The following is a 69402-nucleotide window of genomic DNA, read 5'->3' on the forward strand; positions in this document are numbered from 1 at the left end:
CTCATGCCCCAGAAGCCCCTTTGCCCACATCCAGTCCCTCCTTTCATCCCTTAAAATAAGAAGATGCAAATCTATGCCAGGACACCTGGAGCAAGAAGAACAAAGCTGATATGGATGAAGGCATTCATTAGGACTAACAAAAAGATGAGACATGCTTCTTCTTTCAGGCCTTTTCAGAGAAGAGGTGGGTAGATAAGTGCGCACCCTTTGAGGAAAATGAGATTTGAGGTTATGCCTCCTTCCATTTAAAAAGCATTTTTAATTCCAAAACTTCCTGTTTGCATCAGAGAGAACAGCTGCGCACTGCGTGTCATAATAACATGATAGTGTAGGAAAGAGGGACGCAGCATTTCAATTAAATCCACAGTGATGATAAAAGGTGAATGGCATTGAAGGTATCTTTTAATAAATGCCACCGTAGGGCCTGGCAGTGGAAGCAGCTCCCAACAATCCATTAGCAAATCCCTGGGGACAGCACACACTGGAAACTGCTCCAGAACATGGTGGGTTTTTTTTTGCCTTTTTTTTTTCTTTCCCCTGGGTGGAAAAGCATGCAATTTTCATTCTCAGCATGTCACACCAAGCTGAAAGCGAGAAGCAGCAGAACTAAATCCACTCAGGTAGCAGTGACATTAACAGCTCAGCTACTTGTGAAAATGCTGCATAAAACAAGCTGTCTATAGCAAGCTATTGCTCTAGCAGTAAGAAGGAGCTGCTAACTGCTTGGAAAACATATTTAACCAAAATCTACACGTGCTCCTTTTCCATGAAAAGCCCCCTCCTGCCCCAGCTCCAAACCCCTTCTTGGGCTCCCACTGGTCTCAAGCAAATCCAGAGGTCTGTCTTCTGGGCTCCCTTCTCTATCTTCTGCCCTTGGCCAGCAGCGATGGCACCTCCAAAGGACCAGGGCTTGTTCAGCTGGGAGCAGAGGACGTGGCAAGGAGCAGCTTCCAGGGCAGGTGGCTGCAGGCAGGTGAGTAGGGCCACAGGTCTGCAGCTCAGCGCCAGCCCTGAACAAACACATCCTGGTGGAAAAGGGAGCACCGGTCTGTAGCCAAACACAGAGCTGCCAATGGCCAGAGGCTGAGGAGTCAGGGGAAACGCTGTGACATAGGCTTCACTTCAGTGGTGAACAGCTCATGAGCCTGAAACCAGGGGATCTACAACAGGTAATACAGGCCTCTGCTATACTCTCCCTGCTGCTAGGCTGCAGCTGGTCAAAGGTGCACAGCATCCTGCTGGAAGACTCGTCCTACGTGAGTTCAATGCAATTCATCACTCTTAGTGCCACAAAATCTTCTGCAATACCCTCCTGTCCCAAGGCAACAGTCCTTGCCTTGCTCTGAACACCATCCTATGGATGGAAGCATGGGGCAGACCGAAGCCAGCAGCTGTTCCCACTCCCCTCCTGGCCCCCAGCCACTACCCACAGAGGTGGATTTAAATCCTGGTGCTGGCAGCGAAGTTCTGGCTCCACAAGAGTGGGCAGCACAGACACTGGGGTGACGACATAGATCTGTCCTGCTCTTACAAAGACGCCACAGTTGATACTCATCAGCAAGTGAGTCACTGCCCATCCCACATCTTCCTGCTCAGCAGTGGTGACGGCAAAAAGGGATTCCGCGCCCCCACATCTGCTATGCTACACAGGGACTGCTGCTATCCCCTCCTCCGGAGCCAGCCAGCGACTTCAGAACAAAGGCACTGAGAAGTGCTCATGGACACTGAGCACACAGAGGGGCAAGGCAGAGGTGGGCTCAGCCTGTACTCAGACCTTCCCTGCCCGCCTCACCTGCAAAGGAGCACTTCCCACCAAGGGACATTTGCTGCTGCCTTCTGCAGCCCTTGGGAAACACAGCAGTACTCCAACACCCTAATAACGCTTGCCTCTGCTTGCACTTATCACATGCAGAAACGAGGATTTGTACATCAGTAATAGCCTATCCGGGCCTTCAAGTTTCTTTCTGAAAGAGGAGCAAGACAAATGACCCAAATGACCAATGCCAATCCCATAACAGCAGCTCTCTCTGCTGCTGAAGAAGGTTGCCTGGGTCTGCCCAAGAACCTTGGCAGGTCAGAGGGCTGACCCCCAGCCAGCACCTGCCCCAGGTGAGACACAGAGCAGAAAGCTGAGGCCATGCATCCCTAGGGACCTGGGACCCCCTTTGGTTTCCACCTGAACCAATAAAGCATTCCAACTCTCAGTTTAACAGAGGAGAGCTGGGCTGCTGTGCAATGCGTCACTGTCTCTTCCACTCCCTGTTTTTTAAGCAGCATTTGTGTCTCTCAGTGCTGTCCTAAAGCTGTTCCCCTCCCACGACAATGACTGTGCTGATGGCCAGGGACCTCTGCAGTGTGAGGAGAGAGTGAATCACTGCACTTTCCCAGGTTTCAGAGCCGGGGATTATCTCTACAAATGCACCCAGCACTGCTATATGTAAGCAAGATTTGAATGACATACTTAATTACCTGGGTCCTTTCTTCAAGAGTCTCCAGGATCCTGCTTAGCATCACTCATCTCTAGGTTAATGAACGATGCAAACTTGCATCCACCGCAAATGCAAAGCCTCGGCTAATGGCAGCAGTGAAACAAATGAAAAAACCCGAAAGTGGATGGCCTTGAAAACTGATATCATTCAGTATGACACAGTAATGCAACAAGGATGCCTGTCCTGGTGTTATTTATAATGCCCTGTATGCCTGGATTCCCTCCAGCCAGCACACATTATGCTCAATCCAGGGCATATGCAACAAATCATTATCCAATTATGGAAACTCAGGAGACAAGCTCTCTCTTGATTACTGCCACAGATTTCTTTTCTGTAGACCACCAGTCCTAACAAGGGAAGCAGCAGAAAATACAGGAAAAGAATAAAAACCTCCAGTGAATGCCAGTCATATACTGATGGATATATCCACTCATAGATCTGAAAGCAAACCGTTGACAAGAAGTGTTCCTCAGCTATTTACACCCTCAGGCAGCCCACGGCACACAGCCTGGCCAGGATACCACGGGGTGCTGAGGACACTGCCCCCCACACTGCATTGGAGGGCCAGGGCTGTGCCAGGGCAGGATCTCCCATCCTTGGATGCCACCTAGCCAGGCTGCCACCTGTGCCCTGTACTGCTCCAGGCTCCCTGCATGACCTCTGTTTTCTGGGTCTGGATGGATGTTTCCAGTGCTGCCATCTGAAATCAGACCTGGCAGCCACCTGGTAGGGCACTTCTACTGCTTCTAAGGGATGGTTTGGCTTTGCTGCCAGCAGATCAGTGCCTGAATCATGGCTGCACCACAGCTGCAGGTCAAGATCAGAGCTGCGCTCATGCATTGCCTCTATCTCCTTGGAAGACGGGAAACGATGGAAACAGCAGATAATTAACACGTGGGACTTCAGCCCCTGTTCACACCTTCAGATGAAGAGTGCTGAACATGAAAAGCATTTGGAGAGAGTAACGTGGGACTTGGCATAAATCCAGCCCTGTCACCAGTTACATGAGGCACGGTGAGTCCAGCTCACCCAGCACACCGCTGCTGTACGGGACCCCCACTGGTAGGAGAGTGTTTTTTTCTCCAAGCCAGGGCTTAAGCTTTTCCTGGGTTGCTGATACAAGGAGAATAGCAAAAGGAGCACATATTACAAAGTCATTCATCTGTTCATGTGTCAAATATTACACTGAAGCTTCATCTCACCTTCGCTTGTATTTTCGCCAGAAATCCCAAGGCGGCATATCACAGCTCGCTATCACACAGCCTGGCAAAAAGCTGTTTAATGAATAACTTGAGAAGTACAAACCTCGTTTTGGAGGATCTCCAAGCTTCCTGATAGGAATCCAGTCAAAAGCGACAACGAAGGCATTATCGGCATGCGGCAGCTGATTTCCCTGACGGCTCAGCTCGTCAACCTGGCTGCTTCTGCTGAGAATGTTCGTCACCCATGCCAGGCAGCCGGCGAGGAGCAGCGCTTCCCATCAACTGCTTCTGTTTTGCTGCAGTGCATACAAGCTGCTTTCACAGCTCCTGGTTACTCAGGAACTGCCCCAGATTACTGAGCTGCTTGGCAGAGCTATGGATGGCTCCTGGTAGAAGAGTTTTGGAGAAAGGTCAGGGGCGGCCGTGCTTCCCACTCATCTCAGTGCTGACATTTGCAGCCGCGTAACCCAGAGTAACAAAGGGACGAGCCTCATCCATTTAGCAGCCTTCAAACCTTATAAATCCCTTGGGGGAAGCCTGGGTTGATGCCAAGATGGCAAACACTGTTTCTGTGCAATGAACACAGAGATGCAGAGAGCATCTTTATGTGCAATCTGTAGCTACAGCACAGTGATACCCCTGCCTGGGGATGGGCTGTGGGACACAGACATTTCACACCTTGGGAAACTGCTGAGAGGGTGCTGCTAACCTCTGGCTGCTGATGGAGAACACTGCTGTCCAAACACCTCTCATTTCACAGCAGAGGCTTACTCCTGGGTCCCATTCCTCCCTCCAAAGAAAATACCAGAGCAGTTCCAGCTGCCACCAGGGCCACTCCATCAGTTACAGGACACCACGAGGTTTCCTGTCCCAAGCATCCCCCAGATAGGGTGACAAGGAGCGTCCTTCTAGTGAAAGGTCTTATTCAGAGTGTAGGAAGTTCCAAATTTCATGTCACAATACATCTAGAAATGACTTTTCCAGTTTAGCACTTCCAGCCCTGCACTCCCTCTAGCTGTTCTAACAGTATGGAAGAAGTGAGCAGGACAAAGGTTTCTAAGCTCCACTTAATGGAAATGAGGTTTTTAGAGTGCATATCTAAGGCACTGCAGCATACACATAGATCTAAACCACATTCCTCTTACTGAGTGACAGCATTACCTCGAGTCCAGCTTTGCAATCATGTAATAAACTACAGGGAAAGGATGTCCATTTTCTGAAGTCAATGAAGACAGAGAGACAAGAGATTTTACTTAAACTATATATTTTTACGTAAAACAACTTTATGTTACAATAAAATCAGATAAAAATCACAAAGTTGTATAAGTTCATAAAGCAAAAAATCAAGTTTTTCTTATATATATATATAAAACCCAGCATTTACTGCTACTAGGAGTCTAAATGTTAACATTGACTGTCTATGGCCGATTTGAAAAAAAATATATTTTTTCACAGCAGACAAAAATGACGAGGTAAGTGATGTTATTACAATGATCCAACTGTAGTAAACACTCCAGTTTTCATTAACCCATATACTAAATATAACAAAACCAAATAAAAATATACATTTAGAACACTGCAGTGTTTTCCCACAGTTGTGTATCAACAAACTGTCATTCACTAAACTTTACTCGAAACAGTTAAAACAGGGCGCATGGTTATCTTCAGTACTAAAGTCTCATAGTAATCTAAATATTTTGGTATCGCAGATCACACTAAGACACTCTCAGAACTCTCAACAACAAAGGGATATATTTCTGTTAAAAACAATGTGCTTTGTTCATCATTCATGATGAGTTTTACAGAATATTATGCTCGTGATCACTATCAGGCAAGGAAAGGAAAACAACGAAATGCTGCAAAACACTCCTACCGAGCACAGCTCCCTTTCACACGCCCAGGTTAAGCAGCGCACCGCAAACGGAGAAGCTTAGTTCACAAATCTTGCATTATCGGTCTTTTTTTTTTTAGCTAGTATATGGCTAAAATAATTATTGCTGACCAGTGTTAAAAACAAACACACACACACAAAACCCCCCAAATACCTAACAAAAATACACAAGCGGATCAATTTTTCTCACATGCCTTTCTTGTCTGTGCTGTTATTAGGTAACTGAATTACCAGAAAGGAAAGAGCAATCTATTTCAAAATACACATAATAATAAAAAAAAAATTGGAGGTATAGGCACCTTCATTTGAAGACTGTGTATTTGGACTGTCTTGTAAAATAAAAAAGAGAAGCGCTAACACAGAGCACAGCAGAAAGTCAGACTGTGAGAGACGCCAGGCCCCCCCAAAGGTAGGCCCCGCTCTGCCCGCTGCCTGTGGAACCCCGCGGGAAGTGCGGCCATCACTCTGTTGGTAATCTCCTGAACGTGGGTTTCACTTCAGGTTTTGTGTTGTTTAGCACAGAGACCAATACTTAAGACATGCAAACTTCACGTAATGGTCAATTTATCTCCTAGATGTCAGCCAGAACACTGCCACACTCTCAGGCCTGTGCGTGCCCCAGCCACCTTTGTGGGACTGCTGCTTAGAGCTGCTTCTGGGTTAAGCGCCTTGTGTCTACGTATTGCTGGGCTTAACACAAAGGTGAGTGAATTCACAGAGAAAGGAGCGACCCTAGAGCAGCTCTGTGCCTTGCAGCCACCCAACCAGTATCCCATCTCTCCCCCAGGTTCTGACACAAGCTGTTCAGGCTGCTAAGCTCTCGTGCCGCTCAGCTGTGCATGGATATTCACCTCTCACCCCTTCCCCCATCTTTGATATGCTGAAGACTTTTGGGTACCAGCAGGCTTCAGGAGCCAAAAACTGCCTGTGCTAAGGTGGAGGGGCCAGCAGTGGCCATCTCAGACCTTCAGTGCTCCATCAGTGTGTGGCTGAGCACAGAGCACATCCTGCACTGAAACTTCCACCACAACCATCACCAAAATCACACATGGCTCCCCAAATCCTGTTTAAACTTCTTCCCTTTGGATTCACCTTCTAGAATACGCTGAGACCTGCAGCCCTTCACCCTGACAGCGGTGTTATTTTCTTAATCCACAGGCTCAGGAAGACAATGCTATACTTGTGAGAAGCCACCGAGGCTCTAAAGGGTTTCGTTTGGAAGAGCCTAACAACACGCACTGGGCTGTGGCAGTGAGGAGACTGTCCTCTGGGGGCTGGGAAGCAGCAAAAGGTGACCAGAAATGAACAAGGCAGCCATGGAGAGAAAGTGAACGTCAGGAAAAAATGAAACGGGGCAACAGAAGAGTGCCATAGCACAGGGACACTTTGTGCCTGGCTGGGAAGGGGACACAGTGCTCTGAAAGTGATGACAGGATGTCATGGGTGGCAGAAGCCCTCCCACTCTCTTCAGTTCATTGATCTGCTTTAAAAACGGTTCACCCTACATTGCTCACATAAAGGTAAAATCAGATGTTTGACTGTAAAAAAAAAAAAAGGCATTGCCTGAGTAGCACGGCCCAGGCACACTGAGTGTAAAACCATTTATAAAGAAGAGAGTATTTTGAACATTGGGTATAAAAAGTGCGAGGTGGAACTGAATTCCTTGCAAAAAAAAAGTTTCTCTTGCACTTATTTCACTTTGTAAATGGAATGTCAATTAGCCATGGACAGGGAAACACTGGCAAATGCTAATTCTGCTGAAAACGCACTTTTTGGGCAAATACCACCGCTTAAGAATTTGAGTCAGAAATCAGCAAATCAGTTCAGCCAAATAGGAAAAAAAGCAAAAGGTTAAACTGTTTTATTTTGGTTTGTGAAACAAAGTTTTAAGTTTCTCATTTTGAACTAATTCATTCTAATGATTAGGATAAGGTCATCATCCAATATGCTAACTAACATGCCAGGTGAAACATTTCATTACCCTTGACAACAATTACCTCAAGGCATTTTTCTGTCACTGACCATTTCTACTGGACCTGTTCAGCTTACTTTGGCCACTCCACCAAGAGGAAAACCAACACTACCAAGCAGCTCTAACACCGCATCAGAGGAGTATCTCTCTGGAGAACACGGAAGACAGACAGACACTCTTGCTAAAGAGTGCCCACACAGATTTCTGTTCCCAGAGCCCCAGCCTGCAGCAGGTGCCACCGGGGTAGGGCATAGCTGAGGGGCAGCGGTGGCACTCGGAGCTGGGCAGAAGGCCTTTGCAAACATGCAACCACACAGCTGAGGTAGGAGACATCCTGCCATGAACCACTCTGAGGGAGAAACCTGTGTGTTGAGAGTGAGATCACGGGTGCTCAAGGTGAGATACAGCCTCACGTACAATGGATATAGATCTGACATTCCTCATCATCAGCCAAGTGGGATTGCATGGCCCTGAGCTGTAATAACGAACAAAATCAAGCTCTGGATCTGCGGCATATCTGACTAAAGCTGGAAAAAGTCTGGATTAATCTCAATAGAATCATTTCTTTGCAGAGTCTTTTGCACTCCTTTGACCATATTTTATATTAAAACCAGAACAAGAAGCCCTAAGATCACCCAACAGACAAAAGGAAGCAAGGGATGGAGCAGGGTCCTTAGTGCAGACATGATGAGCGCTGCAACCAGGAGCCCCAACTGCCCGTATTGCTCCTCCACACAAGGGAGCTCTGCAGCAGCATGGGGGGAGAGGAGAAGCAGGACGAGCTGCCTGTTCCATGATCGCGGACTTGCTATCAAATTAAAAGACTAAAAATGGAGACTGCTTGCTCACCACCACACACAGTTTCTGACGTCACTCTCAATTTTGAGAAGTCTGTTCTAACCCCACATTATGCAACTGTTGAATATTCCAGGCTGGCAAAGTCTAATTTTCACACGCCTACATGCTATGTACCTGATTTTTATTTTTATTTTTAAATTTCAACAGCCTACAGCATTTTTTTTAAAGACTTAAATGGTCATAGTGGTTATAAAAGGTCCCAGCTTCAAATGTGTCATTTAAAAGGATTAAAAGCAAGAGTACAAAAAGTTCAGTTTAAACAATAAGCAATGATGGTAATGCAATGGATGAAATGAAAATTCATGGGACAATGGCAGAAAAAAAACATCTCCAGTATGTGGATTATAGAGCCATGTGCAAAAATAATTCAACGCGTTTCATCTATAACCCACATCTTTTAAAGGTCACTTTTATAATAGAAATGTGCCAAGAAAGAAAAAGTCCCTAGGAAATAACATGTAAACATCACGGCGTGGCCATTGAATCAGTCACTTCTGGAATGCACTCACCTTGGTGCTTCACCAAGCTTTCACCTGATAGAAACAAATACAATATCGTATAAACACAAGTTCTTTCCTGAATGAATTCGGATGCAGTGTAAACAGAATCTCAAACCAGGGAACAGAGAAAGAAACGAAAGAAGCTAATGGCATTCCTAGGGATAAAAGCAAAACTTGGGCTCCGGTCCTTCTCACATCAGTGGGCGATGCAGCGATGTCCTTGCTGCAGTCCGGTGTATGAGTCTGCATTTCTCAAAACGTATTTAGAGCTGCTGAATAAACAAAGACTACACTTTCTGCCTTTGAGGTTGGGGCTTTGTTTTTTTTTTTGGTCAATCTAACTTGGTGACTAACTCCCACCCGCCGGTCCCTTGAGGAGGGAACACAGAAATCATAGGAAAGAAAGGGGTTTTGGTTTCACGTAGTCGTTACCTGCAAGTCTCCTGGGCAGGAAGCTGCTTCCTATGACCTCCTGATGCTTTTCTGATCACATCTCCTGAGCCCATGCTGTGGCAGCTGAGCAGCAGTGATTGAGGTGCACAGAGTGGCATGTGCCCTGCGTACAAAGCAGCATTATGTCTCCTCCTAAAATAAATATCTGGTCCCGAGACTCAGGTGTGCATTTTTTAGAGGCACACACAGTGACTGAACAAAAAGGGTTCAAAACTGAGACGATGGATCAAAGAGAGATGGTCTCGCTAAGCAAGAGGAGCTGTCCTCACCTATGGGTAATGTGACTTAAAGTGTAAGAGCTGGAATTCATTTCTACTTGGTGCTGCATGGACGCAAGCAAGCACATGCAGCCTGAATTGGAGGTTATACGAAATCCTCTGGATTTTACTCTCTGAATCAGGTCTGATCGACGTGGTCCCTAAAGATACTGGCATGCGTGTCAAGTGATTCGCTTGACTGCAGCTCATCACAGGCACATTTTACCATGCTGATTTACAGACTGCAGGAGCTCCATCTAATCTCTCTGCTTGGCCAAGGAATAAAAGGATACGTTGCTAGGAGTGCTGATGGTCCGGAAAAGAAAGACTTGTTTTCTGTTTCTATGGTTGCAACAGCCCTTAAAAAAGATATAAATTTCCCTGCAACAACTAACTGCATATTCATTTTAAGGTAGATCTAGTTCCAGATTCCTGAGACAGAACCCTCTACCTGTTCCCAACCCCACAAAGCCAGAGCAGCGGTGTAGAAAGTTTCTAACCTCAACAGAATTCAGTGAGCAGCACGATTGGTTTGGAAAACAAACAAAAAACCCAAAATAACCCACAGCAAATTTTCAGCCTCTATGTACAAAAACAATGCAAACAGGTGGAACATTCTAGTTATATTTTGTAAAACACATGATTGGGATCAACAAAACATCAAACATCCAGACCCTAGATTACAAAAATCTATTGCCATCTAGTTGTCAACCCCAAGTTTAGACAGTCCTTGTCGGAAATCATGTAATTCATCTATCTTCCCATCTAGTACATCTAAAAAATTCTTTAATTCAGTTTTAAGGTTGGTCTGCCTGTGTTTGCTCTCTTCAACTTCTGTCCTTAGCGTTCTGACTTTCTCTTCAAGATCTTTGTTCTTATTCTCAGCATCCTTAAAAACAAAAAGACAGTAAGATGAATCATAGAGAAGAAAGATGGGCAGCATTTAATTGAGTAAAGCAACAAATGGCATCAGATTGGAGAAGTTTGCCGCAATTCCTGCAAACTGATTAATACGTGCACCTCTGAAGCAACTGACACATGCTGGACAGATTAAGAAAAGCCTATGCAGAAAAGGACACAGATTAACTGGAAAAGACACTTTGCATCAGATTTTGTCATTTGCTTGATAGCTTAAAATTCAGCTGGATTTAAATCACACATCACGCATACATTTCTGTCACTGTTACAGTTGCAGAATTAGATACCATGCCAGCAATTACATACAGAATTATCCACAGCAGTTTAATCTTGAAAGACAAGCTTTAGAAAAATACTGCCCAATGAATGTTATTGCTTTATGCAGTACTTTACGATTTATTGGGGTTTTTTTTGGTTTTTTGTTTTTTTTTTTTGTAAGTTTGCCTCTGTGGGACAGCCTGGAACTGGCAGGAGATGGATGCAACATGAAGCAGGGCGTGCCAATTTGTGCAAGGCAACAAACAGTGCTGTTAATGACTCCAGTGCTATGAGGGGCATGGTGCATTCTGCAACTAACGAGTACTTTTTTGGTTTTGTTAACTGGGGTTCTTTGCCTTCAAACCTTGAAGTCCAAAGAAAGAACTGCATGGGTTATGAGAAAGAAAATAAATGAATCGACTGCTTTATAATTAATCTCATTGCTAAACTGTACCTGTAATTGTTGAGATACAGATTCACATTCTGACATTAGCTGTGGTATAATTTCACCCTGCTTTCGGAGCTCTTCCAGTTCCTTTGAAAACACAAAAGAAAAATCAATGCAAGCTTCAATTTAAAACAATGAAAATTTGAGAATATGAAATAATTTTGCATATTTTATTGTATTCTGCACTGTATTTGGATTTAAATACTCAAAATAGCATGTCTGCATTCAAAAACACGCTAGAATACATTTTTCACTGTCTTTTTGACTTTGTACTTCTATAACAGACACTGTAATCCAATAGCATGCCATTAATTGTTAATGAAATCTTAACCTAAGCCACATCTCTATGCAAAAGATGTACTCAATAAGAGATAATCTGAAGTGCTGTAATGCTACGAGTAATTTATAGATGGTAGCAAAGAGCAAAGTAGACATGAATTTCCAATGATAAATGGCAGCAAAAAGGGCCAGTGGAATTATGAGCTGCATGTAGAGAGGCATCATTACAGAGCACAGCTGCAGTGGGCTCTCCCCTACTGCACAGCCCTGGGCAACACCTCCCCAGATTTGTGTTCTGCTGTGCCACTGCTGTCAAAACTGAGAGGAGTAACTGGAAGGAGTTCATGAACAGAACAATGTGAGTCAGTAGGAGACCGCGTCTCTGGTGGAAATAAAGAGTGCTGAATACATTAATACACAAACGAACACCACCAACAGGGTTAGCAGAGAAAGACCCTAAGAAAACCTGTGCATCCTGCAGAACGATTGACAGCGTATCTGAAAAGCACATTTGCAGGTCCAAGAGAAGCTGTGCCTTGAAAAGAGTGCAAGATCCTCCTGCAGAAGCTCTGCCCACACAGATCACAGCCTCAAGAACAAATGTGAGTATATTCTGTTTCTCAGCATTAGTTTACATTCATGTAAGATGCCACATCATTTAATACTGCAGATTTTTCTGAACTGCACTGAATAATTTGTTTAACTGATGTAAGAATAACTATATCCAGGCAATATTCCAGCTACTGAAATGGGGGAAAGGAAGAGTAATTTTCTTTTTGAGATATGAGCTCTCATGCATATGTATATATACACACACACAATGCCTGAGAACTCATAGGTAAAAATATAAATATATTACACTATATATACACTATTATACAGTGTACTTACTGTATATACTACAATACAGTATGATGTGCATAGATATATACTATGTTGCATACAGCATATGACGTACAATACAGTCTATATAAATATTTCAATAGATAGCTCTATCCTGACTCCAAAGCCTTTAAATTTCTCTCTTCTCATTTTCTACACGAAGAGAACATCAGCAGTTCTTCTCAGAGGGCAATGTTCACAAGTGGGCTTCATGCTGGTTACTTACGGGTGGTTTAGACCTAATCAAGGACCTGCTAATGCAAGCATGCAGTTTGAAAACAAATGAATAAGTTGGATGACAGGTGATAGTCACAAGACAATTGAGTTTCTGGTTCATTTGGTACCACAAAAATGTGAAATTTGAGGAAAATGATAGTAAAAAAGGGTTCTTATATGTGCTATTACCACAGGAAGACTGGGAAGAAAGCGCGACATTTTCCTTGGAAATATGGTGCTGAAAACCGTATTATATTTATAACAGTGCATCAAAATCCATCTCCCTAAACTATTTCCTTGTGCCATCTTAAAACCCCTTGATAGCACCAGCTGTTAAAAGCGCCAGCTGAGATGTTGTAATGGCACATGGCAAACTTTACTGCACCTGCTGACAGCTCTTTCTTTCTCAACCAGCACAGAGCATTTGGTCACTGTGATGAAGAAAAAGACAAGGATCCCATTATTTTTCCCACTGTTCAGGGGCTCCAAGCCATCAACATCATTCTCCTTAGAAAAACGACCACCCTGTACATCGAAAATGACAAAATGGGCTACTCCAAATGAATCTGAGTTTCTCACTTTTGGCCTCAGTCTTGAGATCAGAGGGAGGCTGTAAAATGGGTAAACTGAAGCGTATGAGCCATCCGGGGGAAAAAAAAGAAAACAGGACCTGCTATGCAAATGCCCAGTTGCTTTGTAAATGTCTTTTTAATGAAAAGCCCTGCTGGTCCTGATGTCTGAGGAAGGCAGGATGTGGGCACTGACAACAAAAACTGTTTTCAGCAGACATCTCACTGGCTTGGGGCAACTTATTCCACCTCTCCAGTTCTTGTGGGAGTAAAGCATTGCATACACAAACCACCAGAATTAAGTATGCTTTCACAACACATAGTATCATGAAACTGAGATCTGAGAAATTCTATTAAAGTATTGCCAAAGAATTCTGCCCAGAAAATCTAGAAATGGGTAACACCCTGAGACAACAGGCTTTTCCTGGCTGCAGGTAAGCCAGACCATAAATCTATATCCAAAATGAGAAGCAACTCCAGCTCTGAAATGTATGAATGTATGTTCTGTCTATATTTATGGCACTTACCAGCTCTTTGTCTTGAAGCTCTGTTTCCAGCTCCTGGAGACGTCTGCTCAGCTGTGCATTTCTTTCCTTCTCTTTATTTATTTCATTGCACTGCTCCTCCAGTTCTTCAATCTTTAAGAGATGTCAGAAAACAGATATAATAGTTACATTTCAGAAAATCTGGGGCAGACCACAGCCAGTATGAATTGGCATTGCCCCCACAGGGAAGCACAGACAAATTTAACATGTCATGGATCTATTTCTTAGATCATAGCAGCCAACTACTACAAAATCATCGCTTCTTGCGTTAAAAAAGAATCCATGAACAGATCCATGAGGGAGCACCGGGGCTGTGTTTACTCTCTTTCACACAGTACCACACATAATTACTCAAGGATGCACAAAACACTGAGCTGCTACAACAAGCAGGGCTGGGGATACAATCTGCACGCCATTTCTGTGAAACTAATGCAAGGTTGTAACGGATGGGGTGTGTATGTGTGGCAAGGAGAAGAAATCCACCCCACACCCCCAGCATGGCCTCCTCGGGGGCTGCTTACCACTGGGGCTGCAGCAGGAGGGAAGGCCAGCCAGCTCCTCGCCTCAGGAGCCGCACTTCCCACAGGCTGAGGGCCAGCTCATTACAGGGCGTACTTCAATTCTCAGCTGCTTTGGCATTATACCTTCCCTCAGGTAGAAGAAGGTAGAGTCACATGCAAAGAATGCTGATCCAGTTAAGGAAGGGGAAGGAGCTTCCCAGGGCGCTGCGGTGGGGTGGCCTTGTGAGGAGGAACCTAAGTGGGGGAAAGGCTCGAGGAAACCTCACTGTGTGGAAAATGACAGCGCATCGTACTGACTGCACTGCTGCTCTGGCCAGCCTGCAGGGCAGTTACGCCGCAGCTGTAGCAAGAGGTGCTTAGATAATCTCTTCAGATCTAGGCTACAGCTATTGAGAAGTGGTAATGTTAGGACCTGGTTTGGTGCTGCTGCAGCAGCTCTCAGCCCCACTGCCCTCCTCCAGGCCTGGCTTTATTGCTGTGTGGTTCCAGCTGGGCCTTGTGTGGGTAACCATGCTATACCCACTCCTGCTCAGCCACCATCTGGCAGCGTTGAAGTGAGCTTTGAAAGCTGTAATCCTACTTTTATCACTCTTCTGCTTATCATCCTGGACAGCAGCCCCTGCTGACACCATGTTGCCCAAGCCAAGAGGCTGGAGCTCCACACTATGCAGCAGCACACGTCCTCTACTGATCCCAGCTCTGTGAACTTCCCTGCCACTGCCTCAGCCCCCAGACTTCTCTTTCAATGACAACATCAGTCCCCTAGCACACAACCAAAGACAAAGCTGCAGCAACACAAGAAAAGAGCAATGAAAGGCGCAGCTCACCTTCAAAGTGCCCTGGGGACAATTTTCCTAATTTCATTTAGTGCTCTCACTACAGACACCTTCTATCCAGAACACATATTTGTATCTATGTCTTAAAAACTGCAAATTTGAACTTTCTGGCTGCTTCTCTCACTGTCACTGTTTTTAGCCACCCCCATCAAAGCTCACGAGGTGCCCTAGCATCCCCTGGTTGCTGCTGGCACGGGGCTACCTTGCTTCTGAGCTGGTCGTTCTCCTCCTTGCAGGCTGAGAACTGCTTCTTCCAGTGCTCTATGCTGGCAGCCGACTCCTGCAGTGCCGTGGTGAGACGGGCATTGCTCTCCCTCAGCGTCTGCAGCTCCGTCTCCCACTTCTTTACATTGGAGGAACTGGGAAGGACCGGACACTGTTAGATGGGCTGACCATTTAACCCCACATCTTGTTACTCTCTATGTGACGGATGTACCCTGCTCCTCTGTACCTGTGCATCGCTACACTTTGTCAGCATCGCTGGGACCCCTCAGGATAGATGATAACAGAGGAGGGAATGCTACCTACATACGGTTTCTTTTATGCTCAGCCTTCAATATCCCTTATATAGTGCTGAAGAATGAAGCTACCCACTCCCCAAAGCTTCAAACTACAGAACAGAGCAAATGGTGGCTCTGAAATCCCTTCCACAGCAGCTGCTGTGCCTGTGGAGGTGTCTTCAGCAGGAGGAACGAGCAACCGGTATGATTCAAAACAGGTTACGCTACTGAAATGTTGATAAAGATAATGTACTTCAAGTGTAAAATATGCAGCCTTAGAGCTGCTCACTGTGTAACACTGCTCCCATCACTGCTGCCTTTATTTTAAAGAGTTTTTTAAGAGTAGTTTGATTCTGAAGTATTTTCTATCCATTCACAAATATATTCACACACAAGAGACAAACAAAGCAAGCAAGATTCTAGAAAAGAACATTTTAATGCTACAGCTTTACATATTCCAAGTTCAGTGCTTTCACTGCGGCTGCAAATTACTCTTTTCAGCACTTCAAATACTTTATCAAAGCAAGTAGCAAAAAACGTGACTTCATGGGGCACTACCTGCAGCTTTAGAAACATCCCCCAAAGACTTCTGTAGTTTTCACTTCAACTATTTGTAGTGCAGTGCATTCCCTTTAAGAATTTTAAATATCTCCACCTTTTTGCATTGAAGTAAATGCAGCAAAAACAAGGAGGAGGAACAGATTAACTTTATATGTTACCAGCAGCAATTGCTTCTCAGTGACCTAGGTCTTACTACTGTAACTCTAAAACTCTGCAAAGAAAGGTGGTGTGGCATCACCAGATGATCTTATCTCATCGTGAACCAGATCAGGAAGAAGTAAATATCTCCCAATCAGATGCCAGGAGGTGCTTACTAAAATCTGCTCATTCATTCCTTCTGCTGCATCATTTTAAATTAATGCTATTACATCTGAATAATTTCTGCAAATACCATTAGCCATGAGATAATTACAGCTCACCACTTCAATGCAATTAAGGTGTTAAAGTAACCTCACCTTTGGGCTAGAGCAATTTTTAGTTTATCATTCTCAGACTTGAGCTGTGCCTCAGCAGGACCACCATGGGATGCCTTCTCATCATCTGTCCCGTTCACACTAGATGCTCGGGTGGAAGATGGTGTTTCACGCCCAGATTCCTGTGGCACAACACACAGATTAACACAGGGCTTCTTTCTACATCTCACATCTGCAAAGCAGTCTGATTGCCACCACCCAAAGGTAACACAACTTTCATGCAATGGCATACAAGAAGAGCACAGAGGGCTTTCCTTCTTGTCAGCCAAAAAGGGGTCCTGTCCTGCTTGTACCCACATACCAGCGTGTCAGTGCAAGGTGGTACAAATGCACACGGCAGATAACATGTTACCAGCTGAACGCTCACACTTCGTGAGAAGTGCAAAGCTGGTCTCTTTAAAAAAGAACGAAAGAACGATAATGATGCAGAAAATGGAAGTTTAAAATGTTCAAGAATAACTTTTAAGTGTTTTAACAGATGAGGCTTCTGAAGGGCTTTTGGTTGTTAGTGGTTTTTAAGGTAACGAAACAATACAGTGCCCCTGGAAGCACACAAAGACCAACCCAAAAATATACAAAATACTGCTGCTCCAAAGAGATGACTTGCGTACACTGTTGGTGACCACAAATATAGAACAGAGAACCATAAAGGCCATGACCAAAGCCTTCAAAAAACACAGATATACAAAGTCAGCCTCCCTGAGCTGTATTTGGACCCCTCCCAGGGGGGGTCAGCTGCAGGACTAAGCCTTCATCACCTTTTTTCTAGTCATCCAGCTGTATTTCCTGAACAAAATTAATATAACTTTCCTCCAAATATCGGCACAGGCCAAGCACTGCCACCAAACCAGCATTCATTCTTTGCTAATGCACCACAACCCAGCACTCACTGGACACAGAAGTGCTTGGCTGTCTGAAGGTGTGCTGTCTAAAAAAAAAATACATCGTACAAATTGCAACATGAGCTCTTCCATCCAGCCCCTCACTAAAGTGCTGCCTCTGTTTCTGCAACGCAGCTCTCAATGAATCACATCTAGGCAACGAAAGACATGATGGCTGTGAAGAAAGCCTTTGCACTGGCAAACCCAACTCCTACAGAAGTAGATTTGATAAATGACAAAAAGGAGAAGTAGATTTGATAAATGACAAAAAGGATTAATAAATCTTACTTACTGTCTGCTGCAGAACTACGCTGATATACTTGCTAGTGACCCAACCTATGTGTAACGGTACAAATCAAAGGATGTATAGCTTTCCCAGTTATTAAAAATTTGTAACAGCTCAGAACTGCTGAAAAAAGCTTACACGTAAATGAAGGCAAAGAGCATGAATGGATGAAGAATATTCCTTCAACATTAATGCCTAGCAGCTGATAATTACTTTGGGCAATCTTCATTTGATATACTCCCCCTAGTAGTCCATTAGAAAATTTAGCTTTAAATTATTTACCCTGTATGCATACAGGTATTGAAGATAAATTACAAACCTGTGAATGATTGCTTGAGGTCTCAATTTTCTCTTGAGATCTGTCTCTTGCTAGCTTGGCAGCCTCTTTCACTTCTTGGAATTTCTCTGCAAACTGGAAAAAGCATAAAAGATACTTATTAAAATGATTAACTATCTATTAAACTGTTCAGTTTATTATCTTTGTGTGTCTCATAGACCTCCAGAAGTTACTGACTAATTTTGATAATTTATAATTTTTGGCAAGAAAGAACATCTCAATTCTTTGGCAGGGAGGTCGTTCCAAAGGTAAGGCAATGCTGTTTCTAAAAGAGGGATTCTATGCAGCTTACAGTAAAATCCCACCAAGAAAATGAAGATATTGGTGCCCCTTGGTATGAAGTGGTATTGTTTATTTCTTCCCCTCAATGTTCTTCACTCCACATTGATGGTCTATTAAAGTCAAAAGTATGCATGATTCTGTGATCTTATATACTAAGCCTGAAGTATGTAAGATCATGGAGTCATAGAATCATATCTGGATAAAAAAAAAATTATCAGTCCTCTATTCTTCAGAGCAAGTCAATTAAATTAAAGAATGTAAATGAGCTCATGAGACATCTGCAGGATGTGAGCAAGGGATTATCAAGACATAGAAAAGATGAGAAAAAGGTGATCTGGATGTGCTATGGAGACATAAGAAAAGGCAGCTTTCTGGGTCTGATTTTCTTAATACTGGCAAAAATAAAGGTAGAGGACTTCAAGAAAAGGTTTGAGTGGTTTCTATAAATATCGAACTGGGGGAGACAGCAGAATGGAAAGATAAAGATGAAAAGCAACAGCCTCATTCCTACAAGTTGCTGGAGGACATCTGCTCCTAAGCCAGTCTGGCAGCTTTGAAATACAAGTATTATCACTGCCAGTCAGTGGTGCGGGGCTTTGAACACTTTAAACTGTATGTAAAGTTTTAAAAGGATGATTGCAAAGATGGAAGAAAAGGCATTGAAAAAACAGTAATTAAGATGCAGGCAGTATAATAGCAGGTAACATTGTCTCTCTGCTAACGTAACCTGTGTTTTGGAAAACTTGAAACACTAGAAAGGAAAGACAAATTAAAAGTTCATACATAGAGATCTATTTTACTGCACAGTTTGTGACTAAAAATACTGCCATTTTATCCTCGGAACATTCAGAACACTTACGACAAAACTGTAAATAAAAGCCTTACAAAAATCACATTTTATAGTCAAGGAATGGGAAGGATTGTTATCCATGTACTAATCCCACTCTCTAACTTTCAGATTTACAGCTGGTAGTTAGCATGCTTACTCCCAGTACAATACTGAGACTACACAGACTGATAAAACAAATCTTCAACTGGTCTAAGAGAAATCTGGATAGACATGTGGAGGCAACGCACGCAGAATGGAGATTTCCAACAAACACACACACACCACTCTTAAATCCCATGGAGGAACACATCTTCAAAGCCAACTGAAATTTTGCATGTCACTTATGAAGCACCATGGTCTACAGACTGTAATGGTGACGCTTATGAATGAACATGGAGCTCTTGAACCCAGCTGCGTTCTATACAACAGCTGGAATTGCATTGTAAAGTATTCTTCTATTTGATGGCACGTGCAGTCCCCACACACAGAACGACTTGATTACCTTTGCAGCTCTATAAAGATCATTAGCATCACCCACTCTACATTTTGGCCTTACATGATTTGACTCCAACTTTACATAAAATATCTCCATAATATCTCCTGCTGTGACAAAACAGCTGCAGCAAAAGGATTATTTCTAAAATACTGTGTCAACAAAAGTTCTACACTTGGATTTCTTGCAAACAGTAAAGGGCTGTTTTGAGTCTCGCTTTTCCAATAAATCCTTATGGGCAAGTATGAAAAATTTATGAAGGTTCTTCATGGACTTTATGAAATATGAAAACAGAATTAGAAGTGATCTATCAAATTTTATTTTCGCAGCTATCTTCATAAAGCACACAGGAGACTGCTGCGAAAAATAATGTGAGCCAAGAAGAAAAGGATGTTTTTACACAGTTCCATAATGGAAATTGTATGTGACTAAACAAAAGCAACCTTCGATACCAAACTGATGAAGATCTCTTCACACGATGGATTTCAGTCTCCAGTTTACCAACACAGGCATTTAACACATTTGCTTTTAAAAACAAGTACCAGTAGGTGAGATTTTCACCAATCTGAGATAGACATTTAGCTGTAAGAGTGAAAGTATTACCCTTACTTCAAAGCACTGCTACAATGTAGAGGACTGCAACAAAAACCGAGGTGAAAGACTTCTCTGTTATTTGTTTATCCCATGCATTTGGTGCAGTCCATAGAGTTCCCGTGCTGCTCCTTTTTTATTCTTAGCAAATTAACAACTGCTAGATTTTACTCACAGTCTATTTTCAAAAGCTAAAGAGGATCCTTTGGCTCGCTATGAAATTAAAGCCTTTCACTTGATTATTCTGCTGAGCACAGAAACTTAATGGTGATAGGCCCCGACCCATGCAGCATTACAAATGCTGACTGCTGCCTCTCTCCAGAGCTGACCTACTCTGCCTCAAATATAAACAACTGACAAATCACTGAGATACTAAAAAATCGCGTGTCACCACCAAGATCAAAAGTGACTTTGAGCTATCAAACCATTGCAACAATAGAGTGCTTTTCAAAGTGGGAAATCCTTAGTTAAGAAGTGATATAATCTTCTAGTTACTAAGTGAAAACATGGTAAATGTGGTCTTAAGAGGCTATGGCATGTATAGTTCTGCAAAACCAACTTCTTACCATCTTTCCTCCCTTCACCTTCCCATTGTCCTTGGGCAGACAAAGCTCCCCACAATTAGCAAAACAAAGACAGACACCAACTGAAGACCTCTCCAACAGGCTGCCGTGGCTGCTGATGCACCCCACTGCCCTAGAAGGCTGTGGGACCAAGCTGCAGGACAGACTGGCTGCTCCCACCCCTGGGAAGCCCAGCAGCCCAAGGATGGCACAGCCCACTAGCGCTGCATGACTGGGAGTCCTGACCAGTGAGACTGAGTGGGGACTCAAAGATGCTGCTGTGCATTGCATGCATTATTTAGAGGCTGTTCAAATCTGCAGCCAGTCTGTCACCCAGAGAAATATGTAAATACGTAGAAACAGAGCTTCTTAACATTTTACACATTAAGAAGCATTATTTTGTGCACATGAATTTTAAGCTCCTGATCCAGCACTATATTTCACGTCACCTCCTGTGCCAGTGTCAGACACGTGGAGCAGAGCTGCTCCCACCCACAGCAGTCCCACACAGACCTCCTTACCCTCTGGGTTTGCAGAATGGGCTACGCAATGCTCCCACCTGGGACCAGTCGGTGCCCGACCCACGCTGCACGTGTGGCACTGCCACTGTGGCTTTCCCTCAGTGTCAGGCAGATTGTCAGGGACAAGAGCTTTTGCTCCTGAAAGTGGCCAGGGATCATACTGCACATGTAACACCCACGTGCATAAATTGAAAGCAAAGGTCTGGCACTTCCCAGAAGCTGACTGCAGTTGCTTTATAATGTACAAAGTCTGGGCTTACTGGACTTCTCACCTGTATAAATCTCTGTCCCTGTGCCCTTGGCTAGCTACTGCTCCTAAGATTATCATGTCTGTGCCACAGCATCTTGAGTGATAGCAGAAATGCTACTTTATAGCTTGGTGTGCAAAACACATCACTAGTTTTACAGCATCAGCCCTGCCTCTACATCACAATCAGACAGGCCATTAATTCCGGTTTGATTCCTGTTTCAATTTTGTTGTAACAACATCTGAGACATTTTTGAGGCAAGGGGTGAAAGAGGTAAAGGAGGGGCAGTGAGTCCTATCAGGAGGGGAAAGGACCCTGAGCAGGACATTACCGTCCACATTGATCGGGAGAGTCCCAGTGCCTGTGGTTAATTAGGTTACTAGGTCACTGAACGCAGTTTTCATTAATGGCTCATGTTTAATTTGAACTGCTTGTCCCTATAGGTATGGATTAATGCTTAAGCATCTCAAGAGAAGAAAGCCATTAGAAAGAGGCAACATCTTTTATGAGGTCAGCCAATATGCCTAAAAAATGCAGGAGTTGATAGGTGTGCTAACCACTTCTCATTCCTCATTATTATCCATTGTTTTCAGCAGACATTCTTCACTTTCATTTACTTATTTATTTTAAGCCAAGGCTATTGATCTCTGTTTCAGTGGAGTTTTAGCACACCCTCCCAGCTCCTGGCTAAAAGCTTCAGGTATTTTCGGGAAGCCTGGAACACTGTTATTTATACCTTTTATAAGAGTGTAATGACATCAGCATAAAATGAAATGATTTCACTATTCCCAGTACACTTATACTTCTGTAATCTCTTCACCGTCTTTCATCTTTTATACTAATAGCTTAATAATTAAATGGAGGAGCATGATTGTAGGGGATATCTTCGTCCCATTGCTTTGCACAGCAGTAATAAACCAGGTTTTCTAACATTTTCGAGACAGACAACTGTCAGATTTCCTTTTTCAAATAGATCATTTAAAGCAGTTTTCAAAAGTGCCCCTTAAGCCATCTCTTTTCAATATTCTGACCAGAAACAAGCTTTCTGCTGGTTATGGAAGCTTTTCCTGCAAGTAGAAAGCTGCAGCACTGGCAGTGGGCACTTGAGCAGATTCCCCTTCCTTTACATTAACTCTTCTACTACTTATTTAGCTGCTATAAGCACCTCTTTGAGGTGAAATGAGCACTCCTCTACATCTAAACATCACAAAACCTCACTATCACCAACATCACATTTTTAAAAAACAGTTTTGCATGTGATTGAATGGGTGGCCTTAACATCCCAGGACAGCATCCCATTATTGCCATTGCACCTTAACAGACATCCCAAATCCAACAGTAATTTAATATGTAAAGTAAAACATGTTTTGTATTTAAGAAACACTTGCAAAAAAGACACATCTGGAAACTGCAAAAACTCAGTAAGATAGTTTTAGAAAAATAAAACCTTGCAAAAATTCAACTGATGGAAATGTCTCCCTTCAATTAAAATGACTTGCCTTAGCTATTTTAGACACTACAAGAAACTTCCTATTCTCAGGACTGTGTTCAAATAAAGCATGCAAGAGGACAGCAGCACAAGAGGCTGTGTACCATGTCCTAGGACACAGTGTTTAGTTAACTGCTAAGCCCAGTGCCAAGTAGCTATGCTTCAAGTGGCAACTATGTGCTAGATAAGAAGTGTTTTTCTGTTGCAGGAACAAACATCTCAGCCACTTGATGAGCACTTGGCAAGACCACTCATCTAACGATAGAGAATTTATTTTAAACTGCTGGTTACTCATTACCAGAGGCAGTCATGTGCTGCACAAATACCAGGGTCAGGGCAGCTCCAGGAGATGCAGCCCTGGTTCCACTTGGCTTCACAGCTCTGCGAGCATCTGGAATTGCAAATGTTTTCAGCCACACTGGGTAAGAGATCGAGACCTCCACACTAGAACCATCATCAGTGATCCAATTTAGTTTATAGTTTTGGCAACAGAGTTTGCAATGCTGCCTGCTTCTGTATATAGAGATACTAGCAAGTTATAGGAAATGATTGATGCACATGGATGAAAAGGATTTGCAGAAACATGCAGACTGAAAGAGGCCGGGCAGGTGCATGTGCTGCTTCACTCTCAGCAAAGACGACTGCCTGGGAGCCCCATTACCTTGGACAGCTGCTGCTCGGAGGGAAAGCCCAACCCAAACACAGTGTTGGCTCTGCTGTCCGCCCACTGGCCAAACTTCTGCGAGGTTTTAGTGAAGGTCATGTTGGGGGTGATTGTGCTGTTTATGATCACCTGTTTAGAAATAGATCAAAAAAGAATTAAAAAGAAGCCACATCAGAAATTTATATCCTAGCAACAGTATCATTCAAAGCAATTAGCAGTCTGAACAGAGAAGCTGCAGTATTCCAAATAACTTTTCCCAAATCATATATTTCATATCTTGTCTTACTTGATGCAGGAATTATGATGTTTAGTCATCTTCTATTTCCAAAGCACCACCACAGTCCTGCAGTTTAACACCACAGAACTCAAAGCAGGGACAGGACCCCTGGCAGAAACACAGATCAACGCCACTTTTTTCAGCATGGAAGCACACAAATTATAGCTTAACAGTGAGCTTAACCAGGGAGGGTGGTAAATTGCATCATCAACAATGCACATGCAGTTTCAAACATAAGTGTCTTCAGGACAACTATTCTGCCACTTTCACACTGACTAATATCTGATTCAGCAGCCTTGAAAGCAGCAGTGGTTCTTGTGATCAAAGAAACGGCCAACAAGAGGAAGGCCGCCGGGACGTGGTCTCTCAGGAAGTTGGTAGGAAAAGCATAAAGCGTAACCATACAAAAAAGAATGAGATATACATGCCAGTTCATTATCAAAAAGCTCAACTTTATTTTCAAGATACATCATTATATGAGCCTAGAGACTCCTTCCCTTGAAAATGAATTCATGAGCAACATTCTTCCCACTAGCAGAACAGGAGCTTTCTTTAGTAACGCGTACCATCATTTCCAATATGCAAATTATGCAGTAATTAAGCCAAATCTGTGGGACAGCTTAATTAACATGATCAGGAAGTATCCTGGCAACATCATTTGCTAGGTATTCCAAGCAGATTTTTCCTAAGCTATCATTTACATTTAGCAAAAAGTGTGAATTAAATTTACCAGAGAAAGAAAATTCCTTGCCTCTATCCCCTAATTTCTGCCCTCTGTGCGGATGCTTTTATTTTTCTCCTTAGAAACTGTTCATCTTCAGTGGTTCCTCATGCTCTGCACCATCACTTCCCAACAAGCGTACAATTCCCTGCTGTGTGCACAGACTGAGTGTGTGCACAGACTGAGTGTGTGCACAGACTGAGTGTGTGCACAGACTGAGTGTGTGCACAGACTGAGTGTGTGCACANTGTGTGCACAGACTGAGTGTGTGCACAGACTGAGTGTGTGCACAGACTGAGTGTGTGCACAGACTGAGTGTGTGCACAGACTGAGTGTGTGCACAATGAGTTGATCCAGACCAAGCTCAAGAGCAGTACGAAATCACTGTTGCTGGAAGCTCCTCACCAAAAGGATCAAAGCAGGGTAGGGTCGGGTGGCTGACGCTTGTACTGTTTTATTTTTTAAATAGGAAGAATCAGGATGAGAAGAGGGAAGAGGTGATTCTTCTTCAGCCAGTGCCGACTGAGATACACTGTGCAGAAATGAACTTCTGCAGATGAAGCGTGGCTTTGTATGGCTGCCTTAGAGGTGGAGGCATCAGGAAAGCTGTCCAGATGTGTTCTGCTCCAGCTGTGTCACGCAGCAGAAAGATGGCCAATATAAAAACCTAAGCTCAATTCCAGTGATTTAAATTAAAAGAAAACCAAAGACTTCAAAGATTTTATGTACGGTTTTGACAATTCAAAGGGAGGATGACAATAGGAGGATTGGATGACACAATGAGTCACAAGAAAGGGGCGGAAATCTACGGCCAAACAAGAGAAACTGGGATGTTTTCCAAAAACATTAAAGGAAGTACTGAACATCTATTCTGCGTCAGACAGGTGCACTACTTAAACATATTTGGCTTATTGAGTTATTGAATTTATTTTAGAAGCTCTGAAACACCCATACATTTCAAGTGATAAAAAGTATTATTTCAGTCCTACTGTGCCTATCAAATTAGACATCTCTGGGGGAAAACTAATAAAATGAGCCCTCTCGCTGAAAGGCAAGAACCTCCTCCACGGGAAGCTGACAATGAGAGTAATAAAAATTCCTAAAATAAACATTTAGTAAATACAAATATAAAGCACACACCAAAGAGAACTTCCAGACCACAGTCCAACATCAAAGAAGTGATAAGAGGAATAAAGAAGACTGCAAACTATAACACGAAGCAACTTATTGAGCAACGAGATGACGTATATTAGCCCAGCACCTTGAAGGTTAATTTTTTCTATAGCCAGAGCAGAATCCAAGAGAAAGTTGTGGTGATCACACACCTTCAAGAAACTGACAGTTCATCCACTAAATTTATAAAAAGCTGCAATTAGTGAAACTGCTCGGAAGCCAGCTCCAGCTTTTTTTTTTTTTTAAAGCCCTCCTCTGTCAGTCAGATGCCCCAGACACCACAGACAATCGAAAATGTGAGGAAAAGCTGAGACACCAACTCAGAGCTGCATGGAAACAGTCAGGAGAAAGGGAACACAACACAGTGATGGGAGATACCCTTGAACACTGTTTTCATCAAAAATCCAAAACATAGCACCATACAGGCCTCTACAAAGAAAAACAACTCTATCCCAGCCAAAACCATGGTGCTGTGGGAAGGGTTCCCGTAATCCATTACCATATTCCTATAAGAAGAGTCCACTCATCATTCAAATGTGCTCTTATGAAGCAGTTTTGCATTGGCCCTCATTCCTGTAACACACATGATGGAATTCCGACCGCATCAATGCAGGGACTGTCATCCAGGGTAATGGCTTCAAAGACAAACAGCTCTAATGAGCTGCCATCGGTCCCTGAAGCAGTTAACGTGTTCTCCCCGCAGACAAAGGCAAAGAGGAGCATAATGTAATAAGCACCTTACAGAATAATAAACTCATTCATCACACTGGCTGAGTTGTCTACATGCGGTTAAAAAAAAAATCTGCCTTTGCTCTCATCTGGATGCCAGTGCTTTAGATGGCAAATATTCCTGCTACGACCGCACAAACCAAACAAAATCTCAGACTAATTTTACTTCCTTTGGGAGAAGAACAATCCTGACACATCTAAATTTTTATTTAAAGATGACACTGAATAATTTTTACAGTACAAGGTAGCGCTCTGTCAACCAGAAATGACTCGAGACGTTTAGGAACACACACCGGGCACATTCATCAGATAAAAGTCAAGCAAATAAGCTGGTGCAGGGTAGAGCCCTTGCAGGCTGAAACACACCCACCCTACTGCCTTCCCACAGAGAGATGCTGCCAAATGAAACAAGCAGAGAGGTCACAAGATGACCTGGGTAGAAGAAAAAAATTGTATTTGCAGCTTGAATCGCTCCTGATACATGAGTGGTGTACATACACGCAGCCACCTTTTATTGTCAGGGATGCCTGGGAAGGACCCTTTACATACACTAAACTCCCCGTATCACCAAATCACACTGACGTGCCTCCTGAAAGGCATTTTATCAAGTCATGGCTGCACCAAGGTGAGGTGAACACATGCACAGGAGCCCATGTAGAATGGTGCTGGAGCAGCCAGGGGCTACCAGCGGCTTGGGACATCCTCAGCAGCATCGTGCTAGGTTTCCAGAAGAAGCAGCAGAGACAGGAGCAGGCTCAGCCCCAAAAGGAGAGAGCCAATGGCTGTGAGCATCTGACAGAGCCACCAGTACACCCTGAGCAGCACCAGGACATTTCCTCAACTGGGACACTCACCAAGGGGACGGTGAGCCCATAGAGCCAGCTCTGGCAAATACCTCTCTACCTGGGAACAGTCTGTAGGAGCTGTGGACAAGCTAGACTAGACAATATGAAAGTTTTAGAACTGCACGAAATCAAATCAGAAATGGGACAGAAATAATCTCGTCCTTTACTCTGGGACCGAAGTCCCAGTTCACCAGATTAGGAATTATTCTGGAATTTCCCCTTTAAATTCACATTACCTGCTGTTCTGAAGTGACTTCACCCCCAGAAAAGCCCTAAGGCTCAAGGGCATAGTATCTTCTCATTAAGAAGTCACTACATTAAAACCTCCCCATTTCATTTTCACACCTCTCAATATGTGCTTTCCAGTTTGCAGCCCTTGTGAAATTTAATTTCCTCAACCCACCAGGCTGCTAATCTTCAGTAAAGATGTATCTCAGTCTAAAAACAGAATTGATGAGGGCAGGGAGCTGCCAGTCCTCGGGCTGCAGCTATCACAGGCTCAGCGGGTTCTTCTAGCTCATCAAGCCAATGTGAATCAGAAGCACTCGTGACCCCGGACGCGAAGACCAAGGGAGAGGGATGGGTTTGCAGAGAAATTCTCCCTCTATCTCACATGTTCAGCAACTCCCTCGTGGAATTTATACATTTCCGTGATTTGCACTTATCTTCGCTATCTACCACCCTTTGCATCTCTGCCGACGGCTAGACCGAAACGTAATGTCTTTTCACCAATAAATCACTGGTCTAAGAAAGCAGAAACTGCATACTACATGAGTGAAATGACATCGTGAGGAAGCTGCTAACCTCTGTGTGGGGCTTAGGGCTCTTCACCTCCTTCTAAAGAAAACAAAAAAGCTGCTGTAACCTGGAGCCTATACCACCACATACACACTGAATTGCAGAAACAAACCACTCACCTGTGAATCCATAACATCAGATCATCTCCACTCCGGCCTACAAAGCCAGCACACACCCATGCTGTTGGCAATGACAGAGCTAGCAAAAGGATAAAAGGGAGTCCCCTCCTGAGCCCACCTTGCAAATGGGATCAAGAGTAGCACAAAGACACACTCCTAACAAGAAATTGGGATGGAAGAAAGAACAGCCCTTGACCAAAACAGTGAACCTGTAACACAGAAGGATTAATTACAGCTGTCTAACAAATCAGGGCTGGTAGATATGATGAAATCTTTCTCCTCAGTCTTTCTGCTAAGACTTTGTAGAAGGTCTTTCAGAAAGAAAGAAAAAAAAAAAGCCTGGGAAAACTACGAGCAGCATCTACACAAGTTCAAACTTTGCCTTAGCTGCTGTATCTCCCACACAGGTGGTGCTTTACCTGGGTTAGGCTGAGCAGACTGGGAGCATCATAAACACGCCAAGGAAAATATTGAATGTCTCCATTCTGCTCTTCTTCCTTCTCTGCTCCGTCACTTGTGCTTGACGGGGGGTTGCAGCAATGGGCAGGGGACAACTGCCAGGTCAGCCAGGTAACCAGGATGGTGGCTATGCCACCCAGACACAGATTTCAGAAGCATCCATAACACATACCGCTAAGAAAGCAAGCACGGAAGGGGACCCACAGGTCCCTCACATGGTGCTGCTGCTGGCTCTGTGAGAATAAGGGCCCTTTCTGCAGTTGCACTCATCTCTCCTTTCTCTACAGATTCACTCTACAACCCCAGGGCTGTGTATTTTTAACCCTGTAAAGCAACAAATCCAAAACCAGCCACGACAAGAGGTAGCTCTTGACCTCCTATATGAGAAAATATGTAAAAGAATGCCCTCCTCCCTAAATAAAAAGACTAATGACTGTTTTTCCCCTATTAAACTATTTCTGTTGTAAAGTCCTCATTGTGAACCTGTCTAAATGCAATGAAAGTGGGTTCACAGTGATGTGAATTCTATTAAGTAAACCTCCCGCTACACCTACTCCATTGTGCTCTTTTTCTTCCTGAAGTAATTAACATCTCTGCAGAGTTGGTTTCCCACCTCCTCCACCCAGTCTAAATCTCTAAAGTCTCCTATTTTTGCTTTGACATCTGACGAGAATTTCTTTTCCTTTTCGGCACAGCACACACATCCACCCACCACCCGGCTCAGCACCAGCAGCTGCTTCTTGAAGCAAAGCTACAGCACTGCTTTTCAGCCCCTCTGCTCTGGAACAAATTGTCACCCAGGAATTTCATGCAACATTTCATAAAATATACAAACTGATAAGCCTGTGTGTTATTTCCAGGTGAGAAATAACATTTCTAACTTTCCAGAGACGTGAAGCAGAATTCAGCGAAGATGTTATTTCTTCCTGGTGACTACAAATAGGGTGGGGGAGAAGGCTGCATTACTTACAGTTAGATACAGCAAAAAATACATGGTTGTCTCACATTTGTGCTTTGGGGGATTTCATATAAGCATGTGGTATTTGCACAGAGTGTAACTGAATCCCTACACAAAGCATTTAAGCACACCTCTGTCTGCATCCTTGAAGCTGCATCACAGCCTCATTTCATTCTCCTTAGCTGGAACGGCCTGTGCAGAAGTCAGACAGGACTTATCCCAAGATCCCAAGTTGTACCAGCACATACACGTCACAAAACACCTGCAGAAGGTAGGTATAGTTAAAGATGCAGAAACTGAATGAGCCAAACAAAGCAAAGATGACCAACACTGTTTTTAAAGACAAGGCTGAGATGATGCCTGAGAGGCAGAAGCCAGCAGCCTGGAGCAGGGTTGTAGGACGCGAGCAGTATGACATGGGTAGGATGACAGGACCATGGCCATCCTTAAAGACTCCTCTGTTCTGAATGGCAACCTACACACCCCAGTGAGCAGTTAGCAGTGAGATAGCTTGCCACTGCCTCTCTGAAATCTCGAAAAAACTGCCTTTTGGAATGAGGAACAACAAAGGAGGACAGGTATGTTACTCTTGGCAGATGACAGAACCTGCTTGGCATCTTCTGAAGCACCCAGACACAGTCACTGTTAGATGACAGCCTGACAGGTGCAATCAGGTCCTGCAACACTCAGAAGCAATATTCTAACCTAACTGAAGATATGAAGTAGCCATGGGATAATGTAAAATAACAACTGCTGCATCCTCAGAGATGCCTGATGGCTTATTTTGCTGTTAGAAAATAAAGGTAGGTGGAGATTAGAGAATCCAAAGAGAATCAGCTTTGGAAATTATCTAGTATTTAGTAGATGACAGTCTTTTATACTGCTCCTGATTCTCCCTCTAACAACTACAGTGCCACTGAATGCAATTCCACAATCCAGAATCAAGCAAGAAGAAAATGTGTTTGGGTTTTGTTTGTTTTTAAGAAAACCAGGAAAATATTGCATTGAATTATGCTTGATGTTCAAATGTTAAGAGCACACAATGCAGAGCAGTTTATTTATAAGCTCCATCTGGCATTACTTGATTAGAATGTTTGATACATTAACTCTAATGTGGATTTCCAGGTATTAGATACCTCTCACACTACAGCAAGAAGGGGGGAACAAATAATGGATGCCGCTTTTTTTATGGGAAGAGCATTCCTTAGAGCTCCACTAAGCACAGCTTATAGAAATGATTCTTTCTTACTTAAAAAAAGGAATAAAAATACCAAATTAGTCAACCAACTGCTAACCAGAGCTGCATGCATTGCAATTTCTGATAGAAGTGCAGCGATTCTGCAACAAACCAAGCAAAGTCCTTCTGGGATGAAGCTGAGGAAAACTCGAGGGGACAGAACAGGTGTTCAGCTCATTCCTGGCCACAAGGTTCCTCGACCCCCTTTGCTAATTTTTTGGAGGAAAAAGCACATTGCAAAGCCTGCACCCAAACTGAGCAACGCCACCCTCCCTGAGCTTTGGTGAGCAAATGTGAAAGCTTTTGCCATGTAAAAATATGCCTGTTGCAAGAGTTTTGCCTTGCTTAACTAATGAAACCAAAAAGATAAGAGAAAGCATCTGCAAACTCTTCCATGTTATGCCTGTAATGATGATGATAATACTAAAAACCTTGATTTTATCTTATCACCTAATTACAATTACGGATCATTTTCCCCTTAGATATTCTACAAAAGCTCTGTTAAGATCAAGGACCATGACCTGAAACAGAGTTTTACCAACAAACTTTACGGAGAGGTTATAACAAGGGAAAACCTATCCAAGACAGAAGGTTCCATATTTGCTGGTGCAACACGAAATCCTCTAGCATGTATTTTTTTTTTCCTCTATAAACTGCATTTATGAATAGGTTTCTGCAGCACTGCTTCAGTTGTGTGGTCTCTCCATGGAGCTGGTGGCACACACGCACCCTGTACCTGCTAGGCAGGCTCAAACAGCAGCAGGTGTGCTTCCCATTCTTTTGTCAAAGATTCAGTTGCTGGCACTTTGTTTCCTGCTCTCCTGAGCTCACTAACTGGCTTCTGGAAGACTTCCTTCCAGAAATAATCCAGACAACGAGCAAAGGATTTTTCACATTTCAAGTGTAATAACTTGGAAAGAGATTAATACAGAAACACTTCAGTGATGCGAGCTGTACAGCTTTACCCAAATCCCATCCTCAGCAGATGCTCGGGACTTCTGGCTGATGCAGTCTCGGGGGACCCACCACATTTCCTGGTATTTACTTTGCTCCATTTCCCAGCATTTGACAAGCTCTCTTTCACTTGCAGCCCTGGGTCTTGTTTGCACAAACATTTTTAATGTTTCCCTCCATTCCCAGCTCATCTCCACTGCTATCAGCAATGCAGAAATAACTGCTGCAGTTAAGCAGTTTTTTCCTCTGAACACTCAGGGACCTACTTGCACAAGTGCACCCCACGTTACCAGCTCTACCACCTCAACCAGCATCGGCAAAGGCTGGAAACTTCTGCAGACAACTCCAGGCTACATATCATCTTCCCAATTATGAGATCCCACACCTCCCCTCCGCCTGAATTTCTGAATATTTGATATCACCTTGAGCAAATAAAGGATGATGCATGCAGGCAGCCCCACACTTGGCTGACAGCACTGCTTCTCCTTTATGCTGCATTTCCTCACCAAACTTCAAAGAAAATATTCTCAAGTTATTTTAATGTCTAGAGAGAAACAAAACCTCAAGTACACCACAAATGCAGATAACATGAATATTTAAAGATCACTGGGGACTGCCATTTTCCCTGAATTTCATTCACACTTATTTCAAAATTTCTTTGAGAAGAATATGAAGCCTTGGGTTCTGCAGCAGAAGGATCCATTGCACACTTCAGTGCATGGGCTGCACACAACTATTTATCTTTAAAATGTGTATTCTATTTTCCATTTGCATCTGTCCTGCTTCAGCTGCCAGCTTACTGCCCGACAGATCATCACAGGCATTTTCCTGGTATCACCCCAGAAGCCACACTTCTCCATGCTACTCCACAGGCTGAATGAGTTGCATCTCCTGTATGGTAGAAAGATCCTCTTAAATCGAGAGTCCCTCCTGGAGCCCTTCACAGTGACACTACAAGTCTGGAAGCTGTGCTCACCACAACTCTGCTACATCTTTAAGTGGAATTGGGAAACAGAAGTTAAAACCAGCATGGAAAAAGTATTGATTAGTTTCACTGAATGAGAAACTGCAGCTTGGGTTAGCCTGGTGAGCTATGACCCAGGGCAGGACAGATGTTCCCCTGCTCCTAATCTGCTCATCACACATAACCAAGGAGAGCATCACTACAAATGGAGCATCTGCCTCTCAGAGGGCAGCCCCATCCAGCCTCATTACTTACAGAAACAACAAGCCCAAAAGGGGCAGTGAGAAGCAGTCAGAGACTCTTCTAGCACCAATTCCAAAGCACTTTGGGTAGCACAATTAGTGCTAGAACCTGACTGGTAGATGAGCACCCACCTACAACTTCTGCCTACTTCAGCTGACTTACCAAGCAGTAGATAAAACAGCATCAAATCATTCTAAAGGTTCTAATATGGATTTGCAGAAGTTTAGTATATACACACAGGTATTATAGTTGCTCTGTCTCAGTGGCAAAGTACTTTTCTACATTATATTTCCCATATTTAAAGATCATAAAGCCACAGCTAATGTTTTCTCTCATTAGTCATCACACTAGCATAAAAACAGTGAGCTGTTTGTTATACATATAAACAAAATATGCACACTGCAAGACAGGATTGTGCATTAAAATTATATTTTATACTGTGTTTTCATGTTTCAAAAGATGCTCTTTTGATGTGGGGGGTTAATTAGTTCCATTTGTTGGAATTACCCTGTTACAGCTTCAGTATAATCTCCAGTGCCAATAATCGTGTTGAAGTTAGTTCCAACAGTTCATGAAACACTTAACATACCATGATAGGGGTAAAGAGAAGATGAAAGCCATCAAATACGCTAATTTTTCTGTATTATAGCAGAGAGCTAGTTTAGTACTGGAAAGTCATTGGCATAAGAAGGTTTCTGGACCTTGAGAGCTCAAGGCCTGTCCATCTCCCCACTGCCTTTCCTTTGGAGCTGGAACACTTAGAGTACTCATTAAACAGCAGTGAGTGTCACACACTCCATGGGCCTCTTCTAGTTGGCTTTCAGTAACAGAAGCATAAGTAATACTGAGCTTATGCCCCTCCATTTTACAGTGGGCAGTCCTTCTGGGACAACTAGAGAAGAATCCTAGAAGAAATGGGATGAAGGGCGAGAAGAACACAACAGTAAAAGTCCTTGGGAAAAAAAAAAAAGAAATCTCCATCTCAGTTACTCAGCGGTGAAAAAAAGTCTTGTGAAGCTGGAATAAGTATTTTCTGCTAAATTAACCAGATGTTACCAGCAGGGTCTCTCTGGGAATGGTAGTGCTGTTGCCAGCAGACCGACACACAAAGTGAGGAGCATCAGGCACTGGGCAGCCCGCCTGGCCCTGGGCAGCACACGGCACAGCTCAAAGGCAGTCACAGCGCATAAAACTAGGGCAGGCCAAACGGGAAATAAAGGAACCTCTGCCTCTTTGACAAAACACATATTTGCTCACCCACACCTTTGAAAATCACTGCGTTTTATTAAGGATTTCTCTACACTCATTGAAAGAAGAAAAGACAACGCTTCACTTTCTAAGGTCACTTTCATTGTTCTTTTTCCTCCCGTTATCTTTTCTACCCAAGGCAGTAAAACATCCTCCAATCACTTCTCTATGAAATTATGACAACCATTATCTGCTTGCAGCAGAGAAGGGCTGTGGGGCCACACTCACCTTGCTACGGAGGAGCATGTTGTCTCTGAATGTGACAAGAAGAGGTGTCGTGGTTGCTCTCATCCCTCTATCACAAGTCACATCCATGAGGTCTTAGAGGCACAGTTAAAGGCTATCGCAGCAGTGCAGAGCTGTTGCAATGCATGCAGTGCTGGAAGCCTTCGTTTAATTCAGTTCCAAGTTAGTAATATCCAAATTGCTTGGTAGGTGTTTCCTGAGCAAGAGTTTACATCAATGAAAGAAAAAAACAAAAACACTTGCCAAATGAGGGAATTTCATCTGTGCTACCAAACCCCGCAATTTCTTTTCCTGTGAAGGGAAGCTCCTCAAATCTAACAGTCACCTTTTGGCAAAGTACCCTAGAATATTTTTAACAACTATGACTTAAAATAATTTCATTTCCATGGGCAAAGAAAATTATTTGTTTTGAATCTCCGAGTACAGAACTGGTAGAACTCAGAATTGCCTATAAATGTGCAGAAGATGCCCTGCCTCCATTCATGGGAATAGAAAAAGCATCGTCATGAAGAGCTGGGTAGCACTTAGGACTGGTACAGGAACTGAGAAAGTCAGAAATACACCAAATATTAGCAGATTTACACATCATCCATCCCTACTGCCCCAAATATCTGCCACGGCTCTGATTCTGCTCTCCAAATCACACTGTACCTTCTTGGTACAACGCACCCTGACAGACCTTCAAGTAAGGGTATTTTAACAACTAGAACGCAAACAAAACACTTAACAACTAAACACTTCATCATACTGTATTATGAACTGGATTCACTTTGGGGAACAGTATGTGAATATTGATTGGCAAAATTTGGCCCATACTCTTATTCTTAATAATTGCAATTTACTTCAGAAACAGACCTACTTACTTTGCTTTTCTAGCTCAGTAATTTTTCTTGTTTTCTCTTCAATACTTTAGCAAAATTATGCCCAACTTACTATCTTCCATTTTCAAGGCAATTGTTAGGCAGTAAATTCTTTTAAATTATCTAGCAAGTGACAGTGAGTGTCAGTCAACATCTATTTTCTCTGAAACACAAAGCCCTTCTTTCCCTATCATATATTTACCAAAACTACTCTTGCAATCCATTAGTCTTCACCTCCAATTTTATTTTTTTTTCCTGATCATCTGATTAAAGATCCCATAGTTTCAGACTGGCATCTGAGGTGGCTCTCACTGCACCAGTTTACTTGCCTCCAGCAGTCTCAAAATGCCCCCTATAGAGTTTATTGCTGGTTATTAATTTTTAAGACAGCTTTATGTTCTTTGTTAACAACTTATTTCTCTAGAGATAAAAAGGATACTGTCACAATCACAGGTTTTGTAGCCATATAATATCAGAACATTTGAAAACGAGGACAGAAGCTTGCTTCTGAGGTGCAACAAGGATTATATTTCTTCCTCAAATTCTATATGGAAACAAGTTCCATATCCTCTCCCTTGTCTATATTGCCTGGATAATATATACTTCCAATTCAAAACAAGTAAAAACAAACCCACCAATTGGGACACTACCATGCATTATTCCAGCAGATGTCGGAGGACACCGGTCTGAGCAATTTCCATGCTTTCCAACCTCCTTTTTGCCTCTAAATTGCAGCATAATGTAGGTCATTTTTAATGAGGAGCCTCGCTTGCGCCTTCCCCCACACACTACACAGCAACCAGACACTTCTTAGTTCACGCTCTCCCTGCATCATCACTGTATTTTGTCATTTTTCAACAGGTTTGGCTTTTGCCCACAATGCTGGGGACTTTCATATAGCTAAGTCTCTTGGCTGCCTCATTAACTCCGGATTGGTTTGTGCTCTTGCATTTTACTGTACTATTTCCTTCAGCATTCATTATGCTGCAGTTTAAACAGCCTCTGGCTAGAAGAAACTTCTTAAAACATCATGATGAAATTATTTTCTAGACAACATAAAAGTCAATTATAATGTAATTAAAAGATAGGCTAATCTATTCCTTTGTTTGGTAACGGTATCTCAGTTAACATCATTGAGTGCAAGCATTTATGGTATCTGTGAAATCTTTTGCTATAAATTGTATTCTACTGTCCGCAGCACCTGTTTTTGTGTAAAAGATGTAGGAATTATAAAACTTGTTATCTTCTAGGCTTGCAAATGGAGAGAAATTAAAGTGGTACAAGCTACTTTGAATCCACACATGCCACTTCTCAGCGCTTGCCTCCGCAAGCCTTCCATTAGGGTTTTTGCAGTGGACACAGGGCATGGCCTGCCAGGCTGGCGGTGCCTCCGAGGGGCACTCAGCCTGCTCTGGGCTGGCTGTGCAGCCTGCCTCACATTCTGCATGGCAGCAAGGCCAGCAGGCTTCGGCAGCCCCGCGCTGTTCTGCATTCTGGATTTAAATGACATTTCCCTGCAAGTCAGTGTGCATCACATGTTTGTCTAAAACTGATAGAGCAGGCACTTTGCATCCAAGACAAGGATAGTGAGCTGTCGGAGATACGCGTCCTTCATCCCCACCTTCCCTCTAGGCCCAATCACTTCTTTCCCTTGAGCTTCAGCTTTCTGTCATTAAAGGAGGCATAATTCTGCCCGCAGCAATGCTAATCTCCCTGATACTTGCCAACACACGAAGACTATTCTAATAAGTGACACGTAAGCAGGACAGAGCCAACCAATGCTGCCTGTACTCTTCCTCACAGACCTACCGGGCTTCACTTTGGGCTAGGAAAGTAGGTCACAACGTTAAGCAGTAGTTGTGTGAGGGAGAAGAGGAACTTTTATCATTAGCTGGGTACAAACACCCTTCTTTTTCCACATCAGCACTCTTAAACGGACAGGCTGGGAAATGGGACTCTCCAGAGGCAAGTGTGCAGGCAGCGTTTCTTCTCAACCTGCTCCTTAATCAGCACGGGTTCGATACAAGAGGAATAATTCATGTGATGAGCAATTGATCCTTGCTTGGGAAGTCCCGGGGGAGAATTTTAATGGAGGAAAGCTTGCCCTATTCTAGGACACGCTCAAACAGGGGGCTGTTTCCTTTCCAGTGCCTTTTGGATAGATGAAGGGGTTCTGACACCCATCCTGTTTGCAGCCCTGGGCAGGATGCTCCAGTTGCAGGCACGTGGCTTGCCCCTGACATGCACAGTAATTACTGGCTTTTCATTAATCGCTCATAACCCACGTGTGCACACCCACAAACCACACAGGCCACTGGACGTGGCACCAGCCCAGCTGCTGGAGCCTGGAGGTGAGCGCGCCAGCACGAACAGCATAACGATGGCTATACGTTAGTGCTGTACTGATGTCAGTGAACATCACCATCAATTTAAACAGGTGCTTTGGCTGATTTATAAGCCACTATACAACCAAATACAGCACAGGGGGGTGTTTGGAAAAACAAACATTTTAAATAGGTGTGACAAATATAAATGGATTATTAAGGGATAATTTCTGAGGTAGCTCTCTCCCAGGATAGCAATATTTCAACACCCTCATCTGAGCAGGAACGTGGATAAACAGGCTGTAAATTTGCTATCTTATTCTGTGTTTTGCACTTCAGCAAAAATTACCGATGATTTTTCTGCAAGAGTGGAATGTTTTAACTTACACTTCTGTAGTCTGCTAGGGAAAAGAAGTCACTTCACAAGGTAATTTTGGGGGGCGGAAACTGAAGAAAGTGGCACTAAAGGTACTACAGCAGTTGTCTGAGCAACCCCCTATATCCAAGTGATGAAGATTCTTGTGGGAAATACTTCAGAACACTGCTTGGGGATCTAAAACAAAGTCAGAAGAAAAAAAAAAAGCCTGTGTGTGGGAAAACATCTTCATGCCTAATTTGTCACTCAAGGCTGATGAACTCCAGTAGAAAAGCTGTAGAAAATTAAGTGCTAACCTGTAAACATTTCAACCACGCAAAATGGAATATGTACTTGGCATTTAAATCAAAAGCTCTAGTCTGCACATATCTTCCTCCTTGTTCCCCTTAAAAAGAACATTTTTTCACCAAAGGGACCTCAGCGTTATCTACCTAGCACAGGAGGTGGGTTTAGGCACTGTGCTGCAGACTGAGTGTTGGCAGTTAAAGCCCTTGGCTCATTAAGACTGTGAAGTCAAACTAATCAGAGATAAAATCCTGTCTGGGTCAATTCATTTGGGAAAAATCACTTTTAAGTCGCTGTGTTTTTTCAGTTGTCACTATGAGTGTCCACAATGGATTATATATAGAAAAAGCAAGTATTTATCAACTTATGTGTTTGATGCAGCTCATCTACATCTACTGCCAGCCAGGGCTGACAGCCATGATGTTCTCCACACAGTAAACACATCGGGGTACCATCGGCCTCCTACCTTGGCTCCATCCACACTGATAATCCGATAGCTGTTTCTCGTGCTGTCATAGAAGTAGGAAACAGTTACAGCCTGCTTGCTTGCGGGGACCCAGTTCTTCTTCGTGCTGGGGTCAATTTGGAAGACATGGGCTCTGGTGGTGAAGATGGGCTGTTCTCTGGAATAGGGAGGGACAGGAGAAATGGATGCATGAGTCTGCAGAAGATGAAATGTCCCAGAAGCCCAGACTTGACCAGGCAGCACAAAGCTAACTTTTCTTCCTTGTGTTATGATGACTTTGTAACCCAAATTTTCCACAAAATACCTATTTCCAGGAAGGTATGTTCATGGGTGCTCACTCTTTCCCCATCCACACGTTCTGCCAAAAGCACCAATAAACCCCACACAGCTGGCCCTCCTGCTCACTGCTGTGAGCCTGCTTGGGGCCAGGATTGCTCTGCAGAGGTGCAAAATGACGCTAGCAAAGCAAAGGCACAGTAATAATTACTGAAATACTAAAGTTCCTATCGGTAAAACCGCACTACTCCATGGGCAGTTCATCACCATGAGAAGTGAGGGCAGAAAGAAACAGGTCCCAAGCCCCATGCTGCCTGCCAGTGCAAGTGACTGCATGGGGTGGGTGAGGTGTGGCCTCCCTCATCCCGTCCCTACGCACCATGAGGAGCGCCTTGTGCCCTGTGTTTCTGCCCTAAACACAGACAACCCAAACCACACATGAAAGCAGAGAGGATGCAGGGCTTGAAGGACAAGGCGTGATACACACCAAGGCTTCTAGGGCACATTTATCATCACTTACAGGCAGCAAAACTGAATTATTTTCAAGTCATACCTTTGAGCCAAGTTTAGGAGAAGTGAAATTCAAACCAAGACATGCTGTTTATATGAATATATATATTAAATACCTATATATATTTATGCTTTTTTTCTTAAAAGCTACAGCATATAATGGTATACATTAAGTGTACCATTCAGTATATTCTTGCTACATACAAAATGTTTTATCATTGATAGCTGAGCTTGACAGAATTCTGACAATATTCAAAAACAACTACGTTACAATAGAGTCCATTATTGTTAACTCCCCACAATACCTACCTCATGCATGCACAAAGCAAATGAAGGCGGGTACGTGAAAGGCCAGAGAAATCTCTCTCGCACTTTACTCTTTCCCACCCATACAAATAAATCCCTTCTATTATTCTCAGTCCTGTCATTTTGGAACTCTATAAAAATGGATAGAAACAATCTTCAACTGCTTTTAAAACTCTACTATTTTAAGACACAAAAACTTCAGGTACATATAGGAACAGCACAAAACACCACGCACATTCTTGACCATTATGCTCAAAATTGAGGGGAGTAGCTCAACAGCACCCCACAGATGAAGAAATCTAACTGCAGAGCAAGCTGAGGAAGGCAGGTGTGTTCTTGCAAAGCCCCACACAGCCTCAGAAGGGAGAAAATGAAATTTTTTTTCCTTGCAAGGCATATGATGTAAGGTTTTGCATTTTCCAGGGGCTGCCATTCATGTTTCTAGGTAGACAGTGTGCCAAACTCAATTAAATACTTCTGCAAAATCAATTTAAATTACAAGGGGACTCCTATGTTACAGCTGTGGAGGAACGTCACGTACTTCACCTCTTCCTCACTAGCCACAATGGAAATCCAACCTCCCATTTCCAGCACTACCATCACCGCCTCCCCATGTCTGGGAGGAAAGCAAGGGCAGAGCTCTGTAACAATTTTTAAATACTTCCATCACACATTATATGGGATTAGCAGTATAACGCCCTCAGAGGCCGTGAGTCTGTTTGCAATAAGGAATGCAGGGAAGGGAGGTTTCCCCCAAGCGACTTATTCCTTACTCTAAAAATAGGCACATCCCCTGAGCGGAGAATAATTTAGAATTTAGCCTTTTACTTAGCTCTATATTTTTAGCAGATTCTATTGTTTTTACTGATAGTAATATGACCTATATATCGCAGCCTAAACTTTAAGAAGTTTCAGACTTTTTCTTCATAAAAACCCAACCCACATGCAACTTCATAAACGCATTTCTGTTAAGGTGAAAAAACCAGAAAACACTGCTAAAATTATGCCTGGCCTCACTGCAGCAGCAGCAACCATACAAAGTAGATGTGGAGATGTCCAGGGGCTGCAATGCTAACTTGACATTTGTTTGGAGCACGAGCCCCTGTAACCTGGTGGCAATGGGACCATGAAGGTGACGAGCAGCAGCTCTACCAGGCAGCTGAGACGAGAGACATAAATCAAGAGACAAAGAGAATTTATGAATGCTTAAAAATCTCATGAATTTTAAACAAAATCGTTAATGATTGATTAAATACATTCATCTTTAAGAAAAAAACAACTTAGAAAAAATCAGCTTGACATTAACATGCGCTGTTTAGAGCAAAGCAGCTTGAAAGCTAGCAAATGGAGACCTAAATTATAGCCAATGATTCTTTGTTTAATAATGCAGATTAAAATAGAGAATGCACTTTGATAAGCTGTATTATTAAAGGTGGCCAGCATGTTTTATAAATATGACTACAATTTTCAAACCATGGTTTTATCACTTTTAGTTGACTTTTAACATCCATCCTTGTGTCACGTGAGACAAATTTCATGTAAAAAGCAATAGTTCCCCATTATTTAAGAAATATGCCACTAATCTTTTCACAGGAATTGTAACAGCAAAAGAACTAAGGCTCTAAAGCTAAGTAGCTGCATCCATAGCAGTGCAAGGTGCAGTGCTCCTTTACAGCCGATACATAATCATGCAAATTATGAGCGTGCGTCTTTAAAACGCATCTGGTGCAGGATGCACATGCCTCCAGTCCGTGTGGCAGCACAGCTTTTGGAACGTGATGCTTCCTGCTACAGGCCACCTTCTGCACACGCTGAGATTTACACTGCCTGACAGCTCCAAAAGATCTGCAATGATCTGCTCTAACAAGCCTTAGACAAGGATCTTCTGAGAAGGAATAGGAGTAGGTATGAACATAAGATCCTATACTGCAACATTGCGACATACACCACATCCCTGCAACGCGATACAAAACCGTGTATTTGCTAAATGTAGTGTGATAAACATTGTGTCAATGGTAATTTGGATCAAGCATCACTATTATTACCTTTATAATAGTGTAATAAAATGAAGTAATCCCTTTTATATGTATATATTTACACAGAGTGTAATTTGGATTGCCATATGTGTTTATTAATGACAACACAAAAATAAGCAACATTGCTAAAACACAAAGTTCTGTTCCCCACAGTCCCCATCCAGGCCCTATTGGACCTGGACAGCACCAGCTCCCAAAGCCACCAGGAGCTGTTGGTGCTCCAGCTTCCTAAAAATGGGCAACAAGGATGAGGAAGTCTAGAGGGCAAGGTGTACAAGGAGTGGCTGAGGGCACTTGGTTTGTTCAGCTCAGAGAAGAGGTCTCATAGCGGTCTACAGCTCCTCATGGCGGCCTACAGCTTCCTCACGATGGAACGGCATGGAGCAGCATCAGGGAAGGGTCAGGCTAAGTATTAGGAAAAGATTCCTCACTGAGAAGGTGGGCCTGTTTTCACACCTCTGCAAGACTCCGCTGTCCAAAGCTAACCAGAGCTGCCCATGCGAAAGCAGCCAGGATTTTCAAGCACGCACTGTCACCGTCAGGTAGCACCGCATGGAGCAGAGCAGAGGCAAAAGCTAAGCATGGATGTTTTGCAGATGTGATGGCAGCAAACCAGCGTTATAAAAGCAGGCAGCTTGCTACCCTCCCAAATTGGCATGTGCTAATTAATTCAGGTCAGTCAAATTTCATCAGATGCAACATGGAATTCCGGGTGCTGGCTGCCAGCACACATAGCCATCAGGAGCAGAGAGCCTGCTCCGACTTGCAAGTCTGCAAAATCAGTATCACAGAGCAGGCAGGTGGTAATGGCTCCATTTTACATCTGAGGAAGCAGCCATAAAGAGCAAGATGGCATCCCGGGATTACGGAGCCAGTAGCAAGCCTGGAAATAAAATTAATTTGCCTCATTTCCCATCTGCAGCTTCACTATTGCTAACATCACAGTGCAGTTTGATAGCAGATCTCCTACTCTGGGAAATTTTTGATCATGAGTGGAAAAGCCTAACTCATCAGATGGAATATTCACTGCTCAACAGAAGCAACTATTGTAAAAATCAGCCATCTCCGCAGACCTGAGGGATGCTGACAGAGGTTTTAACTTCTGCACAAACCACATCTATCTGATACTTCTTAACAGGAAGCCTTCCTACACCTGGTCAGCTCCTGCTGGTCCTGAAATGGGAGCAAGCCTTCTCACACAGCTATTGCCACAGCAAAAATTACTTGGAAGGATGGAGAAGCAACCCTGATCAAAGCAGGGCAAGCGGAGAAAGGGAAGAGAGGATATCTGTTGTGTGCAGCGGATGGGAGACCTGGCCCAGAGCGACAGGCAGGATGAACAGGGCACAGCTGCACCCAACAGCAGGCTTTGCTCTGCTGTTACTTCCATGATGCAGCAGTGCTAACTGAGGGGGAGGTCATGCAACTTGTTCAAATGGCCACAAGCACAATTCTCTAGTGCTCACTTTATACTAATTTTGATATCGGCTCACCTGCAGAAATGTATTACAATCATGAAAAAGACAGACATCTTTTTAGCTCCCTTCTTTTACAGTCATTATTATTTCAACAGACAATGTAATCAGCAAAAGTGCTTCTTACATTTGTAGGAAACATAATAGTTCCAGTTACTTAGACCAAAAAAAAAAAAAAGAGAAAAGACCAGCTAGCTAAAGAGGAATTTTCTGTCAAAAGCACAGATGTTAATTAATCTCATTTTTGATTTGCAGCTGAGTAAGTCCAAAAGAATAAGTCTTCAGGACAAAAGCTCTCAGTGCAAAAATCACTGCAGCGTCTGGGATTGCTCACAATACCATTATGCCTTTATGAAGACAATATATTAATGAAAAGGCTTAAGGTGGACAGTGAAAAAGCTCACACTTTACTTATGGGCTATCTCCAAGCAGTTATTTGCCTTCTGAGACACTCTGTGAATAAACACACATAAGAGGCAGGAACTGAAAGGACCCTGAACTACTCCACTATAGGTAAGACCATTCTAAAAATAAAAGAAAAATTAAAACACGCACACACAAAAAAAACTAGTACAGGTGCATGCATGAGTGAAACTGATGTTGTTACTCTTGTTATTTCAGAGATTCTTCCTGAGAAGGCACTGAAAGAGGATCCATAAATCTGCACCTCTGGAAAGGTTTACGCAGCCTCCAGCGTACATAGGGATAAATTCAAAACCAATAAAACTGGGGGTGAAAAAAAAGGAAATAGGAGTACTCTGTTTATCCTCTTTGCCAGGATAGACACTAACTCTCCTATCCTCATTGAGGAATGAGGCAGCATCAGCACGTAAACAGACACCCAAAAGCCTATAAATTTCTCTGGATAGGTTAAAATCATATCCATAGGGCTCACCCAGGGCAGCCCCAGCAGCGTCAGTGTTTCCAGCAGAGCCTCCTCCATAGCACAGTGCTCACCTCATAATGTTTCAGTGACAGACTGGGATCCAAAATTGGAAGCATAAATCCTGGAGCAGGTAGCCCCATGTCTGTAGGAGGACAGAGGGGCTGCCAGCCTTCCCTGCTGCCAACTTCTCCCACCCAAGCAGGAGACACGCACTCCTCACAGCTCACGGTGCCCCAGCTCACAGACCTGTGTACATGCACTGGAATGCATCCCATATGGTTCAAGCTGGGGGAGAACAAAGCCAGCACAACGCAGCCTGGCTGGGGACATGCCCTGCACCAGCTTCCTTCAGTAGCACCTGAAAATGAGGCTCTGCACAGCCCAGCCTTGCCACACATAGTCCCATGCTCCTCACATCTACATGGGTTGGTGCCCCTCTCACATTAATGTAGTGAGATCAAGGAGGAGACACTAACAATGACACAGTGCTTGGAGCAAGACGGGAACTGACTTTGTGTCTGCAAACCAGCAGGAAAATCCCTCCATTCCTATTATTGTTATCAATCCTTTGCAATGTTTTCTGTGTTGCAGAAGGCTGGGGATACTTTCAGGTCACGTGTGCTATTTGGTGTTCGTTTAAAAATGAATGAGATTAAATGTCAGAGGATATATGATCAAAATACTCCATGTCTACAAATGCAATATTGGAGCAAAAGACCACGAGTGCATCTGTGCATGCAGACCCACTGCCACTAGCAGGGCAGCATCTTCACCATCAGGATTAATGCTCAGGACATTTTCCTTTTACTTGTCATAACCATTTAAATGGCAGATGAGGTCATCTGCACACAAACAAATCCAAGAAGTTTATTTTAATCAGTAGCATAATCACTATTGCAAAATAACGTGATTAAAATCTCCATCATCTTACACACCACGGCGCTAAGCAGATCCCTGGAGCAGAGCACTTTTCTGCACTAATCCACACACACAAATTATCAATATCCTTTTCCATACTCTACTCAAACGCTCTCCCTTGAGGCTTTTCTTCCACTTAAACTCGGGGGGGGTGGAGGAGGGAGCTTATCAGTTCAGTTTAAAGAACAAGCTGGATAACTCCTTCTGATTGCCTGCCTGAAGGAGCGAATCAGGAACTCCACCAAGCGTAACGCCAGGAGAAAGCGATCGGGCTCAGCCTGCCCGCAGCCAGGCACGGGGTCAGCTGTGCCCTGTGCAGGTACATGGAGCTGCTGGCACAGCACCACAGGGCTCAGCACCACTAAGGCCCAGGTGCTCTGCTAGAGGACACAGAGGGTGCCAGTGGATGGCTTAACACAAGGATGCACGCTTTTGATGAAGCTGAGGCATGTAAAAATTAAAAGCAATTAAAGAATAAGCAATTCACTCCATAAAAGATTAGTGAGATGCAAAGCTGTGCTCACACCAGGTTTGCAGTACACGTTTCAGCCTGCCTGCGCTGACAGCAGCGGCTTGGTGACAGCAGTGTCGTGTTTAAACAGATCCCCGGTTCCAGCCTCCTTCTTGATTAAGCCATCCAGAGGACAGAAAGCACCAAATGCAGGCAGGAACACACAGGCTGCATTTTAAAAGGGGAAAGGACAGCTCTGAGCGCAAGCATGTCTGCCACGCTGACAGTCCGGAAAGGCCGGCACGTGAACAAGTGCTGCCACAGCCAGCTCTGCTCTGCGCTCCGGGACTTTGGACCGTATGGAGCAGACTGCCATTCCCTGGGAATTTTGATCAAATAGCTTCAACAGCTGTAATATTTTGTCTGCTTCTGGCACACAGCAGCACTTCTAAGGAATGGGGGAAACGCTTCGTAGAGCTACTGCATTTACAAAGGCTGCTCTGAAAGTAATGCCTCCTATTTTCTGATGTTGGCCCACAACGTCAGAGGCGGATGTTGGTGGGATGGCAGCAGAGGCAGAACCTTCCCACCAACACCCCATTCCATGTCGTTGCTGTGGGAGAGATGGCAGCAGAGGGGCAGTCTGCCAGAACGGTGTCTGACGTGGAAGTGCAGACGGAACAAAGGGGTGCCACTGAATTCCTCCATGCAGAAAAAAAAAGGCACCCACTGACGCATGCTAGAAGTTTATGGAGACCGAAGAGTGGATGTGAGCGCAGTGAGGTGGTGGTGGTGCGTTTCAGCAGTGACGACAGTGACAGCGGGTCACCTCCACTGGTGCAGATTGTTACGAGCACGGCATGCAGGCTCTGGTTCATCGCTGATGAAAACACATAGCTAATGGTGGTGACTAAGCTGAAAAACAGTGTTTTGTAACTGAGAATTTGTTCTATCGGTGTTACTGTGCTCTTTGCATCTGTTGTAGTTTCCATGGAAATAAATAGGAGGCATTACTTTTGGAGTGACCTACATACTAGAAGCCAACGAGAGCACTTCATAGCACGTTTTATCTGCTTCAAGTTAAAAATACAAAGGAAATTTCAAACACTTAGAGGCTAATATTATTCACGGATAATTTTAATCTCTACTAACAGAACACCATCTGCTGCCATCAGATTTACAGTACAGATCTCAGAAATGCACTTATTTGTCGGTATAAGAAAGCCCAGCACAAAAGTGAGGATTCTCTGGATATCTTGTGAGCCTCGGAGAGGAGGAACAACTCAATCTGAGAAACAACCTGCAGGTTATACGTGGGAAATACAGCGCATACAGAAACACAGACTAAACACCACACCCCCTCCCACAAAGAAAAGGGAACAGCACATCAGCAAAAAAACCCACAAAACTAAACCCCTGCAGCCTTCTAAGTAAAGCAAGCTGCACATATTCGCAGGCAATACAGGGGTAAGACTCCCCCAGCCATTCCTGACAGCCACCTCTTTGCAAACCCCTCCAAAGGCCTCGACGTTCCCGACTGCAGCGCTGCTGCCCCGGCTGCGAGGGTTACGCGAGGCACGGGCTGCGTGAGGTGCGGGCTCTGCGAGGATTTCGCTTCAAGCATCAGCATTTTTCATGTGATGCAGGTTATGTAACTAGGAGTTACAATGCAAATAATGTGAAAAATGGCATTCTTGTATCAGCAGGCTGAGAAACTAGCGTGGGCTGGCTGGAAATACACAGGGTATACAAAAGGCAGCACACATTCTTGCTACGAACTTCCTATCCAGCTTGTGGCTGGGTAATACGTAAAACCAAATGAGAAGCTCCAGGGCTTTTTGGATGCAGAATTCACCCACGTTCTGATGAGCCACCGCCAGGGCTCCAGAAATAAAGTACCTCCCAAAATCAAGGCATAACTTTTCTCCCTCACATCAATGCAGGCTTCATGTTTGTTTTTGTTTTGTTTTGTTTTTTAAATAACATTTCTGTCAAAGGTGAAGGATGCAGCTGAACGACATTTTTCCCCTATCTCATTTATATATTGACTACAACACGGCCAGACAGGTGGGCTGATTCTGTCAGCAACTGAAGTTGCCAAGACTGTGAATACTGCCACTTACGGATTGATAAATGGACTACATGGACTAATTGCATTTCAGCCTCTCGGGACAGATGGCAACTCTTACAGCCATATGTCAATTATTTCCACCGCACCAAAAGTATATTAACGCTTACCAAAAACATTTAAAGCAATGAGATAATCTAAAATATTTTTTTCCATGGACTGGGATAGAAACAGCTCGGAGGGGCCGGGCTCTCTCCCAGCACTCCCAATGAGCTCGGGCTCGATGCCGGCGGACATCACACAGTTATCGATAGGAGCGGACGAGTCCCCAGCTGGGCACGGCGCAGCTGTCATAGCCAGAGGAGAGCTCGCATCGCTGTAGCCATTCTGATTGCCCTTGTTTGGTTGCTGCTATTTGCGGTTTGATATTCCGGCTGTCCTGTGAGCTGGCAGTATTCAGGTACACGTATACTTTTCCTAATTTTTTTTTTTTCCCAAATCCTTCCCTGCTGGAGCTGTGCTCTAAGCCCCCACCAGCTGGATCGCAACCAGGGGCTCATCCCGCTCAGCGCCGGATCAACACCACTAAGTTGGGCAGTGCTACTTCAGCACAACGCCTGGAGCTCATCCATTTACCAAATGCAGACAAAGCACCTGATGGGTGATATGTCAGGCCAACACACATCCCCAGTGACACAGCCCTGCTTGTGGCCACGTCCTTTATTAATACTCTGCTGTAGAACTTCAAACCTGTTGTGGGATTTATGGGGCAGTGAATTCACTCTTCAAATCACCAAAGAGCACATGCAGGAGAGCTGTTCCTCCCTGCACTAGGTTACTGCTTATTCACACCAAATAAACGTGAGCAAAATCAGCTCAGTATATTCTAGCTAGGCTTTTTATGCTAGAATAATAAGCCATATTACACAACTCAATGACTTTTTGCTTCATTTACAGAATACAACTCCAAACACTGGTTTTAAGATAGGATTAAAAATCACGTCTTGTGTTAAATAGCAATTTGTTTCAAGTGCACTCTCATGGCAGAAGACACCTTGCTAGTGGAGGCAGATGCATATACTTTTTGTTCGAGCAAAGGAGACACCAGTTTCCCCTGCTTGCCACAAGTAAATCATAGCGAGTCGAGCTGGGAACTGAGCTTTAGACCCTGTGGTCTAAAATTAGTGCCTAGTGTTAACATGCAGGATGGATTAACTGCTCATCCAGCAGCTGCAGATAAGGTGCCAATTGGTGAGAAGTTCTTACTATGCTTTTTGCAGGTTTACACTTTAGCACCCTAGGAGTTAAATCTATTTGACTCGACAGGCCTCTATTACAGATCTCTCTGAACATCATTTTCTTTTAAAATGTACTACCCTTAAATGGCAGAAAAAAAAAAAGCATTTCAGTGGCCCACTTCTCCATAGACACGCAGACTAGACTGCTGTATTTCCACGTAGCTGCCAGCAAAACACAGGAGCCAGCTCCAGGGGCAAGGATGGGTGGCAGAGGATGGAGAAGACAAAAGGCAGGACAAGAAGCTGAGATCTGAGGAGCTAGGTGTGGACAGTCCTGCTAACCTTAGAGAAACCAGCCATTGCTTCAAGGAACAAGAGGCAACACTGAACCATCCAAACCGCCCAGCAGCCACGTGCCTGGCCTCTCCTCTGGCCAATATTTCAGAGGACATCCAATAATGGAGCTGACGAGCATGAACTCTTTCCAGTACGACCCTGTGTCACTTGTGCGAATGTAACAGTTATTTGAAAGTGCACTATAAATCAGTGCAATGTTACACTTCCACATTGCATGGGAGAGGCCTCCCAGAGCCACACAGCATTGCTGCACCTCCTCGCATGGATGATGCCAATTCATAAGGCAGGAAGGGAAGACCAAACAGGGATTAGATATCTTGATTCCGCTCCAAACGCTAAGACACTAATTTAAAGCTCAAAATATAAGAACTTTGGCAATTCCTCCCGCATAGAATTTGAAATACTAATTTCTAAGTCAATGGAGAGACGTTCCTGTAAATAGATCTAAATAATTGGCATGCACAGTTACTGCTTTGAGAGCACAAAATTCAGAGCAGACCTGTTCTGCAGAGGGAAAAGAGATGATCGTGACCATGGTAAAGGTCCTTGCCCCAGGCACCATGAGCTGAAGGCAGCAGCGCTCTGCAAACCCAGGCTGCTCTCTGCAGGCCGAGCCAGGTGAAACTGGTGGGAGCACTGGGCTGGGTACCACAAGTCCTTCACAGCTAAAGCATCTCCCATGATAGGCAGTTCTGGAGGTCTCAGAGAGCAGATGCTCAATATTATCTGCGTCTTGGGAATGACTTTGAAAATCACAACACCAAGGGGGCTGTGAGGAAACTTTAAAGACATTATTTGTCCTTCGGATCTCTCCAAAGAGAAAGCAGAATTTAACATTATGCACAAAGCTCATTCTCCTGCTCTGAAGAACAGAGGAACATGAAAGAGGCACCAAGAAAGATCTCATGGAGGAAGCACAGCTCCATGTGGTCCTATGGAGCTGTGCAGGACGTTGGCCTCCCCACCCACCACCCAGGCACCTTTCCCAAACCAGCAGCAAGACCCTGGCTCCACAGCTGTAGTGTTACTCCTGTGACAAGGTAAGAGGTGGAAGCTTTTAATTGAATTGCCTTGAATCTGGGTGTAGCAAAGCGTCAAGTCTTAGTTCTTGGCCAAGCCAGTTTCAATTACTCTTGAAAAAGGCCATAAACCAAAAGTCTTTCTGTGCTTTTTTTTTTTTAATAAGATCTCTGAAATAAAAGCTAGTAAGACAACTTCTGTAAACAAGGCTCTCTCCTGTAGTGGAGTACATATAAGTGACAGACAGCTGTCACACACACAAGATAAAATCATCATGAAGAGAGCTCTCATTCACCTGTGTGAATTTAAGGCAGCTAAACCTCCTTTATTGTCTCATGAAAGAACAAATTTCTCCCTCTTTCAGCCAGAGGGACGGAGATTACTGTGACAATCACTGGATCACACACATACATACACAGTGTCCAAAGATGCATTATCTCCTCCCATACACCCAGGGGCAGTCGTTGCTTTCCAGGTGAGCACCTGGGGCTGCCTCACCTCTGCGGACACTTCCTGGCAGGCCTGGCAGTGTTTTGGCTTTCTGGCTACCAGTGTCTTGGGGTACACAGAGGTGGAAGAGGTGGAGGCTTACCTCTCTCCTGGAGGTGTGTAGGTACAGCCTGCTTAGACAAGGGGTGATGCCAAGGCAGAGGCAGGGGAACACCTGGGCAGAAAGATGTAAATCCTGGAGATGTCATAAATACAAGGTCCCTATGCCGGAGGCAGCTTCGCACTGGTGTCTGAGCTGCCTCCCAGAACTGGGCCTCTGCCCCATCACAGGCATCGCTGACACAGCCAGTAAGTGGCTGTAACACTCCACACGTCCTGCAAGCAGAGCAGCAGCCCCTGTGTGCCCTGTGCTCTGCTCAGAGCATCTCTCCCCTTTACTGAAATGCTCTCATTGGCAGTTTTCAATATCACAAACCAGATCACATGCTCCCACTTAAACTACTGCAGGGAGACATTTTAGACGTGCGCGACAGATTCATAGTGGGAAATCTGAATACAAAAGCCCAATAAAATCAGGGAACAAAACTAAGGCAGCAAGAGAGCGTTGCTGCTGCAGATCGTAGGACAACTCACCAAAGCACAGAACCTGAGTCAGTCCCTGCAATGCAATTAATATGAAGGAGAGACAGTGAGCATCTCTGTTGAAGCACTACATCTGCGGAAGGGAGAGCCTTGCTGACTGCTCCCAGCTCTGGCTCCACTACTGTCCTTTCTCCAAGGCAGGAACAAGCAGTGATAAATACTGAAAATAAATGCTCAGACCTCCATGTGATAAAATTAATGTTTCCTTTCCAAGAATTCAAGATCGAAGTTTCGTATTTTTTCCTCAAAACGATGTTCCCTCTCTATCGAGCAGATACTGCAAAGGATTAAGCAGAGGCAAACAACAAAGTAATTACACAATGCACTCGTACTACTTCACAGTCCACAAGGACGGATCTTCAGCACAACTAGAAGTAGCTCAAGGAAAAAAAATATATTGTACAAGCTGGCTATGTACTCTTGAATGTATTCCAGAGAGGCCTCTGCTGCCTTGCTGCATCAATGTACTAAACTGGGCTGGTAAGAATGCAGCGGCAGGGCTTCTCTTACTGTTACAAAGCAAATGCCTCACAGCTCCAGAGGGCTCATTCCAGTGCCCCAAGGTGTAAGCAGAGGAGTGCAACTCCTACAGAAAATTTCGAGTTTCTAAATCCTGTAGGCTGCAGTGAGAATTCCAGACGGAAATAAGACAGTTTGTCACTTCAGAAATCCCTACAATCTCACATTTTGATAAACCACGTTGGATAAATAAGATCAGGCTGGCATGTGGGGGAAGGAGGATGAGCTGCCACAGAAGGGAACCAGCTCTGCCCAACAACCAGCAGCCACTTCTGCTCACACCTCCACTGCCAGGGCCTCCTTCTCCTGTGTCAAATCTGCTCCCTCTTCCCCACAATAAAGCCACAGTTGTTTTGCAGCTAACGCTCCCAGCCTTGCCAGCCTTCAACATGAAGCCCACAAATCCTACAACACCTACACAGCAGAGCCTACTGCGCCTATATGAGTCATTAAGCAGGCTGTCCCGCTTAGTGATGTCATCCAGCAACATCGATTATTTCTTTTTTTTTTTAAACAAATCCAAAAACGCCTAGGGCATCAATTATTTAAAATATTTTCTTCATTTGAATCCTGACCCCAGTGGCAGAATTATCATTATGAAGCATTTCCAAGAAATGCAAGAGGGCCCCATCGCCTCTAATGGTTGCTGCATTGACAGGGAGCGAGCAGCCAACCCCTAATGCCACGCAGGAGCTAAGCACCGAGCATCTGAGCCAGCAGCGCCGGGCAGATTTCTGTCCTATGAGCAGGCAGAGAGCAGCTAGGATGTGTCATCAGAAATATAATCAAAGATCAACTGCAACATCCCATCTCATCTCGTACATTTTGCAGGAGCAGCTATTACACAAGCCCTCCTCGCCATCCCCAGCCCGCGCGGAGTGATGTGTGGTTGCGGTGCAGGAGTAACCTTCCTTGATGTTAATGGCCTATTCCCTGCCTAATTGCTCTTGCCATTAAAAGTGCTCCTTTATAGCTCAAGCTTAAATGCTTCCTGTCTTTGTTTGAAGGCAGTGCCCTTGCCTTGCCACATTCTGAGATTTAATAACAGGATTGTCAGCTATTTACAGTGCAGAGCTGAATTATTGGGAGAAACTTTGCTGAAATGCGTTCCCCTAAGCACATTTACATCCTAAAGAGCCACCACCAGAGCACAGCATCAATAAGCCACATGCTGTACTTGCAGCGCGCAAGGTGCACGGAGGTGATGGATGGCGTTCAAGGTGAAAGCGGGCACGGAGCTGACCATGGGACACCCTGCAGGCCTCCCACTCACAACCGCCCTATCACAAAGTCAACAGGAAAATCAACAGCTGACTCAAAACGCTTATGCTTCCTTAAATATATTTTCATGGGTGAGGCTATTTATTGTAGGCACTGCATTAATGCAGCCAAATGAGGGAATAAAGAGCTGTGCAGAAAATCAAGCTGCAAAACCAGGCCGGTGCCCACGCTTTGGGTTCCCAGCAAGCTGACTGCTCCTCTCTGCCCCCTTCCAGCCATGCCAGAAGCCCACTCAGACAGTTTCAGACACTTCATCAGAACCCAAACCAGTTGAAACTACTTTCAGTTAAAGGAACTGAACATCAAATAACTCCTTTTAACAATTCAAATGATGCTTTTGATACCAGGAGACCTACTCACCCTCCTCTTTTCAGATAGAAGAGGGACATCCCAACTTCGGGGAGAATATTTTATTTATGAGCTTTTCCTCAACTGGCAATCAAATTAAGTGATTAATTAGGCTTGCAGCTGAAAGAAACCTGGCTGTGATCACTTTCTCAGCACTGAAGTTTTCTTTTTGCTCGCTCTGTCTTCAGCATTGCCTGCATGAGTAATTTGGGCTTTGAGCGTGCCAGGGCACTCCTGCCAGTTGTGGATTTGTGCTGATGTGTTTTGCTGACAATCTCTCTAGCAGAATTTATGGTGGTTTTGCTCCTGAACCCCATCTGTCTGCCATGCCAGTCATTCCTTCGCCACGTGTTCCTGCTCATCTTCTCTTAGTCTGTTCCGTAATTTCTCCTAATCTCTTACTTTCCCTGAGAGTTTACTCACACTGGGAATTTTTGCACTAATTCAGTTGCATGCATTTATCTGCAGCGTTACAAACCTCTCACATCGCTGTGTCAGAAGGGACAAGAGCTCCCACTCAGTGGTAGATGAGAGGGAATGCCCCAACATCACAGATTTGCTGGCTCACCCCAGGACAAGTAGTGCTGAGCGCACACACGTCCTTACAGCAGCCTAACGTCTCTGCCCCCACCTCCCCGCCTCTCTACCCTTATTAAAGTTGTATTAGACATGTGAAAGGAGCTACAAAGAACAGGTTTTATACATTCTGTTGAGGTCAACTGAGTTCTGCCATCCATTTCAGTGAACTCAAGATACTGCTGCAGAACTTGAAGCTCTCTGGACCTGACTTTTCCACTGGATTGTGTGCAGACACCTCCTCTATCTGCACGCAGAGACACCGAATTCTGCAAAGTGGAACAGCAGCCATTCATACCCACTCTGCAGAAATAGGAATAGCTACATAAGGAACCAAGGCGGTGAAGAACCGAGCATCCCCCAGCCAGCTGCCTCGAGAATCGCAAGAAGAGCTGTGGCGTCTGTCAGATCTCAGCCTCTTGAGCTCCGACACGACCACCAGTTGGAAGCTGAGCAGTAGAATTCCACTGCCCCAGCCTCAGCTGAAGGACGCCGGCCCTGCAGCAGCACCCCGGGAGCTGGCACGAGGCTCTGCTGATGGCAGTGGGCACTGGATGAAGGCCACAGGGAACATCCCCTGCACCAGGATGCTACTCCCCGCTACAGACCTTCTTCAGCAGCTTATCACCATGGTATCTGAAGTACTGCGGGTACTGGGAAAGGCCAGCTTGAACAGCAGCCAAAATTAATATCCTCCCATAACGCTAATTTCATCGCCTCTTTTCCATCCTTCACCTTTTTCTTTTCTTCTCCTCCCTTTAGTCTTTTACCTCCCAAATCGTTGCAGCCATCCATCCGATGGACACTGCTTCCAGCAGAAGGGAAAGCAAGAGGCAGACTTCCCTGGCGCTCTTAAATGTCACTGCATAATAAAAGCACTGCTCTCAGAAACACCACTCCCCAAGCGCCCCTTTCTCATGATAAACACCGCAGGAGGGGCGGAGATGTGCTCAGGACCCAGGCTCTGTACAATGAGATCGCTCCATCCAGCGCCCAGCCCAGGCTTGGGACCTCATCTTCTCCACCTCCCTGAGGAGAAGGCAGGGGCACCTGCTGGGCGCCCATGGCAGCAGCACGGAGCAGCTCCTCACACCAGCCAGAAAACGCCTGCTAAGTCATCACGAACCTGTAGAGCACACACATACATCCACGTTCATATCACTCCCGCATTGGTAGGCAGCTTTCTGCAGTCATTTCTAACGCTCAGAGGCCCGATTTTCACTCGATATGATTTTATAAAAACAGATTTGAAACTTGAATTTATTGCCAGAGGATATTTAAATTAGCTGAATTTTAATCCAACAGATAATATAAACACCAGTTTCAGCAGCAGTGAAGTGATTTCCACATCTAATCCAAACTTGTCACATGCCTCATAACAAGAAGTATTTTGTAACTGACAGATAAGGAAATGCAAAGATACTAAAGAAATGAAAATAGTAAAAGAGCATAAGCACAAAGGATGCAGCTAGGCAATGCCTCCTTAAATCACCTTGTGAGCATAAGCGAAGCAGCTTCATAACTGGAAGTCAACTTATGCTGCTCAGACTGAGGTCAACTGAATCAGACAATGTCTGTCAGATCAGTGGGCACAGCCCATGGTCACTGGAGCCACAGAGGAGCTGCCCATCTTCTGGGCTTCGGTCGCACTTGGCTTGCAACACCAACACCCAAATGTAGAGATTTGCAGACCAAAGCCTCTACACCTGGAAATTTGGTACACTGTGTTATTTTTAAGTTTAGTCCCTTGTGCTATTGGGCAGATGACAGCTGTCAGATCAGTTGGGCAGAAGAAAGCGGTGACTTACAAGAAGGTTTTTCTCGACAAAGTAAGCAAGTGCATAGTGAGATCTCAAACAACAGCTTGACCCAAAGACACAGTTTTCTCCGTACGGACACAACAGGCACTGCAGCAGATTGGTTTTACTCATACACTTTGTTTCAGCATCCCCTGGCTTCAAGGCTACCTTGTTTTCAAGCATGTGAATGACTTTGGTAAAACTTGACACTACCTTGCTGCCTACTAAGCTGAACTAAAACAACAGTTTAAATAGCTCAGCTCACAGCTAATAAGCAATTTAAATAGCTTTGCTGAGCTCGAGTGGCTCTATCGGGTTTCATAGCACCATCCGTCACTGCCAAATCCATAGGAAGCACTTCAATGAATCATTAGCAGTGGTCACCCCCAAAGGAAGAAAACAGAAATAGAAAATAGATAATAATAAAATACTGTAAGTGCTACCAGTTATTGCCACAATTTCCATGGGAACCTGCCCCACGTGTGACACCAAAATGAGCCTGGGAAACAAATCCTACTGGAATCTCTGGGACAAAATCTGCTCCTTCAAATAAGGCTGAGCGCTGCACTGCCCCACGCAGCACAGTATGGGGCCAGGTGTGCACAGAGTGCCCACTTCACAGAAGGCAAGGCACACACAGGCAGAGATGGAGCCAGGAGGGAGCAGGGGTGGCTCCTGGCCAGGCGTGCTGAGCCCTCCCACCAGGGCTGGAAGCTCTCTGTGCCAGAAAGGTGAACGGCAAGGTAATGACATGAGACACCTCCAACACGCCCATGCAAAAAGCATCTTGTCTGCACTCAAGGCAGGGCGTACCAGTGTGCACAGCCCATGCTGCAGCCCTGGGAATGAACTACCGTTCATTCACTCAGGAGAGTGAGCTCCCTCTCAGACCGACAGGAGCTAACTGAGGCCAGACACATTGAATCAGGTACTGAACCAGACTGGTGAGCGCACACCAACCTGCACCCAGGGCACCGCAGAGCCCTTCTTGGGGCAGCACAGAACCAAGCAGGGCTGGGAGCGCTGCCTTCGTCCCCTGGCCACACTTCCCAGCTGAGCTCACCCAGCAGCACAGAGAGCAGTTAAAAACAGTGACAGCAAGCACCTGCCCTTAGAGACACCAGGTGCAGGGCACAGATGGGCTTCCCTCAGCTGGGTGTTGCTGCCCAGCCTGAATTCAGCAGGGCTGTGCTGCCCCAGCCACACTGTGATGCTGCTTTCTAGGACCCCAAGAGTACTTCACTTAATTCTAGTGGAACTTTACATGCTGAAGAAGCAGATGAGCCCCTTGTCATCCTGCAGTGAAACATCAGGAGACACTCACTTGGATCTTATTTCTCCCCTCTGCCTCTGGATTTTTATTCAGTGCTGCCAGGTATCAAATTCAGGCACACGCACGGCATTTTAATTCATTATTTATCCATATTGTCTCAAATTATAGCACTCTGACAGCAATACACCAAACCGGAGGGGGAGTTTGCACAGTTGGAAGCAGCATGAGAATGCCCAGAGCCTGGGGAGCAGCACCTGGCCACGGGGGGGGTGAGAAGAAGGTGTAAGGGAGCATAAAGGGAGCAAACTAAAGCCAACTGAGCGTGTGGGCTTGGAATCCCTCAAGACATTTTGGTCGTGAGGTTCTCCAATCTTTAGGCTGAAGCCTAAAGAACCACGTTCGCCTTCACTCCGGCGTTCAGCTCACACGCCGCTCAAACCCCTGCACTCTGCTTTTGTCGTCGCGTTAAAGTTAGAGGATGGGAGAAAAGCACGAATGCTTTTGGGGAAACTCAAGATGAATTCTGCGAGAGATCACCGTATGCGAGCAGAGATTAGAAATAAAAGGATGGAGGATATCGGCACAGATTCCCGAACGCCTGACACAGTTCGGGCAAGTTTCGGCCGCGTCTCCCGCAGCCGGAGCGGGGCACGGGCAGCTGCCGGCGGCTCCGGGCACTCGGCACGGCACTGCCCGGGGCTGAGCGCTGCCCGCCGTCTCCCGCCCGCTCCCTGCCAGGAACCCCCGGCTCTGCCCGCCCGTCCCGGCGGGTCCGTACCGCCGACCCCGCGCCCTGGGGGGGTTCGCTCCAGCTCGCTCCGCCGGCGCGGCTCGGGTGGGAGCTCCCGCCGCGGGGAAATGATTTAATTGCGTTACAAAACGGCGGCTCCGGGAGCGACCGCGGGGCACCCGCGGCTCTCCGGCACCTGCGGCGGGGCCGGGCCGGGGCTCGGCGGACTCACCCCATGTCTCGGCACCTCTCGGAGGCGGCGGCCCCCCCGGGCGGCTCCCCGCGCTCGGCGGCCAACGGCGGCCGTGTTCCCACTTCGCACATGCGGCCGCCCGGCTCCCGGCCCCGGCTGGCTGCGGCTGCCCGGCGGCACGGCGAGGCGTCCTGCTCCTCCTCCCGCCGCCTCCCTTCCCCCTTACATAACCTCCCTCCCGGGCGGCGGCGGCACCGAGCAGCCTCCCGCGGCACCCGCCGCCCCGCCAGGCGGCAGCGCGGGGGCGGTGGGGCGGAGCGGGGCGGAGCGGCGGGCGCGCCCCCGGGGTCCCTCCGCTCCCCGCCCCCGGCTCGGGCAGGAGCCGCGCTGCCGGGATGGGGGTGTCTGGGAGGGCTGGAAGCCCCGGAGGGAGGAGGGCCCCCCCCTCTATCCTCCCCTCCCCCCCCCCCGCACGCTTCTGCCGCCCGCCCCGGGGGTGCCGAGGACAGAACTTTGGGGGAAGTTGTGGGGGTGGCTGCCGAGCGGCCCCGCGCACCGGGAGCGCTGCACCGACACCGGGAGACCGGGAACGGCGTGGGGCCGTGGGCCGACCGGCTCCGGCTGCGGTGCGGGAGCCCTCCGGTCCCGACCCCAGGGATGTCCCGTGAAACGCGAGCCGGAGATTTCCTGCCGTAGAAGGGAACCAGCTCTGCCCGTGTCTTTTCACGCGTTTAATCCGTTTTCCCAGGGAAACGACCAAATCCCCGCATCCTGCCCTGGGTCCCAAGGAGCTCTGGGGCCGCCGGGCAGCTCCAGCCCCGGGCAGGCCGAACCCCCCGGCCCGGCCAGCACCCCACCACCCAGCCCCAGGCACAGCCTGCGGCAGAGGGACGAGCAGCACCGGCTGGCTTTGAGCCCTCCCAGCAGCCCTGCGAAGCCGTGCCACGCACGGTCGCCACCTATTACTTCCCTCTAGGTTCCGGGAAAATAAAGAGGGATGTTTCCTTACTACTGAAGGCAAAACGGCCTTAAAGTGGAAGAGCCGAGTTGTGCTGCCCGTGGCAGTGCCGCTGCCCTCTGGCAGTCCCAGGACGCTCCATACAGAGCCGTGGCCCTGCTGTCCTGCTGCTGGCAGAGCAGGCATGGTTGTTCCCTTGCTGGGAGAAGGCACCCAATCCTCGGAGAAGATTTTAGCTTCTCCCACGCAAAGTTATAATTAATACCTTGCCAGCAAGAGTGATTATTTTTGTCTTTTCTTATTATCTCGCGTCAATTCATCCACTCTTTCATGGAAAGTTTTGAAGTTGTTGGAAAGGCTTTGTGGCTGCTTGCTGCAACCCCGTGTGCAGTGACATCAGCACAGCCCCCCACCCTAACAGACAGCTACTTCCTGATGTCTGGAGCACCAAAATGGAATTGCAATCCCATATACTAAAAAAAAGCAACAAAAGCAACACCCATTTCTTCAGAAATTCCCTCCATTGCTCCATAAGGATGAGATATTCTCCTTTATAAAGCATGGCACACTTGTCTCCTGGTCGGTGCCAACAGGGTGAGGTTCTGTCCCCACCTGAAGTCAATGGCAAAAGCCCCAGGGCTGGGGAGGACACCCAGGTTTGTGCAAACCCCTTCCCCCATCAGCACTGAATGAGGCCATTGCTCTGTGGATGACTCCATCCTCACTCCTCTGCCACTACAAGGAGTCCTAAGCTGTGCATCATTCCCATTGATTCACGCTCTTTGGTAGAATATTGTTTGCCATTTCCTTAAGGTATTCTGAGATTTCTGTAAATGAGAACTACAAATACAATTCCAAAATGAAGTTGTTAAGCTTCTGTCTGTGATGTGACATGTCGCTTCCGAGCTGGCTCCAGCACAGTGATTCCCTCCTCCTTTGGTATTCACGTGTGTGAATATCACAGAGCTGTAGTATGGGGAGACCCAAAGCGCGGAGGGCCAAAGTGCACACAGCTCAAGCTGAGCAATAAGCACAGCCCCGCTCTGCAAGTGGATGTAACTCCTTCAGATGAGACGTTTCTCCTCTTCCCACAGGGCTCCTAAAGCACCAGGTCTGACTGCTAGATGCAGAGAGAACAGCCCTTCCAGAAAGCTGGTGCGCGTGCGTGCCCAGCCTGCGTCCCGAGCAGCACACAGCTCACCTCTTCCTTCCCCTTTTTCAGCCTTTCTGTTCTCTCTTTTAGTTTCGCTCTCACTGCTGTCATCTTTTGCCACCCTCCTTTATTTTTTATATCATTTTATTTCAGAGAAGCTGCTGCTTCATTGTTTTGAATGATTATACTCCAAGGCAGTCTTATTTCCCATGGCAGAGAGTATTAAATAAAATACTCAGTACTGTGATTTCCCCCTTTTTTTTTCCAATGAGACCAATGAAATCTGCATTTTTTTTTTTACCATAACAGAGCCATGCCATTTTCCTTTTTTTTCCCCTTTGACAAATAGCCATCTTGAAACATTATCCAGAAAATTAACCAAAAAAAGCTATGGGGAATTCTTGATTTTTACATTTGAAGCAGCGAATCAGCTTTGAAAATCCCCTGACAGCTGGAAAATTAATGTAATTATAATATCACTGGATATAAAGTTTCAAAGACAAGCAGCTGTGAAGGGAAAGCACTTTAAGCCAGACTGCTGAAAACGCTCAGATTTATGATTTCTGTTGTTAAAACCCATTTCACCAAATATCTAATAAACAATTTGGACAAAGAATCCATTTGGTTAAAAAAAAACCAACCCAGTGCTCCTGTCCTTTCAGTGACAATGTCAGAGCTCACAATCAGCACGTGAGACCTCCAGCAATCCCGCAGCAAGGCAGAAAAGCCCCACAGCTGGCATCCATCTGATTCCTAAGGCAAAAGCAGCTCTCCTCTCCACTCTCCAGAAAAGAACCAAAAGAATCCCAGTGCAGTCGCTGAGGACTCTTTTCTGTGTCTTTAAACGTGAATAGGATGAGGCCATTTTTAAAACCATTTTGTCAATCATCTTTAAAAGAGTAGGCTGAACGTTCTCTTATTATTCTTTGCAGTTGATTCTTATATGTATAATAACTTGGTGCCAGGAAGCTTGTGTCTAAGCACAGTGATAGAAAAGCGGTTTCTATCTAACTTTCAAAAGGTTGTCCTGTAAAATATGCAAATATCAGTTAAAAGCAGCTCTTCATGCAAATGCAGAGTTACCATCCCACTGGTATATGCTGCCTTCTCACTGAAGAGAAATATACAGCCAACAAAAGCCAATATAAAATAAGATTTTAGAGAGAGAAGACACCAAGACACCAAGAAAGCCACCAAGTGCAGAATAATGGCAGAGCAGCTCTCCCAGCCCTCCATGCAACACCCAGTAGTGTGCCAACAGCTCTTGTAAGAGGCTGCTGGACTTTGAATAATACTGATATAGTCAGGCAGCTTCATCAGCATTAACAAGGAGTTTGGGACAAGCCCTCTAGGCAGCCTGCATGCCTGGGGCTATCAGCAACCCAGCCATCTGCACGGGGCACGTGCAGGGGCACACAGTAGATGTTTGTAGAGGTGGTCCCAAGCTTCGAGCAAACCTTGTTGCCTTAGCTGACCTAATTCCTTGCACTTACAAGGAAAGACAAGGAAAATAGTTACTCCCAGTTCTCCTCCTTAATGCCACTGGGCGAGGTAGACACTCTGATTATGCCCACTCCATTGTAAACTCAGTAAGGTCAGTCACTCTCCAAACGATAGCTTTCCTCTGCACCTAGTGGGTCTTGCTGCAGTTCTCTCAGCTCATGCTGATTTGAGCTGGTTTTGCAATGGGCAGACTGGGACTGCATATGGTGCAGAGGAGCACTGTGTGCAGCAGTCTTTTTACAGCTTGCATTTGAGTCTCCACCTCTGTTTTACATACATTCTAATATTTTTTTCCCCCAGGTATGTACAGATAAGTTGGGATCTTCATAAAGCTCCTCACAGTAACACACAACTCTTGCAGCTGATGTGCTGGATCCTGAATCGCTCCCCAGATGTGTTCAGTTTTTCCCTTCCAATATGCAGCACTTTGCACTGCAGAGGTTGCTTTACAAGTTATTAGCTTTTTCTCTTGATGTTTATTTTGGTTGTTTTCTTTTCAAAATCAGAAGAGAAGAAAAATAAAAGATCAATTTCATTTGCAAGTACAGCTGAGGACTCTGGTTTCCCTTCAGACCAACATCACGAAGGTCCATTTATTTGTAACTTATAAAATGGAAGTGAGAGCAATCAGGAACAAAATATACAGATGAGGTAAATTAATTTTCTTCTTAAAGTAATTCGGATCCAAAATTTTGGTCCTGGCAGGCCAAACTGTACAAGAGATAAGAGAAGGAAAAACCTGCATGTCTTGCCTCTTAGAAACAGGACCCTCCCGTTGCAGCTCGGCTGAATGATGATGGTGACACCCAAGGCTGCCAGTAGAGAAGCAGACAATGCAGAAAGGAAAATACATTCATATTTTTGGTGAAATAAGCTTATTTTTCAAACATGCCAACTTGTGGGCCCATTCATCTCAGCAAGTGATTTTGCTCGCATGTAAATTTTCTTGTAGCTCAGGAGTTTTTAATTCTCAGGCCCTTTTTACCATCTGTAACTCAATCTCTATTTTTTAAAGAAATTGCAGACATCTGTTTAAATACCCATCTCTTCCATCACATGGAATTTTGGATACAAAAATCCAAGCTCGAAAAGAATACCATAGTTAGATTCCATTTCCAAAGCAACCAGGGGCTGGCATTTTAAAGGCTGCCTTTTTAATTAGCCCGTTCCGCATCTTGGCTGCGCTGGGCTCCGCGGAGCACGGAGCCGTGCTTGCTCTCGGGGTGCGGGTGTGGGTTGGTGAGCAGGGCAAGGAGGGGGACGGGAGGCCAGGGGATGGATGCGCTGATCCGTGTGGTTTCCCACAGCCTGTCCTTCACCAGGGTGCCTCCCTCTGCCCTTCACCAAAAGGATCGCTGCCCACTGCACCTCCACCATCTTCACTCTCTGTTCCTGCCTCTTGTTCTGTATAAGAAAGAACAGAGGAAGAGAGGCTAGGGCTGGACCAGACCTTTCAGAGCATTTTAATTCTCCAGACTATTGGAGAAGCTTTAGCTGCTTGCAGGAATTCACACTTATATTGGTGCAAAATACCTCACTCTTTGTATTTCTTTAGAACTCATTCACTGATGGATTTTGCCCCTTAATTAGCTCATTGCTTCTCTTACCAAGAAAGCTAGACTGTTCCATGGGTACACTGGGCATCTGATCCATTTCCATGAATGCCCCATGCACTGATAAAGGCTGATACATTTCCTGCTGGGCAGGAGTAGCTGGATCCCTCCCCTGTATGAGTTTCCCAAAGGACTGAGCAGCACAAGGGCCACGTGGATTGACGCCACATGGGATTTCAATCCTATTTACAATAGGATTGTAAATAGTGGTGCACTGGTGGTGCACCTGGTGGTGTGAACCACCCAGCTCTCCCAGAAGCTCATAAGGACACACACGGTCCCTCAGCACAAGATTTCTCTCTTCCAAACGGGGAAACCACCTTGATTTCAGGGAAGCCAAACATGGTTCAGAGACATGAAAGACATGAGACATTTGGGGACGCAGCTCCCACAAACAAAGACACAGGAACATTTTGATGAGGAAATGCCATCTAAAATAGTCCATTAGGTGGTAACCTGGGCTACGTGTCCCCCTGGATAACACCAGCTCAAGGGAGATTCTGCTTTCCTATTCCCAGCAGCATAATTTCATTCAGCTACAATACTTGGACAAATACACAAACTCTACCAATTAGTTAAGCAAACACAATCATATTTTTTCAGCTTCATGTTTGGCTTCTCAGAACATATTTACTGTCAACACGCTTAGACCCAATATTTTGTAATGCTGGTTAACAGAAAGTGGAAAAGTGCTCACATATAATAATAAACACAGATCCCACTTTTCTGGAGAAATTTCACAGTCCTTGTAGGGGTGTGTAAAATCCCAACTGTGGAAAAAATAGCAAAATTTATACTCGAAAATATTTATAAAAAAGCATTTTAGGGATATGTTTGCAGCTGAAGCACTTGAGGAAGTACTGCTCTAGATCCAGAGCACTAATCTGGGTTTTGAGGAAGTACTGAAAGCATGAGGAGCAGCAGCAATGCCTACCAATATCATACAAAGTTTTTCAGCCATAGCTTGGTTTGGGTTTGGGAGCCAGGGAGGTGACAGCAGGCACACGGTTACGGGATTCAGCCTCGCTCTATGGGGCTGGTGGAAGGCAGATCAGAATGCCTCCAGAAGAGCCTGGAGCTGGGCACCTCAGATGTGGTGTTTTAAATTCATCCGTAGCCAGCAGAGAAGTATGAATACAAGCACATCAAAACCTTTTCTGCATACTTGAGAAAATGAAATTTAGTCAACACTGTAAGGTCTGGATGACGCATATCCACTATTTTTCATTTACTGTTCATTTGCAGAAGAGCACGAGATTTATGCTGGGTATGGACCAACATTTTTCTACTTTTAATTTGATAGTTCCCCTACAGGGCTAGGCTAATTTCATCCATACCTGCCTTTAATAATATTTATTACTGTTGTTCTGCTCCTCGGTGGCTGACTGAATATTCTCTCTGTGTCCATCTGGTGAGTACACTTCTCCCAAAATAGCCCATGACCACTCTTTCCTATTATTCCGTTTGCGTGGAAGAGGTTAGATGATCCTGCACAAACGTTTTTCGGTGATATCGTTTGTCCACACTGTAAGCTGATTTACAATTTGAAGTGTGGCATCATAAGTGGTATGCAACAAGAGATCCAAGCAGAAAATACTTTGCAGTCTCTAGAAGTCTAGCTGTTATTTACATGCTCTGTTTCCTTGCCCAGAAGAATTGACATTTGGTCAAAGAGAATAACCAGCAGCTACTCTTACTTAGCGTCAGCTTTCTTCCCACATTTGAAGTCGAATTCTTCGTGGTTTTCAGAACGTGGTTTCTGTGACAGGATTCCATAACATAAGCCGAACTGGGAAAAGAGCAGAGCCAGCTCTGAAAGCGTAACAAAGCGTATTTTGAATGTACGGGACATGCAAAGCCACAAATGCAGGCCAAGCAACATTGTGTGCTTAAAGCCATGTTCAACAAACTGGAATTTCCTCCTGCACAGCAACGCCTGCTGCGACAAGTAACTGCACTCTTGAGGAAACAGCCTTTACAATGCGTGTAGTCACTAGCTAAGGCAATTCTCACTGCACAGACACCTTCAACAAGGTAATGCTTTGCATTTCTATTTGTTTTTACATGCAGGAATCTCAAAATCAAAACAGGCACGCAGAGGTAAACCTGGTCCACGTGATGCCAAAGGAAAAATACCTTTTGACTTCACGGGTATCACGAATGGGACATAATTGATTAATCCTCATTCCATTGCTATGAGGCAAGTGAGGGATATGAAGAGAGCATTTTACACACCGCTGCAGCGTGGCTGTCTCTGGAAAATATCAGCTGTTCCAAAACAGGAGCCCAGTTCGGAACAGGATGCAAAGGCCAAGAGCAGATCCAACTGGAACAATACAAGAAATGCTGATAGCCAGAGTGGAATCTCCAAAAATAGATTTTGGCCAGCACACCGGGATTAAGAGCCCTGCTTTCAAAAAGGTGTGCCGGGACTTTTAATAGCCATACATAGTCAGGACTTTGGTTTTGTGCCTCACTGGGAAGGTGGCCCTGCTTCTGATACTGCATCTCCTCACACCACGCTGTCGCACTGCTTCACTGCCGGGTCAGCTGTGGCTTTCAACAGGACCGACATGGCTGCCAGGCTGAGCAGAGGACCGCAGCGACAACCCTGCCCTGCTGAGCGCAGCATGAGAGTGCTCAGAACCAGTGGGACAAGGGTTTCTCACCCAGGAAATAGCCCCTGAAATCTGGCGCAGCGTTTCCCATCAGATAGCACCCATGAGATCTCGGGTATCTTACGTAACTGCCATCCTTAAATAAAACGTATATCTAGTTCATCTTTTTTTTCCCTCTGATTTAATTAGAATCTTGCTTAGATTTTCAGGTTGGCGAAGTCTTATCTGGCAATTTGCTGCAGATGCTATTGCTTGGAGATTAACGCTTGCTTTTTAATTAAAGTTTTTACTCAGGAAGTGTGTGATATCCCCACAGCACCATTTAAGACCAAGAAAATAACAGTGTATTATTCTTAAATTGAGCAGCCATAGCACATCATGAAACAATCACGTTCCAAGCATCACCAAAAATTACTGTGTGGTTTCATATAAATGTGAGCTCTTCTGGGCTCTCCTTTTAAGTGAGCCTCCGTTAAAAGCTCTATCAGAATTTTGCATTTCCCAAGATAACATCTTTATATTTTTTTAAGTTTACGCTGATCAGTAGTAAGCACACTCTGGTGCACTAGGTCCCAGCCAACACTAGAAAGCAGTGTTCAGCTGAGCGCTAGCTGGGTTGCCACCACCGCATAGCACAGGGATGGGAAAGAAGTGGCAACAACACATGGGAGAGGTGAAGAGAGAGACCTGAATTTGGAAGGAGAAGAAAAGAGCCATACCATGGAAAGGCTCCAGGAAAGAAAACTGCCACAGGAATCCAGGGTCAAAGACGGAGAAGGAATTATAGCCACGCTGGGTGAGGTGAGGATGATGTGCCTTAGCACAGGAGGTCTCGGAGGGGGCAGAGGGGAACTGGGGGTGGCAGTCATGGCAGGGACTCCTGAAAGTTTATGAACCCTTGTCTGCTGGAAAGAATGATCACCAGCCCTAATTTAGAAACAGGAGGGAGTTACTGCTGCTGGTAGCGGTGCTGACTTGACCCTCCATCAGGGCTCTCCCCCAGCACTGCACAGACATAAAATGAAACGATGGTCTCTGCCTAGAGGGATGCAGCAGGGAGGCCATGCCGGCAAGGAGCCCACGCTGCAGACCTGCAGGCTTCTCCTCAGCTCAGCTGATTCCTGTACGCTGTGCCTTGCTCCAGCATGGTGTGGTCTTGCTGCAAATCGGTATCTCAGAGAAACACTGTTCCACCAGTTTTATTTAAATTACTTCAGACTGAGAAGACACTCCAAACTTGAAGTAGTCTTGGCTTTCTCTAATGGCCCTTAATCCTAAGAGGAACTGCAGTGAACGTGCAAGAAGCCTCCTTATGTATAAAGGGAAGATGAGAAAAAAGAGAGACAAGTTTCCTCACTAACTAACAGCTTCTTGGTAACCTCGGGAGGACAGTGAGGGTCCATCCCAGTGAGGGATACCAGTGGTATCCCCTTCACAGGTTGAATACGTGGCTTTGTGTCTGAGGCAACAGAGTGCCATGCAATATGCAAACTGCATAAAGCATCCAACCCAGGAGAAATGCTAGACGTTTCCTAAAAAGGCATAACCATTTCCTTCTGCCAGACCCTAGGTTTTGCAGGGATCTGAGTCCTTGCTTTAAACACAACACCAATTGTTCCCAGATGTGCATGTCAGGGTCCTGAGCGCACCGACAGGCCCTACCCATGCTGGGCAGCCCCCATGTCTCCCCACAGCCCTGCCCTGAGCCCAGCCTGGGCTCTGCTCCCTGCAAAGCATCCAGCCCCTCAACCTGTCCATCCCTCGGGCCTGTTGGGGTCTGTGGGGCGGGCCCCTGCCCTGCCAGCCATGCTGGCACACCTTGCTCCCACTCTCAGCCCTCATTTCTCCCAGTAGCAAAGAGGGAGTTCTCTGCACTCCCCTTCGGGACTCGGCAAGGTGCTGCTAATTTGTGTCTGACTTACACGTTGATGTTTCCAATGTTTCCACACTGCAGCAGTTTTGAATGTATTAGACTGGAGAGGAATGCTAGAAATGAGCCCAAACTAAAATTAAATACCAAAATATAACAGAAAATTGAGTATGAATAAAACTAGATCTAGAAACTTCTGTAAGTACCTCCTTTGTATTTTGCAAGTGTCTTTACAATAGGCAAATCCATGGCAGCACTGATTCATACATCCCCACTCACAGGATTGCTTGACATCTGAAAAGCGGCTGGGTTGGAGTTTAGACAGCTTGACGATTAGGATGAGTTTGATATCTTAACATTTGGCTACTCCAATTTCTGACTTTCAAACAGTTCCGCAGAAGTACGCGTGAAGTATCTGAATATTCCTCCCACTGTTTTTCACCCGTGGAAGGAACATAACCTGCGCACCAGATGTGCTGTGCAAAGCCCCTGCCTGCCCCTCAGCCACAGCACGCGTGCCTCTGCGGGGCCTGACCCACCTCCAGCCCAAATGAGGAACATATGGAGCACCAGGAATGGCAGGAACAAGACTTTGCTTTGAACCACATTCCTCCTATCAAAGGGCCCTCTGTCTTGCCTTCTCCTCCGTTCCTCTGGGTAATCATAAGGAAAGAACTGAGCATGTCGAAAAGCCTCCTGGGGACAAATTCACTTCTAGTGTAACTCCGCTGAAGTTAATGGTGTTGCACCATGAATTAAAATGGCACCATAATATGAAAAACGGAGACAGCATACCACTCTGTAATTACTGTCTAAGAGAGCAAAAATAATAAAAATGATTCATTCTTACAGACCCCAAAGGGCACAGCTGGCTTAGGCGGTTTAAAAGGTGAAGATAAAAGAAGGCAGCTAGAGTGTAGTGATTTTTAATTTGTATATACATATGGGTAAATGACAGTCAGATAACACCACCTCTGCACTCATTTTAAGAACAATATGCTAGAAATAAAATTTAATGTGACTGCGAGTTTTAAAAGACTGATATAACAGAAATAGCTCTTAGGAAAATTAAAGGCCTTCTTTCATACTGCCTTAAATTAGAAACAAATTCCTTCTAATCAAGAGTTACTCTGTTGTAAGCTTAATGCAAAGGAATTTGCCCCCACAGCACCAAAATGGTTGTTCCATAACAATCAAACACCAGAAACTGCATTTTACCCTTCTTTAAAAAAGGACATTGT

General features: G+C 45.1%; 1 protein-coding gene across 1 annotated transcript; it reads right to left on the reverse strand.

The window, feature by feature from the left end:
- Positions 5650 to 58736, reverse strand: HOMER2 (homer scaffolding protein 2). Its single transcript, XM_021407581.1, has 9 exons — positions 58486 to 58736; positions 39095 to 39251; positions 23810 to 23941; positions 18115 to 18207; positions 16611 to 16750; positions 15297 to 15453; positions 13720 to 13830; positions 11253 to 11333; positions 5650 to 10511 (listed from the first exon to the last, which is right to left on the reverse strand). The coding sequence occupies exons 1-9, from the start codon at positions 58575 to 58577 to the stop codon at positions 10323 to 10325; spliced, it is 1152 nt and encodes a 383-aa protein (XP_021263256.1). The 5' UTR covers positions 58578 to 58736; the 3' UTR covers positions 5650 to 10322.

This window comes from Numida meleagris, chromosome 9 (genome assembly GCF_002078875.1).
Source record: "Numida meleagris isolate 19003 breed g44 Domestic line chromosome 9, NumMel1.0, whole genome shotgun sequence".
Lineage (NCBI taxonomy): Eukaryota > Metazoa > Chordata > Aves > Galliformes > Numididae > Numida > Numida meleagris.

What these genes read in the sequence shown, in the direction of transcription:
- HOMER2 (XM_021407581.1), bottom strand. Translation starts at nt 58,577, where the DNA reads ATGTGCGAAGTGGGAACACGGCCGCCGTTGGCCGCCGAGCGCGGGGAG. An exon ending in TCAGTGTGGATGGAGCCAAG is followed by an intron (nt 23,942 to 39,094) that starts GTAGGAGGCCGA and finishes ATTTCTAAACAG; the next exon opens with GTGATCATAAACAGCACAAT. An exon ending in CTGTATCTCAACAATTACAG is followed by an intron (nt 10,512 to 11,252) that starts GTACAGTTTAGC and finishes TTTGTTTTTAAG; the next exon opens with GATGCTGAGAATAAGAACAA.